This window comes from Malus domestica, chromosome 14 (assembly GCF_042453785.1).
Source record: "Malus domestica chromosome 14, GDT2T_hap1".
In the NCBI taxonomy this organism is placed as follows: Eukaryota; Viridiplantae; Streptophyta; class Magnoliopsida; order Rosales; family Rosaceae; genus Malus; species Malus domestica.
Genome location: NC_091674.1, coordinates 6042597 through 6107292, shown reverse-complemented (window position 1 = coordinate 6107292; position 64696 = coordinate 6042597). Strand labels below are relative to the sequence as shown.

Below are 64696 nucleotides of genomic sequence, written 5' to 3'. Positions count from 1 at the left end.
GGTCAAGTATATGGTTATGAGCGCGAGGCAGAATGAGGAGGAGGGAGGAGGAGGAGGAGGAAGGGCCAATGATCAATAATGATGGCGGTGGAGGGATGTTGGAGTGGGGCCCACTCACCGGGACACATTGCACAGTCCAAAGGAGACAATGTATACAGCAGCAATCATTTGTACGTCGGATCTAATTAGGGTTTCTCTTCCATATATTTTTCACTTCTTAATTTTATTTCCATTGGTGTTTTGAATTATTACTATTACTTTTAATTATCATCACTTCTTCACCAATCATTGTTTTTGTGTGGTCCCATCTAAGTGTGTTTTAATAAACGCAGTGGTGAAAAATTAGGCGAGCATAATTACACATAACAAATTTGTAATTGAATTGTTCTTTGAAAAAAAAAAAAAAAATTGTAATCGGACAACTACAAGTATTCACACGTATTTATCTTTCACTCACTAAACGAGTAGAAGAATCTGACCCCGATAGAACGCCCTCCCGGATGCTATTAGTAGCTGATTGATTGTATTATGTATACAAGTATACATACAGATACAGTAGACAAGTATATATATTTTGCATCCGACTTAAATCATAAATGTTTGCCAAGAAATTCACAGGCTATGAGGATAGCGGAATACAGGCTATAGACGTCGATGAGAGACAAAATCTAATGGAAGATACTGGTGTTATATGGTGGATCTTTATAGGACCTGCAAAGATTTCTTTAGGTCGCATTGAAAAAGGCAGAGAAGCTATACAAGTAGCTTGAGCCTTCGATTTCGGGGCTCCCGCTAAAAAAATGGCACCTAACCCAGTGAAACTATTGGGGGTAGCGAGATTAAAGAAGTTCCAACCACGTAGATTTACAGGTGATAAATTACGCTGGATAATACAGTTTCGTCATCTACCCATAACGTTTCGGATTCAAACTCTTAACCTCATTATAATGATTTAGGGTTTTCTTTTTAATCAAACGATTTTTAGGGTTATTTTGCCAAGGTGGGAGGGGGGAGTGTCAATTTTTTGTAATGATGACTTATCTTAAGGGTTTGTCAGGCCTGTGAATTGATTTGTGTGGAGAGTCACATACTTCGTGCCTTTTGATGCAAGTCATCAGTCCCACGTCCCCTTCTCCTGTAGCCTCATCTAAGGCTTGGGTCCCCATCTCTAGTACTCCCTTTCTTCCAAATTTACTGAAAAAAAAACTAACTATTTCCCAGTTTATTTTTTATTTAATATATTAGAGAATATTTTCGGGGGATTCAAATCTGGAAATATATAATTTGGAATATGATATTCACACATTCTATTTTACTTTTTATATATTTTTCTAATTTTTGGCTGTCGGATATGATGAATTGAAAAAAATTAACGGATAAAAATTAACAAAGAATATGTAAGAAGTAAAATAGGATGTGTGAATAGAACACTTCTATAATTTACAGCTCATTTCGTATACTTTTTACCGCTAGATTTTCAGCAGGTTTTTATACTTGAAAGTTGAGTGTATCTTCAAAATTACGTGGCAGATTGAGTTTTACCAGTGTTTTTGTCGTTAAAGTTTTACAACTGTTCAATTTTTTTTTAGTAATTAATTTTTGTATTACTCAATACAATGTACCGTTGAGGTCTTAAACTTCTAAGTTTCTTGTAATAAAATTTGGTTCATGTATGAATAGAACAAGGGTGCAATAAAAAATTTCATTCTAAAAAATCTGTAGGTCGAATTTTCCGAAAAGAATGGATAAAAATTTATGCAAATAGATTCTTAAATTTCGGATTTCATATTTAAATTTTTCCAAAATGTTTCAAACTTATTCCCATCAAAAACTTCAAATGTAATCCAATTTTTTATAATTATTTAATAACATTATGTATTTTGTAATCGGATTTTGCATTTCGTCATGTTCATTGTTAGTATTGGATACATTTTATTCATAGTTTTTAATTTTGTATTAATCATAGACTTTAGATATAAAAAAGATGAACAAAATAATTTCGATTTATAAAAAAAGTTAGAAAAGATAAAAAAATACTTGTAAAACAAATAATTTCTATCAAAAAATAATTCAACAATTTAGAAATTGAAAATTTACTTCGTAAATTTTAGAATGAAATCGAAAATTTGATTTGTCCAAAAACCACCCCACCACCTAATAGTACGTTTTATGCGTTCACGTTGATTGGCTTGTATTGATAGAGATGGCACTAAAGTTATGATGTGAACAACTAATTAATCGAATATGTTTTCGTCAACCAAATGCTAATGGAAATATAACATTAACACTGCATCATTAGTTATGTAATAATTTCTATTGTTTCGTTATCATTGAACGTTCACAATGAAAAAAATTCTAGAGATTAGTTGTCATCGAGTTCAAACCCTACAAATCCTCATGCATAGGATATCATAGGCTGCAGCACTTGTCAACTCCCTATGCTCGTCACTACAATTCAGTAGTATTTTTTTTACGAGTAAGTAAAAATTTAAGATCAACTTACATAAATGATGATAATGTATTATATTCATATTATGTTCGATACTTAGTAGCTGACCCACCACCTAAAATCATAAATAAGTACTGTACCCAAATCATTACAAATTTATATTGTAGGTTGATATCTCCTTCCGCAATACGGACACAATACCACCAACCAAAAGACTAGTTGGTCCTATATTACTAATTGGAATTACTAATAAAAAGATTTCACATCTTGAATGTGAGACTTACATTCTACTAGGTTATAATGACAAAATATGCCAGACTGTGTAAAATAAGGTCATCTCCGACCGATCCGGTTAGAGGGTTGTAGAGCTAAAAATAGCTCGAAATGACACGAAACCTATCTCCAATGGAGAGCTAAGCCAAAGGGCTCGTGGGCCCTACCGAGCCAAAAACACCATATCAGCCAACCAACCATCTAGCCTCGGATTGGCCCAAATTTCAAATTCCATTGGCTACCTGGTCAACATGATGCCAGGTAGCCGTTGGATTTGAAATTTTTTTTTTGGGACAAAATTTAGAAAAAAAAAAATCCTATAAATACCTAAAGTCATTCCTACACCATTTCTCACATAATTTTCACCATTCTATACTATCTTACTTCATTTTATTTCAATTCTTTACATTCTATTCTCTTACCTCTTCCAATAATCTTGTCTTCAATTTTTTCAATAATTTTCAAATGGCCACATCTGCAATGCAAGGTAGAGCTTGGACTTGAAAAGAAGATGAAACTCTTTGCAGGGCTTCTAGATGGGTCTCGGAAGATAGTGTGAGGGGGAGTTTTCAAACAAATGAAGGTGTTTGGACTCATACGTCCAAAAGTAATATGAGTTCTATGAAGGCACCACTTCACCGAATTCCTGAAACCACAAGAGTTGTTATTCAAGATGGAAGAAGCATCTTCATCCAAGTTTGAATAAATGACATCAAGTAGTGTTAAACAACAAGCAGACATGAAAGTGGAGCCAATTACTACGAAGTATGTATTTTCACAACTTATTTTAAATATTTAATTATATTACATTTAATTTCATAAATTAATTTCCTTTAATTTTTCTAATTATATTTTCTAGGTACGCTAAGCGGAGGGATTGTATATGGAGGACAACTCCAAACCCTTTAGTCATCACATTTGTTGGGAAATTTGTAAAGGGTGTGTGTTATTTGAAGATCCACCTCAACAAAGAGTTCGTCCTACGCCGGTGTTCGGAAATGCATCCTCAAATGTTATTTGAAGATCCACCTCAACAAAGAGTTGGTCCTACGCTGGTGTTCGGAAATGTGTCCTCAAATGCATATGAGGATGAAGATGGATCTCCTACCATTCAAGAAACAAGGGTAGAAAATCCGTCTCCGGATGAAGGTTCCATACATAGGGCTAGGGACGAAACAAGGTCTGAAAATTGAAGGAAAAAGGCAAGGCAAATGATGATTACGTCTTTCAACAAGAAATGATGGCCTCATTGCGATTAATGGCGGAGCAAAATGTCATTGCTACAGAAGAAAGGAACCATAGGCACGAAGAACGGGCAAAACAAATACAAGAAGAGATGGATGATAGGAACATGCAAAGGAACACTTCGAATTACACTCCAATGAGTACGACATATTTTGATAGGAAAAAGAGAGAAATTATGGCTCGACGGGGAGTTGTTTACATCCGACTATACTCCTACAATGGCGGATGATGATGATGATTATAGTCTTTAAATTTAAGTTGTTGTTGTCTTTAATATTTAAGTTGTAGTTTTTAAATTTAAGTTGTTGTAGTTTTTAAATTGAAATAATAAATTATGTTTGGCCTATGGCCTTTTGGCCTCCTCGATTGGAGATGATTTTTTATCACAAAGTTATGTTTGGTCTATGGACTTTTGGCCCCCTCGGTTGGAGATGGTAAAAAATATGGCTTGACACTATTCTTTAACATATTAGACCATCTCCAACCGATCTGGCCAAAAATAGCCTAAAATGGCATGAAAACCGTCGAGAGCCAGGTCAAATGGCTCGTGGGTCCCACTGGGCCAAAAAAGGAGAAAATGGCCAATCGGCTAGCCAAACCTATCTAGCTAGCCAGCCCCGGGCTGGGCTGAGGGCGTTTGAATGCAACGGCTAGTGTTGACATCAGCTAGCTGTTATATTTAAGTTTTTTTTTACAAATTTTTTTATAAAAAATTTAAAAATTCTATTTTTTTCTTTCTATAACTTCCTAATCCATTAAACAACATTAAATAACATTAAGTAACATGAAACAACATTAAACAATATTAAACAACATTAAATAACATTAAGTAACTTTAAACAACTTAAAAATTATACAACATAAAAAAAAATATTTAACAACATGAAACTTAAACAACATTTTAAAAAACATTTAACAACATAAAACTTAAATGCCTACTCCATACTTCTTTTGGCCCAAAGATGTGAAATAAGATCATGTTGCAGGTACTTATTTATGGCACAAGAACGTATCATCATATGGCACCTTATGTACTCATTCAAAGAGATAGTACCAGTTCTTGGATTGAAAGGCAAATTAGGTCCATCATATATTTTTGCACGAACCCTTCTTGACCTATTTGGATCCTCTTGGTCGTCATCAGACTCTCTATCAATATACCCATCTCGCCCATCCTTCATAATCATGTTGTGTAATATGATGCAAGACATCATGATGGAGTCCAAATTTTCTCGACTCCACCTTCTTACTGGTTCCTTAATGATCTTCCACCGTGCTTGTAGAATACTAAAAACTCTCTCAACATCTTTCCGGTATGCCTCTTCGTGTAAGGTAAACCACTTTTCGGCGTCATTCGCATGGTTTGCAATTGCTTGGACATGTGTCGCCCACTTTGGTTAGATGTCATTTGCCAAATAATACCCCATGTTGTATTGACACCCGTTGACGTAGCAGTCGAATTGAGGTGTTTACCCTTCGTTAGGTCATTGAAGAGGGATGAACGACCAAGAACTGTAATATCATTTTGATATCCTGGGATCTCAAAGAAAGCATGCCAGATTCATGTGTCAAATGATACAACTGTCTCTAACACAATTGTTGGCTTTCTCGATCTTCCGCTAAAGCCTCATTGACATCCGGTAGGATAGTTCTTCTATTGCCAATGCATGCAATCTAGTGATCCTATCATGCCCAGAAAGCCACGATCTTCAGCTTTGCGAATGACCCTATCTAGATCTGCTTGATTTGGTTGACGAAGGTACTCCTCTTTGTAAAGCTGAACAGTTGTTTCACATAATTGAGCAAAAGTATCAAGGCATGTAGACTTAGAAATACCATATGTATCATTCATTGCATCAGCTGAGGAAGCATATGCCAGCATTTAGAGTGCAATAGTAACCTTTTGATGCGGTAAGAAACCAGGGTTGCTTGCTTTGTCCATTTTTTGTCGAAAGTATGGATTGACATGTTAGACATCATGAAGTACATGCTCGAAGACATGACGCCTCATCCGGAAGCGACGTCTGAAATTCTCTTTGTTGTATATCGAGTTGGGGTTGAAGTAGTTGTTCATCAGATTCTAATGCACCATCTCTCTATTTTGTGGCTTGTAACTGCGACCAGCAATAGAGCCACCCCATTGATGTTGTTCTTCAGTTGCCTGACAAGTCATGACCCCAGCCATGGCTGCCATATATGATGTATTGCGCCATGCTTCATCTTCTTCATCGGATTGCTCATCTTCTCGCCTCATCTGCGCCCATTTATCTTCCAATTCAAAATTGGAAGAAGACCCCCAGTTGGAACCCGAAGATGATCCAAAGTTAGAATTCATTGCAAACTTGAATTGAAAGAGATATTGGAAAGATTGAATTTGAAGGTGTGTGAATTATAAGCCAATATCCACCCTATTTATGGACATTGGAAGCAGATAAAATCCTATCAAAAATTCCCATAATCAATTATATATCGCCACGTGGCACTCGAAATCCTATCCGAAAAATTATTGAGATTCCTTATCAACAAGACATCTGCAAAGTTACTCACACACCGACACATGACACTCGAAATCCGAGACGTAAAATTATTGAGATTCCATCTCGAAAAATTATTGACAATCCTTAATGTAAAATTATTGAGGTAAATTAATTTAAGTAACTATAGTAATTCAATTAAACTAATAAATTATGTTTGGCCCTATGACCTTTTGGCTTTCGGTTGGAGACGGTTTTTTTTTTTTTTTTTCACAGGGCTATGTTTGGCCTATGACCCTTTGGCCCCTCAGTTGGAGATGGTAAGAAATATGGTCCTGCACTGTTCATTAAAATATTAATTTCTTGGAAGGCCATACGGCCAAACATAATTTATTATTTTAATTGAATTAATATGGTTACTTAAATTAAAGTATCTCAATAATTTTTCGATATGAAATGTCAATAATTTTTCGAGATGGAATCTCAATAATTTTACGTCTTAGATTTCGAGTGCTATGTGTCAATATGTAAGTAACTTTGCAGATTTCTTGTCGATATAGAATCTCAATAATTTTATGTCTTAGATTTCGAGTGTCACGTATTGATATGTGAGTAACTTTGCAGATTTCTTGTCGATATGGAATCTCAATAATTTTTCATCTCGGATTTCGAGTGTCACGTGTCGATATGTAATCTCAATAATTTTTTGGATAGGATTTCGAATGCCACGTGTCGAGATGTAATTGGTTGTGGGAATTTTAGATAGGATTTTTATTTGCGTGACACTTCTTATCTTCAGCTTCCAATGTCCATAAATAGGATGGATATTGGGCTATAATTCACACACCTTTAGCTTTGCCCTCTCAAATATCTCTTTCGATTCAAGTTTGCAATGAATTCCAACTTTGGATCCTCTTCGGATTCCAACTGGGGGTCTTCATCCAATTCCGAATTGGAAGATAAATGGGCGCAGGTGAGACGAGAAGATGAGAAGTTCGATGAAGAAAAGAAGCATGGCGCGACACATCATATATAGCAGCAATGACGTGGGTCATGGTATGTGAGGCAACTGAAGAACAACCTTAATGGAGTGGCTCTGTTGCTGGTCGCAGTTACAAGCCACGAAATAGAGAAATGGCTCATGAAACATGAACAACTACTTCAACCCCAACTCAGTGTACACCAAAAAGGAACATGTCAATCCATACTTTCGACAGAAACTGGACAGAGCAAGTTGCCCTGGTTTCTCACATCATCAGAAGATTACTATTGCACTCAGAATGCTGGCTTATGCCTTCCTAGCTGATGTGATGGATGATACATATAATATGTCTAAGTCTACATGCCTTGATAATTTTGCTGAATTCTATCACATAATTGTTTAGCTTTACAAAGAAGAGTACCTTTGTGAACCAAATCAAGCAGATTTGGATCAGCTCATTCGCAAAGCTGAAGACCGTGGCTTTCCGGGCATGATATGATAATTAAATTGCATGCATTGACAATGGAAAACTGTCACACCAAATGGCAATGAGGCTTTAACGGAAGATCGACAAAGCCAACTATTGTGTTAGAGACGGTTACCTCGTTTGACACATGGATCTTGCATGCTTTCTTTGGAGTCCCAGGATCCTAAAATGACATTATAGTTCTTGCGGGTTCACCCATCTTCAATAACCTGACGAAGGATAAATCACCTCAACTTGACTACTGCATCAACGGGCGTCAGTACAATATGGGGTATTACTTGGCAGATGACATCTACCCAAAGTGGGTGACACTTGTCCAAGAAATTGCAAACCCTGTGGATGACGCCCAAATGTGGTTTACCTTATACCAAGAGGCATATTGGAAAGATGTTGAGAAAGCTTTCAATATTCTACAAGCATGGTGGAAGATCATTAAGGAACGACAAGAGGGTGGAGTCGAGATAAATTGAACTCCATCATGATGTCTTACATCATATTACACAACATGATTGTGGAGGATGAGTGAGATGACTATATCGATGGAGAGTTTGCTGACGACCAAGATGATCCAAATAGATCAAGGAGGGCTCGTACAAAAATATATGATGTGCCTAATTTGCCTTTGGATCCAAGAATTGTCAATATCTTTTTAAATGAGTACATGAGGAGCCATATGACGATACGTTCGTTTGCTATGAACAAGTACTTATAACAGGATTTTGTTGCACATCTTTGGGCCAAAAGAAGCATGGAGTAGGCGTTTAAGTTTTATGTTGTTAATTTTTTTTAATATTGTTTAAGTTTGAATAACTTCCCCAAATAGTACTATGGTGGAGATTCTTTTCTTTAATGTTGTTTAAGTTTAATGTTATTTAAGATTGTTTAATATTGTTGAATGTTGTTGAATGTTGTTTAATGGCATAGGTAGTTATAGGAAAAAAAAAATTAGATTTTTTTTTTAAAAAATTTTGTCCCAAAAAAAAAAAAATTAAAATCCAACGGTTACCTAGCATCAGCTTGTTTGGGCTGGCTGGATTGGGCCAGCCAGTTGACCTGAGTTGTTATTTTTGGCTCGGTGGGGCCCACGAGCCCTTTAGCGTAGCCCTCGATTAGAGACGGTTTTCATGTCATTTCGGGCTATTTTTAGCCCTATAGCTCTCTGGTCGGATCGGTTAGAGATGTCCTAAGGGGAGAATTAGCAACCTTTGCATTTGAACTTTTTTACTTCTTCAAACGACACGTGTCATTTTTTTTTTCACAAAAAAAAAAACAAAAAAGGCTAAAAATTAATGATAAAAAATAGAAGATTAATTTCAAAGACATAAAGTTCTTGTTTTTATGTAACAAATGCCACGTTATATTTAAAGAAGTGGAAAATTCTTTAAATATGTCGGAAATATGACCCGATACATTAAATGTCATGATACAATAGTTGGATATTTGAACAAAAAAAATTCAACTGCTCGTATTATGATTGTTGATACACCTTATTGTACTTCCGACGCACTAAAAAATTTCTCAGTTAGCGCAAACGTTGCTTGCATTTCTCGTAAAATATACACAATGATCTTATTAATATAATACATAATTGTGTAACATGAGTGAAGTAATTATGAGCGCCTTGTTGTTCATATCATTTACATAATTGCACACTCCCTAATCCTAGCCGATAAAAAGCACTTGATCACAACAAATAATTATCATAATCCGAAAATATTAGAGAGCAAAAGAGAAGACACTTGAGGCATGCAACCCTGGAAATAGAAGGATCTTAATTTGTTCCCCTTTAGACATCATCATTAGGCATTTCTCATGCTTTTCTTGCATTATCTTAATCATCAACATTATCATCACCATCATGCGTCCTATGTCCCTTCTCAACCTGGGATGCTGTATTATGTTGGGAGAAAATGGAACATAAGCCCCCAAAAAATTGGTTTCAACTGACCAGAATGATAATAAACATTATGACACACTTTCATTTTTTCCCCTATAATAAAGATTGTTGTGTAAAAATAAAAGAGCAATTGAGTTGCATAGTTTTCCCTCCACTAATTTTTTAGAAAATAGATCCAGGCTTAGAAATAGATCCATTTCCTGTTAAGAACTTTTAGACAACTAAAAACGAATTTGATAGAGAAAATAAAGAAGTGTTTAGATTTTTGTTAAAGTGTTAGAAGACGTGCTATGCGGAAGTGTTGACATAAATTTCTTTTAGGAAGCATTAATTTAAATTTTTGTTAAAAATTTGGACATGCTTCTAACAAAAAAAAATGCTTATAGTAAAAGCTCTTATAAGTATCAAGTGTTTTTCTCTTAAAACATGTTAAAATGAGAAAATGAGAAAACTCACATAAACATTTCGGCCTCCTCCTGAGCATCATCGTGTATTTTACTAGCGCTAGAAATCGAACTCAAAATGTGTCATGTGGTAGTGTTGACATAAAAAATTTCAATGAAACGGTAAACAATTCATCCACACCCCACTTTGCTTGTAAAATTAGCATGATACATTCTTTTGGCTTTGGTCTTGGTAACTAAATGCTAAACTTTAGGTTTTAACAACCTCCATAAAAGATGGTCTTACCATATATAGCTAGACAAAATGGAAGCACAATCCACTTCACTCCATTTTTCTTTTCTTTTAAAAGAAAAAAATAATAATTCAGAAACAAGGTTAAAGGACAATTGCAACTATTAGTGGAGGCCTAAGTCATATATAAAATGATGAACCAATAAATAACAATATGCATTTTACTTTATGAAAAGTTGATTTATTTTTTTAGTACTTAACATGTACGGTTATCTCCACTTTGTATTTAAAGTAATTACTATTGTAACTCAATAATACTAATTGTTAAGGTTTCTTTGAACCTATCCTCTTCCTCTTAATCTCTTAATGTATATAATATCATTTATTCATAAAAGTTTTTTTTAAGAAAAGAAAAATAGTGATGAAACTTTTTTGGGTAACAAAAAAGTTTAGGAAGAGATTGACAACTCTCATAACGAGTGCCAAAGATGGAACTTTGTTCTCCTGTATCTCTTAGTTTTTCAAAAGTTCATTATATTATTCGACTGTAAAAAAATAAATTGATACTCTTGGGTAAGAACAAGCTAGGATTGTTGACCATGGGACAATGCCACAAGGGGGGAGGGGATGGCTTAAAACACACTCTCCGTGTGTTCAATCATGACCTTTGCCTTCTCCAATCATCTTGCTCCCATTCTCTTTTCTCACACTTTCCAGGCTTCATATGTCCAACATCATATCCCAAACAGTATCGTCGTCGTCATTATCAAACCAAGCAAGTAGCAACAGTACCATTTACCTGTGTCAATGGGACCTGCAGTCCCACATATGTTATTAATCTGCAGAGTGACAGTCAGGAGAATCCAATAGATTGATTGGTATATCTTTAGTGTCAATAATCATTTAACGGGAACAAATCAATAGACTGTGATTACAAAAACAAGAAGGAAAAAAAACTCTATACCTAGTAAAGAAATGTAAACTCGTCAATCTAACGGATATTCATGTTTCCATTAATATGCGAATTCTTACTTGAAATAAACTACGGTTTTGAAACTAAACTGTGAGTAATTTAAGACTCAAAGACTCAAAAAATATAAAGAGTTGTGCTAGCATCGGTCTTAAAAATTTAGAAAATATGAGAAGTGAAGATTGATTGGATTTTGTTTTTGCTCTGCAGGATTTCGGACTGACCTACAATTCACTGCGGGTAAATTACATAGTAGCCCCTCAGGTTTGAGGTCTATTGCAATCTTATACAACATCTTTAAAACATTTCACTTTCATACCTCAAGTACTATTTTATTTCAATTTCATACAACCGTTACATTTTCCATCCATGAATCTGTTAAATGCTGACGTGGCTGTCACATATATGCCACGTGGCCGCCAAATGTCTGCCACGTGGCAAATAAAATAATTTTTAATTTTTTTTTAAAAAAACCTGTCTGCCACTTTTTTTTTTTTTTTTTTTCTCTTTCTTCTTCTTCTCTTTCTTCTTCTTCTTCTTCTTTTTCTTCTGGGTTCGGTCCCTTTTTTTTTTTTTTTTTTTTTCTTCTTCTTCTTCTTCTTCCTCCTTCTTCTTCTGGGTTGTAGGGGGTTCGATCATTCTTTTTTTTTTTTTCTTCTTCTTCTTCCTCCTCCTCCTCTTTCTTCTCTTATTCTTCTTCCTCCTTCTAGTTTGGTCCCTTTTTTTTTTTTTTTTTTCTTCTTCTTCCTCCTCCTCCTCTTTCTTCTTCTCTTCCTCCTCTTTCTTCTTCTCTTCCTCCTCTTTCTTCTTCTCTTCTGGGTTCAGTCCCTTTCTTTTTCTTTTTCTTCTTCTTCTTCTTCCTCCTCCTCCTCTTTCTTCTTCTCTTCTGGGTTCGGTCCCTTTTTTTTTTTTTTCTTCTTCGTCTTCTTCTTCCTCCTCCTCTTTCTTCTTCTCTTCCTCCTCTTTCTTCTTCTCTTCTGGGTTCGGTCCCTTTCTTTTTTTTTTCTTCTTCTTCTTCTTCCTTCTTCTTCTTCTGGGTTCGGTCCCTTTTTCTTCCTCTTTCTTCTTCTCTTCTGGGTTCGGTCCCTTTTTTTTTTTTTTTTCTTCTTCTTCTTCTGGGTTCGGTCCCTTCTTCTTCTTCATCTCCACATGACATATATGTGGCAGCCACGTCAGCATTTAACAGATCCATGGATGGAAAATGTAACGGTTGTATGAAATTGAAATAAAATAGTACTTGAGGTATGAAAGTGAAATGTTTTAAAGATGTTGTATAAGATTGCAAATAGACCTCAAACCTGATGGGCTACTATGTAATTTACCCATTCACTGCTGCTATTACTTGTGGTTATTTGTGTCTGCGTGTCCCAGTATATGATAAACATGGTCTATCATGGCATCAAAAGTCAAGATCCATGGATGGAAAATGTAACGGTTGTATGAAATTGAAATAAAATAGTACTTGAGGTATGAAAGTGAAATGTTTTAAAGATGTTGTATAAGATTGCAAATAGACCTCAAACCTGATGGGCTACTATGTAATTTACCCATTCACTGCTGCTATTACTTGTGGTTATCTGTGTCTGCGTGTCCCAGTATATGATAAACATGGTCTATCATGGCATCAAAAGTCAAGATTGCGATGCCATAGACATAAGGTAGCTGAAGCCTGAACTACTATATCGGCATGGCTCGCCATGAGTCACGGGTAAAGATGCAGTTCCAACCAAGCGATAGGTGATTAGAAAGCGTGTGATTCTACACTTTCTTCTATGGCATATCAAACAGAACATAGCTGATTAATTTTCTGCATAATTTGTAAAATAATAACGAGCAATGCTTACCTCCAAGGAATGCGTAGTACGTACAATAATTATATTAATGAAGTTTTAACAAAACACTTCCGATACTATTCACTTTTAATGAAAAACCATATTTTTACCTTTAACTGACACTATTCACTATACCTTTAAAAAAAGCTTTTCGTTAAAAGAGAAGTTTTTCTGGACTTTTCGTTGGTTTTTCTTTAGATTAAAACCATAATTAACCTAGATATACAAGGCCTCGTTTCGTGTCTAGTTATATATTGGATTATATAACTCATTAAATTTCATGTCTACATTCCATTTTGGTAGGATTTTAGAATAAGTTTCCGTATATCTTCAAATTGGACAAGATTCGGATGTTGGCATTCATTTCTGGCATTGATCCAGTACAATATTACTAGGCACCAAACAAGTCCTAATGCCGAAGGATTATGGAACTATCATATAAATGTTAGGCAATCTGAGTGGCTAAATTAGATGGAGCTGGTTTTTGGTTAAGCTCATTTGGAAGTGCTTTAAAATGACTGAAAATACTCTTGATGAAAGTGACTTTGGGTTTCAAATGTTTTTTTTTTTTCAAGAGTTCACTTACATTTTTACTAAAAATTGGTTTCAAAATTGCAAAAAACACTTTCAATCATTTGGCCATGTAACGCTTTGGATTTGAAATCTCCTACGGTAGGTATGCAACGATTTGGAGTTTGGACCAAATAATCGAATTGGACATAACAAAGGCCAACTTTCTTTTAAGGCAACTTTGGGTTCAGCTTTTCCAAAAACTGTCCAAGTGTCTTGGCTTGGGTTAAGAATTTTAGCCCAAATTTATTTGGTGGAACAAAATTGTGTATCAATATGGGAGCAAGTGTCATGTATTTAAAGTAAAATTTGGATCAGTCTACGAACTTTCATTCTAGTTTATATTTGATCCCATAATAAGAGGATTTTTGTTTAACATACCGGTGTTTAAACAGCTAGAACAAGCCTCAAAATCTAGTCATGCAAATCGAGTTGGCTAATGTATCGAAGAAAGACATACGCCTGCGGATTGTTGAATTTTTGTATGGTACGACGTGAATCTTGAAGGCTGATTTGATGGGTGTGCTTCTGTTTAGTTGGCAGTTGGCACTCGACTCTCACTGATTGAGCCTTGGCCCTTGGCTGATATGGAGTCTCTACATCCTGCTGTTTAATGACCCTTAAGCATTTTTTTTTGGTGAACATGACCCTTAAGCTTTCACAACAACGAAAATGGTAGAAACTTCTGCCCCACAATCACTTGTGACCTCCCATATAAAAATGATGCATACTTGCTCTATGAAAACAATGACCATAGGGTCAAGATTTACACTGAATTTAGGGTGCTAGGATTTACAGTCTTCGTGAAATGAAGCAGTTCAGTCGATTCGTCGGTGAAATTCATATGTTCGTCCATTCACGAGTCGTTTGTGATGTCTGCGAAATGAAAAGCAGCAAAAATATACAACTTTGGCTAGATTTGGAGTTTTTCTGGTTAAGCGTAGAAGCAGATACGAAAGGTTGACAAGAAAATGAGTAGTATGTACTTTTCACTGGTCGAGGGATCTGTCTACCATGTTTATGCAGAATCAACCTGTTAGAAGGTTGACAATTTCTTCTACTTACACATGATCGTGGCTGAAAAAGCTATATATATACCCCAACTACATATCAAGCTTTTCAGCGTTGAATCAACCTGAAGGGGTTAGCAAGCAAGGGCAGTTTATATGCCTAGATATCGAAAAAAGGAAAGTACAAGGCATGCAGGTTTTCCACAGAATCAAAGGATTAATAGAAGCGAGTTTAAATATTATAGAGAATTATGCCAAATGAACGCTAGCATAAGAAGTTCATGAGTCTAGCTAAGACTATTTACAATGGAACTACGAAACTGGCCTACTAGTAGTACTAGGGGGCATTTGTTTGCCTTCATTAATTGGGACTGGACTGGACTAGCTGTTAGTCCAATACCGTGTTTGTTCCATGCTGGGACTAACATTAATGAGACTAAATGGGACTAGCATGGACAAAACCCTTCACTAAGAGGTCTTAGCGAGACCCCCCAATAACCATGGGACTAGCTAAGACTATCCTCTCTCGTAATTGTCATGCTCAACAACCACTCCCGATAGACTCCTCGTCATCTCCGGTCACCTAGATCATAATAAAATATTAATAATTTATATATTAAATAATATAATATTAGAATTTGTTATTATCCAGCTTCTTAGTCCAACACTGCACCAAACGCTTCACTAAGTTAGTCTAGCTTAGTCTAGTCTAAGCCAGTCCAGCTTAGTCCTTGGAGCTAGTCCAGTTCGAGATAATCCGGTGCAACAAACGCCCCCCTAGTGTACAATGATTTGCCATGCAAATTGAAAGCCTAAGATCCTTCGGTTAAGGGAGGATCTTTATATGAAAATCTAAAACAAATAAATCAAGCAGATAGCTGCGGAAGTTCCATAATCACACCTCATCAAAGTCAAAGGACAAAGGTTACGGCAAAGGTGAATACTTCCTAGAGTCTGAACTGGGAAAGGCATTTAAGAGGAGGAAAAGGTAATAAAATAAAAGTCAAAGAGCACATACAGGATAACGTTTGGTGAACTGAAGAAGATGCTTCAGTTCAGTCTTCTTCTGGCGGCACGAGAATCTCCACTGTCCATGTCCGAAACCCTTGACGAATCACTTCTTCCTCTGGAAGATGAAGTTGAAAGGGAAACCATGAAATCGATTTCCACAGCTGTGTCCAGTTGGCTTTCTGAATTTATAACAGCAGTAATACTTGAGAAAGAATCTCTATCAGCAACTGGTGCAGGCTGCTGTGGGCTGAAGAAGATGCTTTCAGTTAAGTCTTCTTCTTCTGTGGGCACGAGAATCTCCACTGTCCATGTCCGAAACTCTTGACAAATCATTTCTTCTTCTGGAAGATGAAGTTGAAAGGTAAACCATGGAACAAATTTCCACACCTGTGTCCAGTTGGCTCTCTGAATTTATAACAGCTGCAATACTTGAGAAAGAATCTCTATCACCAACTGGTGCAGGCTGCTGTTGTTCTTGATTTTATTATGGTTACGATAAAATGCCTCAACAAACCTTTCAGCAGAACTCAATGCAGACGAGAGAGAAGATTGTGTTGCTCTGTGCGATTGTGTCCTTTTGAGTAGCAAGGACTGAAGTTGGCGGTTTTCCCTTGTTTCAACACCAGTCACGTTGCTTTGCGTTAAATCCACAACATCATCTGCAAGTACCACTGGATTTTGCTCTCTGCGCAGTCCTCGAGATGTCAGAATCCTATTTAACAAATTAGTTCTTTCTGCTGCTTCCCGGGTATTCTCAGGCTCTGATGGATGAATAACATCCCGAGTCAAATCAAAATTTACAGGGTTCATTTGACATCAAGCCAGCATCAGTACCAGGACCCAGATTCAGGTCAAGGTTCATTGCACCAGACGTCTCCTCACCCAACACAACCAAAAGGCTTATTATATCACAAATTTAACAAACCCAGATCAGAAACCCTAGCTTCACCACAAAACTGAAGAGACCCATATCACAGAACCACAAAAATCACCCAAATTGAACAAGATTGGGCGCACAAAAATTAACGAACAAATCCGTATGAAAACCCACAAAATTGAAGAAACCGAGATGAGAAAGAACCCTAATTGGAGAAAACCCAAATCGGAAACTTCATCCACAACACAGAAATCAGCAAGTCAAGCTAAAATTGGGCCATCAAGCTGGCGACTTGGAGACATTTTTCCATGGTATAAGTTTCTAGATGGAAATCCAGGGTTTCTAAAGCCGAGAAAACAAAAAACTAAAGAAAATTAAACACCTGTCATGGTGAAACGGTGTCGTTGATAATCAGCTAGAGCTGGAGTGAGCTGAGTTGGATCCCGCCTGAGTTGAGTCTGCCCCGAGTCGACTGGTCATGAAGGGCCCTCTTTCTCTAATCAGCGATCTAGTACGGGCAATGAATTTAGGACGGGGCACTGGGGCAGGAGGGGGAGAGAGAGAGAGAGAGAGAGAGAGAGAGAGGAGACAATCCTTTGCGTTGGCGTTTACAAGTGAAGGCTTTGTTTTGGAGGTGGTGATTTTGATGAACGGCTGTGATGGAATTTGTGGACCAGCTTGTACTGCAAATCAAGTGGCTCAAATTGAGTTTCCGCTAGGCTTTGGTTGGGTACTTGTAGAAGTAGAAAGTGATTTCCAAATGGAACTTTTATGTTGTTTCAACTGGTTTTGGACTGGATTATGACATGACATAATTCATAAGAGAGAGTAAGTTGGGTTGACATGCGGCCCACCATGAGTCGAGCACATCCGCGGTCTATTATGGACATCCCATCTAAATTAATACATAATTAAATATTAATAACTGATTTTTTATGTACAAACATACATTTTGGAGGGAAAGGGATCATCTCTGAATCCCTACCTCCTAATTCTCATGACCCACCAATCCGGACCCTTGAAATTTGATCTAACGGTTAAGGTTATTATAACTTTTAATGGAGCCCCTTGTTTTTAGCCGTTGGAACAAATTTCAAGGGTCCGAATTTGTGGGTCATGAGGATTAGGAGGAAGGGATATGGAGAGGATCCCCTTCCATTTTGGAGGGAATAAGACTTGAAATTTTCCATAGAGTGCTATTATGCATGCTCACCTTTTCTATTTTCCCACCTTCTTTATATTGATTTGTCCTCTTTATGTTTTAGTTATAAAGTGGGTGAACATAGTATGCTAATAGCACTTTTTGTGATATTTAGCTTATACTTAGGTTCAAATAACTTCTTTTAACAATTTAAAATAACTAAAGTTGGGTGGCAGAAGTTGGCTTGTTTAGTGGCCCAGCCCTTTATGTGTCAAGGTCGCAGTTTGGAATGGCCTAAATGTTTTATCTAAATGGGAAGAGTTGGCCTTGCCCATTTATTAAGTGGGCCAACCCAACTACATCACGGGCCAAGCTAATTCGCTTAACACCTCTAGCTTGATATGTTTTAATTAATTTACACCCATATTACTAGGTTTTCAGTTTTTGTAAAGCACAATTTGCGAACTATATTGCTTAAGACCCATTTAGAAAAGCTTCTTTAGAAAGCATTTAAAGTGTTTCTTGAAAATGTACTTAAAACGCTTCTTGGAAAAACACTTAAAGGTGTTTATTCAAGAAGCACTTGTTGCAAAGACTAGAAAGTCAGCAGAAGAAACACTTGGACACGAATTCTTTAGAGCAGTTTTGATGTTGTCACCAACATCAAACCCTCGAGCCAAGTTGGTGTTGGGAGCTGCATCTTCCTTTCTTTGCAGTATGCTTCCATTCTTGTCTAACAAACTTGAAGCATCACATCCCTTCCCTGAAAAAGAAAATCATAGCACAATAAAAAAATATGAGGCTTCAATAAAAATTTATAAAGTATAACTTTAAGAAAGATTAGTAAGAGGCTTACATCGACAACAGTAATGAAAATGTAGACGGACAAGGCTTGCACTGATCCTGGGATCGGAAAGGAAAGCTTGCATAACAACATTGCACACAATGCCAGTAATATTCGGGCAAGTGGTGGAGTAAAAGGGTATATTGGAAGTGATGTAGACGTGAGTTGCCGCTATCACTTTTGGACATTGGAAGTGATGTAGACGTGATGTATTGCTTCTTCAACACACAATCACATGTGTGAGTTGTAGCTGTCACTTTTCCTTTGTCCCTTAATTTGCTCTTTAATTCATGGTCTTGTGTTTTATTGAAACTTGTAAGTAGGGTTAGTTGGATTATTTTTTGGTTCTTTATATGACCTAATATCAGGCTTTGTCTATAGGCCTTTAAGCCACTCTCAAGCTCTATATAAGAGCTTCTCCCTTGTACTTGTTTTCTCATGATGAATTATACAAATAGTTGAAATTAAAAAGTTCAATATGGTATCAGAGCAGGAACTATAGGGTCCTGTCTCTGTTGTTTTTTTCTTTAGTTCATTTTTCCTTCTGTTCATTATTTGTTGAGATGGCAGAAGGCAATCCATTCGGTTCTGAGAATACAAGTTCCTCAACCTCAACAACAACCAACATGATACACGGTGAGATCAATCCAAACCAACGACTGTGCTTAGTATTGTTGAATGTGTTCAATTATTTGCCTTGGTCACGAGCCGTCTCTCTTGCCTTAGGAGGAAGATCGAAGCTAGGGTATGTAAATGGAACCATCAAGCCTCCAGAATCCACCTCACTCTCTTTTGATGCATGGCACTCAAATGATCAGCTCGTAATGTCTTGGATTCTTAACTCGATGGAGCCCAAGTTGTCGAAGCTCTTTAGCTATTCAGGATCTTCACACCTACTATGGGAATCTGTTAAGGAAATGTATGGCAGCCAAAACAATGCTGCTCGTGTATTTGAACTGAAGAAGAGTCTTGCTGGCCTAAAGCAAGGTGACCAATCCTTCGTTCAGCACCTTGGAAGCATGAAATCTATGTGGAATGAGCTTGATCTATACCGTCCACACACAACCGAATCCGCTGTGCTCTTGAAGAGGGCTGATGAAGATAAAGTGTTTCAACTGTTAGCAAGCTTGGGAGCTGAGTATGAAGATCTTCATAGTCATTTGCTAATGACCCCAAAATTACCATCATTCATCAGCGTGTGTCATGCAGTTCAAAGGGAAGAAACTCGAAGAAAGGTAATGCATATTGAGCCCAAATTTAGCTCTGAGGCTAAGGTTTTCACTAGCAACCACAAAATTTCTGGTGAAAGATTTTTTAATGGGAAGAAGGCTGACTGGAAGTGCACATATTGCAACATTAAGGGGCACCTACTGGAAAAATGTTGGATCTTACATCCTGAGTTAAAACCTAAGTTTGACAAGGAAGGGAAAATGATCAAAGATGGAAAAGGGTTTGCTCCAAAAGCCCTCCGTGCAACTAGTTGTTCAACTGATGAGATGACAAACTTCACTTCAAATTCGATTTGCTTAATTAATGAATTTGCTGCCTTTCTCCAAAGAAAGAATGAGACCACTGAGAATGAAAAGATGATCACTGAAAACTCCACTGCCATGCTTGGAAAATTCGCTGGCTTTTGGCAAGTTCAGATACCACAACGCACGACAATATCCTAGGTATTGTTAGTGCAATCTCCACTGCTCTCAATGCACATCTCACACATGATTTTTGGATTGTAGACTCAGGTGCCACTGATCATATAACTAATAAAACATCTTGTCTACATGAGTTTCAAAAATTAATTGATCCTACTCATGTATATGTAGCAAATGGTAAAGGGGAACTTGTTCTAGGAAAAGGAAAAATTAGGTTGATGGGTAATGATGTAGAGTCCACTGCACTTTACGTACCTTCATTTCCATTCCAGCTTTTGTCCATAGGAAAAATCATGCACACTTTGGACTGCCTTGCCATATTTTCTCCTCATAACGTTGTGTTTTAGGATCGAGTCACTCAAAAGAAGATTGGTGAAGGGTTTTTTCTAAATGGTCTATACTACCTCTCAAAGAATTTCAATCTTGTTAAGGATCCCATTGCCAACCTAAGTATGCCCAGGAGTACCAACTTTGGCACCAACGTCTCGTTCATCCCTCAGAACCAGTGATGTCTAAGTTATTTCCAAATTTTTGTAAAAGCACACATGAGTGCGAGACCTGTCAAATGTCAAAATCCACTAGGCTGCCTTTGTATCCTCTCAGTCTAAAACCAGTAAACTTTTTGAAGTTGTACACTCAGATATTTGGGGACCTTATCGTGTTGAGTCATTCGATGGATACAAGTATTATGTCACTTTTATTGATGATTATTCTAGGGTTACCTGGGTGTATCTTTTAAAGTTTAAAGGTGATTTTTTTGAAGCTTTCAAAGAATTTCACAAACTAATAACCAATCAATTCGCCTTTACCTTAAGGTCAGAAAATGACACCGAGTATACATCCAATAACATGTCCAATTACTTGAGCAATCATGGTATCTTACATCAAACTAGTTGTGTTGGTACACCATAACAAAATGGTGTAGCCGAGCGAAAGAATAGGGATTTGTTGGAGAAAACAAGGTCCCTTATGTTTCATATGCAAGTTCCCAAGAGATTCTGGTCCCAAACACTTCTCACTGCAACCTACATCATTAACAGACTTCCAACTCGTGTGTTGAATGCCAAGTCACCTTTCGAAGTCATGAAAGGAAGAACCGTCGATTTGACTCATCTCAGGATCTTTGGATGTACTTGTTATGTCCACATCCAAGCTACTCATCGTGATAAACTAGAACTTAGAGCTGTGAAATGTGCATTTATGGGGTACTCTAGTTCTCAAAAGGGATACAAATGTTATAACTCACACACTGGGAAACTTGTTGTCTCTAGGGATATTCGGTTTGATGAACTCACTCATTTCTTTCACAAGGATTCTGAGAATAATCTTCAAGGGGAGAGTCTAATGGACACCTTTCCACTGCTTACTCCTGGAGAAATTCATGCAAACCCCCCAAACCATATCATTAATTCCAACATGGATGAGGTGGTCAGTGAGGAAGTACCCAGTGCTCCAGCACCACAACCACAAGCTGCAACTTCACAATCAGTAGTAGCACCAAGAAGGAACCCTGCTCGAGATTGACATCCCCCGTTAAGGTTACAAGAATACGTTACGTACTCTGCAAGGTACCATATCTCTGAAGCTATTACTTACCAAAAATTGTCGGCCTCCCATGCATTATTTCTCAACCAATTGTCAAACAATCTTGAGCCAAGAAGCTTTCAAGAAGCCTTATGTACACGTGTGTGGCAAAAGCCATGCATGAAGAGCTCAAAGCATTGGATGAAAATGAAACTTGGAGTGTGGTTGATCTTCCCAAAGGCAAGAAGGCTGTAGGGAGTAGATGGATATACAAGACAAAATTCAATTCCAATGGTACCATTGAGAGACACAAGGCTTGATTGGTAGCCCGTGGTTTCACATAAACCTACGGTATTTATTACAAGGAAACTTTTGCCCCGGTTGCCAAAATGAACATAGTGAAGGTGTTGCTATCAATGGCAGTCAATCACGAGTGGCCATTGTTTCAAATGGATGTAAAAAATGCTTTCCTCCATGGTGATCTTGAAGAAGAGGTGTACATAAAGCTACCTCATAGACACCCACGAGAAGGTGAACTTAACAAAGTTTGCAAGCTCTATAAGGCTATATATGGACTCAAACAATCCTATCGAGCTTGGTATTCTAAACTGAGCTCAGTTCTTGAAGTTGCATGGTTCAAAAGAAGTCATGCTGATTCCTCCTTATTTGTTTGCAGTGGTGTCCTAGGCAAGCTCGTTGTGCTTATATATGTGGATGATCTTATAATTATGGGGGACAATGTGAATGAAATCAATGCTCTTAAGTGCTCCATACATCAACAAATTTCCATTAAAGACTTAGGAGTCTTGAAATACTTTCTTAGCATTGAGATGGCCACTTCTTCCAGGGGGTTATTTTTAAATCAAAGAAAGGATGTAGTTGATCTTCTTGATGAAGCACACATGCTTGAGTGTAAACCTGCTCACAATCCCCTTATTAGCAAACTTCAGTTGGATGCCAAAGGTGAGCCTATCTCCAATCATGGTGTTTATCAACGCATGGTTGGAAAACTTATTTACCTCACAATTACTCGACCTGACATTGCTTATTCAGTGAGCCTTGTCAGCCAGTTTATGCATTCTCCTACGTCGGTTCATTGGGAGATTGTCAAGAGAATACTTAGATATCTCAAAGGTTCGGTCGGTAAAGACATACTCATGAATAAAAGTGGGTCCAATCACATCATGGCCTACACTGATGCTGATTGGGCTGGTAATGCCCTTGATCGAAAGTCCACCACATGTTTTTATACGTTTGTTGGAGGTAATCTGGTCACCTGGAAGAGTAAGAAATAAACCGTGGTTGCAAGATCCAATGCTGAAGCTAAATATAGGGCCATGGCAGTAGCAGCTTGTGAACTCATATGGTTGAAGAGTCTTCTATTTGATCTTGGCTTCACCAGCAAGAAACTAATGTTGTTGCTTTGTGACAACCAGGCCGCAATGCATATTGCTTCTAATCCGGTATTTCATGAAAGGACGAAGCACATTGAAGTTGATTGTCATTACATTCGTACATAAGTTCAATCCAATGTCATCAACACTGTGTACACTAGAAACCATGATCAACTTACTGATCTTTTCACGAAAGCTCTAGACTTTACATAATTTCAACGGTTGTTGTGCAAGCTTGGATCAATTAACCCTCTTGATCCAGCTTGAGGGGGAGTATTGGAAGTGATGTAGATGTGAGTTGCAGCTGTCACTTTTGGACATTGGAAGTGATGTAGACGTGATGTATTGCTTCTTCAACACACAATCACATGTGTGAGTTGCAGCTGTCACTTTTCCTTTGTCTCTTAATTTGCTCCTTAATTCATGGTCTTGTGTTTTATTGAAACTTGTAAGCAGGGTTAGCAGGATTATTTTTTGGTTCTTTATATGACCTAATATGAGGCTTTGTCTATAGGCCTTTAAGCCACTCTCAAGCTCTATATAAGATCTTCTCCCTTGTACTTGTTTTCTCATGATGAATTATACAAATAGTTGAAACTAAAAAGTTCAATAGGGAATGTACTCATATGGTTATTGAGGTGATTAATCATGTCTTTATAGTTAGTAAGAGAGTCACTTTGCTTAGGTTTGTGAGAGCACAATGATTCAGTCCGATTTGGCTCATTTACAGTTTAATGTACAACATTTTCTATTTTTAATATGTACCTGTATGGTTTTTTGTCATAACATGTACCCATATGCAATATATTAGTTTGGGTACATTTATATATGCACTTATAATTTTTCTAAACCCTATTTAATAAATGTACCCACAGTGTACATATACAAATGTACCCAAATTGATATATTGGCACCTGGGTATATGTTATGACAAAAAAGCATATGGGTACATAAGAGAAACATAAAATGTTGTACTTAGAAATCCCCATGTGGTATACTTTGTGGATATGGCAGGATTTAGGAAGTGTGTTGGCGTAGTATATTTGAAATGTTTGTGTAACGTGAGGGCTACTAGGGGACCGTTAATCCCGTTGTCATGGGGAGTTGTGACTTCAAATTAGTACCCTGTCTAGTTCCGAGATGTTCTAAACTAAACCGTGTTCCATTTAAATTCCACTCTGTTTCTTTAAGTTTGTTCTAAACCGTGTTCCGTTTGAATTCTGTTAAGTTGGTCTACAATCCCTTTTTCCATTTGGTTTCGTTGAGTTGGTCCGGAACCGTATTCCATTTGGGATCCGTTAAATTAGTCCAAAACACTCTTTCATCTAGATTTCGTTAAGTTGGTTCAGAATCCGGTTCCCTAGTCGGTTTTGTTGAGTGGTCTAGAACTCTATCTTTGATGGATTCCGTTAAGTTGGTTCAAAATTCCATCTTCTTACTCGGTCTATTGAGTTGGTTAAGAACCGTGCTTCATTTGGATTTTGTTGAGTTAGTCCAGAATCTGCCTTCTTACTTCGCTCCATTGAGTTGGTTAAGAATTGTGCTTAGTATAGATTCTGTTGAGATGGTTTAGAATCCTTATTCCTACTAGGTTTCGTTGAGTTGGTCTGGAATCCCTTTTCTTACTCGGTCTCACTGAGTTGGTATGGAACCGTGCTTTGTCTGGATTCTATTCAGTTGGTCCAGAATCCTTCTTCCTACTCGGTTTCAGTTTCGTTGAGTTGGTCTAGAATAGTTATTTGTTTGGATTTCATTAAGTTGGTCTGAAATCCCTCTACCTACTCGTTTCCGTTAAGTTAATCTCAAACCGTCTTTCGTCAGGATCCCGTTGAGTTTGTCCGGAATTCATCTTCTTACTCAATTACGTTAAGTTGGTTCGGAACCATTATTCATCTGGATTTCGTTGATTCAGTCTGGAATCCCTCTTCTTACTCTGTTTCGTTGAGTTGGTTCGGAATCGTGCTTCATTTGGATTACGTTGAGTTGGTCCAGAATCCCTCTTCTCATTCGGTTTCGTTAAGTTGGTATGGAATCGTGCTTGGTCTGAATTGCGTTGAGTTGGTCTGAAATTCCTCTTCTTGCTTGGTTTCTTGAGTTGATCCAGAATTGTGCTTTGTCTGGATTATGTGGAGTTTGTCTAGAACCATCCTCCATTTCGATTTAGTTGGTTGGTTGGGAATCTCACTTCCTATTTGATTACATTAGACTTCATTGAGTTAGTCCGAAATCACACTTCTTATTCAATTCTTTTGAGTTCGTCTGGAACTCTAGATCATTGTGCATATAAGTTGCTCAAGTTTACGCTTGTGTTTGTAACTTAGGGATTACAATGCTATTGCTTGGATTTCATGTAGGTAAATACAGCAAACCTTACAGAGGTTGGCTTTATTAAAACTAGTAGGGTAACTTTTGGTCTTGTTGGTTGATTAACGTAGTTAAACGTTAATATTGTGCATATTTGATTCATGGAATTGATTATTTATTGAGATTGTGAAATTGTTTTTGGAAAACACTGTTACACATGTGAATGACAAATGACAATCATGGTTGTTATATGGTTCGTTAAGTAGTCTAGAATCTAGTGAATCATACTAATAGAGTTCCAATGAGTGATTCTAGAACTCTATGTTTTTATGCTAGAAGTATTATGAGAAATGTCGATGTTTATAAAAGGAAAAGTCTAACACCTAGGTTAGATGCAGCCATGAAATAAAAGGAAAAGTTTTTATGTTATAGAACAGTTGGGTTGTTTTTTGTCATGTCTCGAAAGCAAGGCATGATAATTGAATAGGTACATACATCACATGTTGATCCTGGAAGTAACTCGGAATCGGGACATGATGCATATGCTCCCTAGAATAGGAATAGAAACAAATATGATTACTAAAATCCATTATTTTATATGCCAGTTAACAATAACGTTAAAATTTTAGAAATTATGTTAGAGCATTGCATTCTTGATTCCGTCTTTCTTGAGGAATTAAAAATCCACCTCTCACAAAGAATTCAATTCCTCCAAAAAGAGGAGCTGAATATTTTTTCTTTTAAAGCCCCACTTTTGTTTCGATTCATACGTAGTAAGTAAACATAAGAATACTGATCGAAATCTAACTCCAATTTTGATTTTGATTACAAATATTTAAATATGCCACAAAAGTAATGGGATCATATACTCGAACGGAGGACATTTACATTGCGATGAACATTTGGATAAAACTTAGTGTTCATAGTGTACACGACTCACTCCAATTAAATTTATGTGAACGATTATGCTTAACATTTCCAATCTACAAACAAACATACATTAACATTAACTTTTTTGCCAGCAGTTAAGTAATAAAAATCTCCCCCCGTAGTGTAATCGATGCATGTTTGCCACTTTCACTGCCGGATGATGCTTAATAATTCTCCACAATTAGAGCGACGTAGGGTATATGGTGGGTGCATTCCTACAAATTTCAGAACTAGGGATACATTTTGCACACGAAGTAATTAATCTCCCGAGTCACTCATACAAGAGTAATGCATGCATGCAATTAATCAAAATTCTAGAGTTAGGAAAAATAAAGATACTTCATCTTAACCAGGACCAACTGGTTTCTTTGGTATTATACACGTGGGTTGGTGAGAGTTGTTAATACTTTACAACTAACATATTGGATGAGATTAATTGGTCAAATTTGTTAATCAAATGATATAGTATATATGCATGTAGAATTATGAGAATAGTGTAATTATATTAGTGTCACAAGGTGCATATATATAAGTTTATGATTTGACGTACAAGTAAATCACAATCCCACGTGGATTACAAAATCTAGCCCTATAGAATTCTATCTGGATTCTTCTACACTAGCATTCCCTTACAAACTTTTTAGCCTTGATGTAACGACCCGTCTCCAAATTTTACAGTTTTATAAATTTTAAAGGACAAATTTATGAAAATGCCCTTCGAGGTAAAACGTTGACTTTTGTTGACCACCTTGTCGTGTCATGTAAGACTCGTTTCCTTGGCATATCCTCGTAGTACTCGTCATCGCGAATGCGTGAGTGCAAGTGGAATCAAGTTTGGAGTTACGATGAATGTTTTAAGGAATTTGAAACGTAAGGGTATTTTGGTAATTTTACCAAGTAAAGATATTTCACTTTGAACCACTCACAGATTGACACGTGGCAGTTTCCCTTCACTTTTTGGGGTGTTCTTTTGGCCCATGTATTCCCCCCTCCCATGACATCTCTGTCTCTCTCTAGAATTCTCTCCCCTTCTCTATTTCCCTCAGCTCCCTCTCATCTCTCCCTCATCTCTCTATTATTTTCTCATCACTTTCCCGTGCCTTACCTCTGCATCAACAGTGGTGACACCCAATCACCACACCTTTCTCCGACGAGTCACTCCATGAATCACCACCATTACATTGTATTTAGGCTTGAATCAAGGACATGAATGCGTGAGGAAAATCAACTCGAGGATTCTCGACCTTTGCAACAAACACTGAGTTTTTCCCAATAGCCTCCACTGGTCGTAGGCTAGGTAAACTTTGGGGTTCATCTCCTCTTTTCCTTCCGATGTTTAGTTCGATTCCTAAGTCGGCGTGTTCATTTTGGTGAGCTCGGGATGCAGAAACCATGAGGACTGCTTTCCCAGTTTCAGGCGAGGGACCATGGCTTCCGGGGCCACCGCCTAGTGGCGGTGAGTGCGGCAGCACGTGGGGGAACCCGAGGTCCCTCCTTACGTTTTTTGACGTGTCGAATTTGTGAGACCCCGTATTTTAAAATAAATATTTATTTAGAGTTTTAGATGCCAATGTTATTGGTAATTAAATGGTGCAACATGGAACCTGGAGGTGGTAAGGGTGGATATATTTAAGTGCTTAGTCACTTATATTTCTTACACGTGTGATTATAGGTTTGATGAATAAGCAGCATAGGTTGGTTAGTCTTCATTAAAAAGTGGCTGCGTGGAAAGATTTTAGGACACCAGTTTATCCTTGTCTTTGAGACCCCAAAAACCATCCAATTCCAACCAAGTTGTTGCCGGCTTCCCTAACCTATAAATAGAAGGCCATGCTCCATTGTTTTCGCATATCAAGGAAACATGCAGAGCATGCATCGAAGGTTCAACGTAGAGAGAAGCAAGAGAGTTTAGGGTTAGAGAGTTTGAGGTTTGTAGAGATGTTAGTTGGGTTGTCTTGCCAAAGCTTGGATTATCAAGGTGAGTGGTTTATGTAATGTGTTTCAAAGTATTCTTATTTTCTGATAAATGAAAACCATGAATTATAGTGGGTTTTATCTATTTATAAATCTCTATCTATTTTAAGTCAAGCATGTTGGATTTATTGAAATGCTTTTGGAATTATTAATATGGTGATATGTGGATTATTTGGGTATGTTCATGGAGTATGAGAACTTTAGTGTTGCATTAATCCAAGGGATAAATGTAAACTGCACACGGGGACATTAGGGCAAAAAGGCCAGTAGAGGTCACGTGGTGAGTTACAATTTATGAAGGATGTAATGAACACGTAAAAGGATGATGTGATATGAAATTACGTGGTTAAACCTTTGATATTATTATTGTATTTTCTAGTGTGTGTAAACATGCATTGCTTGATTGACATATTACATATTCTACTCATTGAGCGATGGTGGTTGTTGCTCACCCCTCACCTATTATTTTACAGATGTTATTTGGCAAGACATGTGTTAAAAGAGCTGAGGTTGTGATTGAGGAGAAGTTTAAGGATTTTAATTTATTACTTTTGTACACCCTGTGAGGAATTTGGAGTTATATTTAAAAAGTGGAGTTTATTTTTCCAACCCGTGTCAATTTCCTTTTATTTATTTTACTTTTACTCGTGCACTGGGTGCGGGGTTAATTTTTTTTCCAACCCCGGATCCGGGACGTGACAGAATTCGTCACCCGTTTTCCAAAATTCTGACGTTTTAGTATAGTTTTTTAAATGGCCTCTATATGTGTTTAGGTGCTTCGGTGGGAGGTGGCACCCTCCTCGCTAGTTCAAGCAGCTCTCGGGCAATAAAATATTTGTGAGTGGACCCCTTCTTAACTTATATGTTTTTATAAACATTACCCTAGCATGCATCTCATGTTTCATGATTTAAGTATGTTTTATAATATGATTTATGGATTTCTATAATTTAGGGTTTACAAAATATTAATAATTTATAGAGATTACGTTTTACGAATGGATACAAGTTATTGGATTTGCATACATGGATTTCTATGGATTTCGAATACTATTTATATTACGAAATTGCGAATATGATTTATTTTATGGATTCATGAATATGATTTATCATGGATTTATGAGATGTGACTTTGAGCTTTTGAACTCCGGTATTTTAATACGAGTTTTGAGATATGTTTTTGGTACTTATCTAATGGGTTATCATATGGCACATACACACAACACGGGTATGACGTCTATCGCCATATGACACAATTGATGATGTTTATGATATACCCCCAGCTTAACTGCCGAAAGCAGTGTCGGACAGCTTCACTAGCCACGGTTAGTGTTGATGTGTATGTTATGCTATTTTATTCAGCTTCACCTTCGGGTGATGGACAGGTTATTCAGCTTCACCTTCGGGTGATGGACATGTTATTCAGCTTCACCTTCAGGTGATGGACATGTATTACATTTGGGCGACTATGATACCCCTAGTGAGTACCTCACTGACGTGATTTCTAGATGTTTTACAAAATTGCCTTCGGGCAATGATATTTCTATAATTGAGCACTAGATTTTACGCACTTGCTTATTAAATGGTTTTTCATGGCATGCTAGGGTTTTCAGAAAATCTATTATGTAGTATTATATGTGTTTTCAAAACAGGGGCTTATTATGTTCAGAAATAAAATGTTTTCTTCTTATTAGTATTATTATAAAAGTTTGTCCACTCACCTTTTGGTTTTTGCGCCACCTCAGGAGTTAGAATCGAGACATTTGTTCCCGGTGTCATGACTCTACAACATAGGTATCCTCGAGTCTTCTTAGTATAGGTATCATTTCCTTGTTCGTATCTTTTCTTACTAATTCTTCCATATTATTCTTAGTCGTTGTATGCTCTGAACATGTTCGTACAATGGCATATTTCGTTCTAATTGCATATTCTTTATTTGTTTGCATATTTAAAATGGCTTCGTCACCCTTGGGTGTCGACCAGCACGTGCCTACCCTGGTATATGGGGATATTGGGATTGGGGCGTGTTAGTTTGGTATCAGAGAATGGTTTGTTCAGAGCATACCTAGGATCTTCTCTTACTCTAGTAGTGTGTTGGCCTTGATATCATTTGGATGTCATGGCTTCTGTTTACTGATGTCCTTCGGCACAGTTGTGCAATCCTCATTCAGCCTGAATAGTCACATCCTATTTGAAGTATAAGAAATTCGTGTCGGGATTGTGCCTCAAGTTTGCTGTAATTATTTGATGAATGACTTTCAATATCGGATTGCTATTCTGCAACATATGTTCCTTAGGAATGGTGGGCAGAGGCATATCTGTTGGGAAATCGCTTATGACATCCAAAGTCGTGTTGGAGAAAGTTAAGGAAACACCAGTTGTAGGCGGAGTTAGTAGGTATCTGTAGGGTAGACCGAATCAACTTCCTCGGGCTTGTTGTTTCCACTAAGGAAATCCGTGTGGACCCTTAGAAAAATTTCTCGATGATGATCTTATTGATAATTTCCTTGTCCATTTCAACCTTGAGGTCAGTTCCGTAAACATCAACAGCCAGCCTTATATCAAATCCTCAAATTTTGACCTTGCTTAGATTACAAACCTTTCTTGGGAGACGTGAGTGTAGCAAACGGTGTCCTTACCCATATCTAAAAAGGTTACAATTGTAGAAAAATAAAAAATCCTCTCGAGTGTCGTGAATTACGAAATACTATTGTTCTTGTTGATTTCAATCGACAGTTGCCAACGATTCTTTGACCATAGTCCTATTCTCATTTCCCTTAGCTAGGAAAAATTCAATTCTGTTAAGATGTTGAGTGTGAACGAAATAATGATGAAACTTTTTTTTGGCAACAAAAAATTTAGGAAGAGATTGACGACTCTCATAACTAGTGCCAGAGTAATACCAAATAAGATGAACTTTATTTCTCCTATATCTCTTAGTTTTTCAAAAGTTAAAGATAACTTATATTATTCGACTGTAAAAATATAAATTGATATGCTTGCGTAAGGACAAGCTAGGATTGTTGACCATGGGACAATGCCGCAAGGGGGAGGGGATGGCTTAAAACACACTCTCCGTGTGTTCAATCATGGCCTTTGCCTTCTCCAATCATCTTGCTCCCATTCTCTTTTCTCACACTTTCCAGGCTTCATATGTCCAACATCATATCCCAAACAGAATCGTCGTCGTCATCATCAAACCAAGCAAGTAGCAACAATACTATTTACCTGTGTCAATGGGACCTGCGGTCCCACATATGTTATTAATCTGCAGAGTGACAGAGTCAGATTTGGAGAATCCAATAGATTGATTGGTATATCTTTAGTGTTACTAATCATTTAACGGGAATAAATCAATAGACTGATTACAAAAACAAGAAGAAAAAAAAAAACCCTATACCTAGTAAAGAAATATAAACTCGTCAATCTAACAGTACTCATGTTTCCATTAATATGAGAATTCGCACTTTAGATGAACTACGGTTTTGAAACTAAACTGTAAGTAATTTAAGACTCAAAGACTTGACAAATATAAAGAGTTGTGCTAGCATCAGTCTTGACTAAAATTTAGAAAATATGAGAAGTGAAGATTGATTGGATTTTGTTTTTGTTGTGCAGGATTTTCGGATTTCCCTACAATTCGCTGCCACTAGTCTAATATTATTGTGGTTATCAGTGTCTGTGTGTCCCAGCATATGATAAACACGGTCTATCATGGGCATCAAAAGTCAAGATTGCGATGCCATAGACATAAGGTAGCTGAAGCCAGAACTACTATATCGGCATAGCTCCCCATGAGTCATGGGTAAAGATGCAGTTCCAACCAAGGGATAGGTGATTAGAAACCGTGTGTTTCTACACTTTCTATGGCATATCAAACAGAACCTAGCTAATTAATTTTCTGCATAATTTGTAAAATAATAACGAGCAATGCTTACAATAATTAGATTAAAGCCATAATTAACCTAGATATATAAGGTCTCGTTTCGTTTTGTGTCTTGTATATTAAATTAGATAACTTATTAAATTTTGTCTCTACATTCAGTTTTGGTAGGATGGAAGAATGAGTTTTCTTCTATCTTCAAACTAGACAAGATTTAGACATTGATATTTGTTGATGCACAAAACCGGAGGTATTGGAACAACGTAAATCCGACCGTGAATCTGCAAGAAAGTAAATAACACAAGATGTATCGTGGTTCACCCCAAGGTTTGGGCTACGTCCACACTGATTATTGTATTTCTCTGAGAAGTGAGGGGAGTGAGTGTGAGAGCCTCTGTAATGAGAGTGAGGCTTTGAGAGGGGGTGAGAGGGCCAAGGAATTGGCATTCTCTAATTGTGAGGGTGAGGAGTCATTTTATAGAATAAGGGCTCCTCACTTATTACATATTTGCCCATTCCTTTATTACATAATGACATTTAAGTCTCCTGAGTATTTGTACGAGATCTAAATACGGAGGCCCTAAGTATGGTATAAACAATATTCATTTCCTGCTTTGGTCCAGTACAATATTACTAGGCACCAAACAAGTCCTAATGCCGATGGATTTTGAAACTATCATATACATGTTAGGCAATCCGAGTGGCTAAATTAGATGGAACTAGTGTTTGGTTAAGCTCATTTGGAAGTGCTTTTAGAATGATTGAAAGCGTTTTCGGTTAAAGTGTTTTCGGTTAAAGTGTGTTTGGGATCCAAATGTTTTTCAGAATTCACTTGCATTTTTATTAGGGATCGGTTATAGATTATGTTAATAAAAAATACTTTCAATCATTTTAAAAGTATTGATAAACAGTTGAAAAAAGTAGCAGCAAATCGCATACAACGCTTTGGATTTGAAATCTCCTGCTGTCGATATGCAACGATATGGAGTTTGGACCAAACAATTGACGTGGAAATAAAAAAGTCCCAACTTTCTTGTAAGGTAACTTTCGGTTCTTCCTTTCCAAGAACTGTCCAAGTGTCTGGCTTGCTTGGTTTAATAATTTTAGCCCGAATTTCTTTGGTGGAACAAATTTGTGGATCAAAACGTAGGATCGGTCTCTGAACTTTCATTCTAGATTAGATTTGATCATTGAACTCATTCTAGATTAAGTTTGATCGCTGAACCAAAAGGTCCTTGAATTTAACAAAAAAAATCCACTATTGGTTACTTTGTAGATTTTTCGTCAATTTGATTACGTAACAGAACATAGAACCCCAACAAGTCTCCGAACTTTTACCCTAATTTAGACTTGATCCTTGAACATTCACCGCAAGATTAGAATTTGTATCCATGGTATCGCTTGAAATTTTGTCTTTTGCATGTTTACTTCATAGATCACAAGACTAAGAGTTTTTGCTGTTGCAAATCCTGTATACTTGTGCTCAAAAGATATTTTTCTTCTTTGACGCTCGTATACTACAACGACAACAAAACCTTATCCCATTAAGTAGTGACCGCTATATAAACCTAGAAAACCATGGCTCATGTGACGAAGATAAAAGCAGCAGGATTACAATAAAAAAAGAATTTTGTACAATACACCGGTGTCTAAACAGCTAGAATGAGGTTCATAATCTAGTCATGCAAATCGAGTCGGCTAATGTTTCGATGAATCCCATACGCCTGCGCATTGTAGAATTTTCGTACAATAAGACATGAATATGGAAGAGATTTTTTAAGACAGCACAATGGTTTTTGCACCCATTTTAACCTTGGCTGATGCGGAGTCGCAAGTTCTGCTCGAATACCATCCTGCTGTTTAATCATCATCTTACGCTGAACTTGGAGGGCTAGGATTTGAGAAAGTGGAAAAGGAACGAAGATGTAGGAGAAGAGTACAGAAGAGAGGGAGGAGGTCCAGATTAATCTGAAATAGTAGTGTAAACTGTTTTTGGGTAAAGAAGAGAGGCTAGGATTTAATCATCATTCTATTAACTGTCTCTGTGAAATGAAGCAGGTCAGTCGATTCGTCGATAGAATTCGTACGTTCATCCATTCATGAGTCGTTTGTGATGTCTGCGACATGAAAAGAAGCAAAAAATATAAAACTTTGGCTAGATTTGGAGTTTTTCTGGTTAAGCATAGAAGCAGATATGATAGGTTGACAAGAAAATGAGTAGTATGTACGTTTCACTGGTCGAGGGATCTGTCTACCATGTTTATGCAGAATCAACCTGCTAGAAGGTTAACAATTTCTTCTACTTGCACATGATCATGGCTGAAAAAGCATACGTATACGCCAACTATATATCAAGCTTTTGAGCGTTGAATTGAACTGACAGGATTAGCAAGCAAGGGCAGTTTATATGCCTAGATATCGAAAAAAGGAAAGTACAAGGCATGCAGGTTTTCCACAGAATCAAAGGATTAATAGAAGCGAGTTTAAATATTATAGAGAATTATGCCAAATGAACGCTAGCGTAAGAAGTTCATGAGTCTATTTACAATGGAACTACGAAACTGGCCTACTAGTAGTACTAGTGTACAATGATTTGCCATGCAAATTGAAAGCCTAAGATCCTTCGGTTAAGGGAGGATCATTATATGAAAATCTAAAACAAATAAATCAAGCAGATAGCTGCGGAAGTTCCATAATCACACTTCATCAAAGTCAAAGGACAAAGGTTACGGCAAAGGTGAATACTTCCTAGAGTCTGAACTGGGAAAGGCATTTAAGAGGAGGAAAGGGTAATAAAATAAAAGTCAAAGAGCACATACAGGATAACGTTTGGTGAACTGAAGAAGATGCTGCAGTTCAGTCTTCTTCTGGCGGCACAAGAATCTCCACTGTTCATGTCCGAAACCCTTGACGAATCACTTCTTCCTCTGGAAGATGAAGTTGAAAGGGAAACCATGAAATCGATTTCCACAGCAGTGTCCAGTTGGCTTTCTGAATTTATAACAGCAGTAATACTTGAGAAAGAATCTCTATCAGCAACTGGTGCAGGCTACTGTGGGCTGAAGAAGATGCTTTCAGTTAAGTCTTCTTCTTCTGTGGGCACGAGAATCTCCACTGTCCATGTCCGAAACTCTTGACGAATCATTTCTTCTTCTGGAAGATGAAGTTGAAAGGGAAACCATGGAATCAATTTCCACAGCTGTGTCCAGTTGGCTCTCTGAATTTATAACAGCTGCAATACTTGAGAAAGAATCTCTATCATCAACTGGTGCAGGCTGCTGTTGTTCTTGATTTCTATTACGGTTACGATAATATGCCTCAACTAACCTTTCAGCAGAACTCAATGCAGACGAGAGAGAAGATAGTGTTGCTCTGTGCGATTGTGTCCTTCTAAGTAGTAAGGACTGAAGTTGGCGGTTTTCCCTTGTTTCAACAGCGGTCACGTTGCTTTGCGTTAAATCTACAACATCATCTGCAAGTACCACTGGATTTTGCTCTCTGCGCAGTCCTCGAGATGTCAGAATCCTATTTAACAAATTAGTTCTTTCTGCTGCTTCCCGGGTATTCTCAGGCTCTGATGGATGAATAACATCCCGAGTCAAATCAAATCTATTACCAAGACGGCGAATCATCTCCTCTACCGGAAAACTCAATGCACTCCTCTGAATGGTTTGTCTAAAACTTTCAACCCGACGTGCATGAGGCCTAAGAGGGATCTTAAGATTTGAGTCGTCATCTTGCTCACGCACGTTGTTTCCACGACCATAGATTGGGGTGACATTCTTCATTGTTACCTCTCCCTTACAAACAGGGCATTCCTTTGCATCTTGCACATGCAACCAACGGTAAATGCATGGCCAACAAAACAAATGACCACAACAAGTCACAACAGGGTCCCTAGCCAAGTCCAAACAAATATTACAATCGAAAAAGCTCCCATCACTGCCACCGCCCTTTTCAACATCATCCTTATTCTCAGAATTCTCATTTTCCAAAATCCCATTGTTATTATCACATGTCTTGGGTGCGTCACTTGTTCTTTCTTCTGCTGTAAGGCTACCCTCACCGGGTTGTAATGTACTTGAGTTACCAGAGTTGACCATCAATTCATTCAACTCCATGGAAATATTCCGCCTTTCAGGTAGCATGGAAATATTCCGCCTTTCAGGTAGCGTGGAAATATTCCGCCTTTCAGGTAGCGGCCATCTCCTCTGCCGGGCCCTCCTCATAGCTTCCGCAATTCTGCGGATAGGCGCTTCAGTCCAAGCATCCAAATTTACAGGTTCATTTGACATTGAGCCAGCATCGGGACCAGGACCCAGATTCAGGTCAAGGTTCATTGCATCAGACGTCTCCTCACCCATCACAACCAAAAGGCTTATTATATCACAAATTTAACAAACCCAGATCAGAAACCCTAGCTTCACCACAAAACTGATGAAACCCAAATCACAGAACCACAAAAATCATCCAAATTGAACAACATTTGGCGCACAGTTCAAAAAACCCTAATCGTAATAAAAAATCACGAACAAATCCGTATGAAAACCCACAAAATTGAAGAAACCGAGATGGGAAAGAACCCTAATTGGAGCAAACCCAAATCGGAAACTTCATCCACAACACAAAAATCAGCAAGTCAAGCTAAAATTAGGCCATCAAGTTGGCGACTTGGAGACATTTTTCCATGGTATAAGTTTCTAGATGGAAATCCAGGGTTTCAAAAGCCGAGAAAACAAAAAACTAAAGAAAATTAAACACCTGGGTCATGGTGAAACGGTGTCGTTGATGATCAGCTAGAGCTGGAGTGAGCTCGAGAGCGAGTTGGAGACCGCCTGAGCTGAGTCTGCCCCGAGTCGACTGGTCATGAAGGGCCCTCTTTCTCTAATCAGCGATCTAGTCCACAGAGAAGGATTAGATGGATGAGTACGGGCAATGAATTTAGGACGGGGCACTGGGGCAGGAGAGAGAGAGAGAGAGGGAGGGAGAGAGAGAGAGAGGAGAGACAATCCTTTGCGTTGGCTTTGCTTTGGCTTTGCTTTTACAAGTGAAGGCTCTGTTTGGGAAGTGATGATTGTGATGAACGGCTGTGATGGAATTTGTGGACCAGCTTGTACTGCAAATCAAGTGGCTCAAATTGAGTTTCCGCTAGGCTATGGTTTGGGTACTTGTAGAAGTAGAAAGTGACTTCCAAATGGAACTTTTATGTTGTTTCAACTGGTTTTGGAACAACTTAACATGTACTGGATTATGTGTTTGGACTGAAATCAAGCAATGGGCCTGTGTAAGGCCCAAAACACTAGATTCTGGACTAAAGGCTTAATGGGTATTTATTTTTCTTCCAAATAAACTATGCTTAGCCCAATTTTTAAAGGCACTTTATGACGTGGCATTGTGGTCGACAAAAAACCCCTTTCACACAAAAGGAAAGATGTTCAACCATTATTACAGAAGAAAAAGTACTTTTCAGTGGCAGGTTGTAGTTTTGAGAGGATAAAAGCTCGAGTTACCAAGTGGAAACTCATCCTATGACAGCAATCACATCAGCAACTTGGATCAGGGGAATGAACTAAGGGGAAAGGCTTACTCCATAAGTAAGAGGATGTTCTATAAAGGCATCATTAATGAAGAAGAAAAAGACACTCAACTTAACATACAAAAATACTTCAAAGCTTTGCAAGCCTACTTTTACAAATTCCTTTTGTATTTTAAGCATCCATTTCCCTTTATATCTCTCCCACATTACTTGCAAGGGAGGAGCCAATTTTTTATTTTTCGCTAGCTGACATAAAACCATATGTTTATTTTTTTCAATATAAAAGAACAACAATAGAATATAGACAAATCTTGAAATCATAAACCTAACCGACAACTTCAAGGACCATATAAATAATTAAAGGAAAACTAATAAAAATGGCTTGAAAACTTTGAGTTTTAATCAAAAGGACAAAAATGTGTTTTAAGTGAATAGTAAAAGGAGTGACTTTTTAGAGTAAAAATGTCATTTTTGTTAAAAGTGAATAGTACCGGGAGTGTTTCATTAAAACTTCCAATAATTAATCTACTTAATAAATCAAGAATAAGTAAATAAAGTGATTAAGAACGGACCAAAGGTTACATTCATTGGAAAATCACAACGAAAAGTAGAATTGTGGAAATAGGGATTTAATTGTGAACTAAACGAAAATTCTTTTTCTTTTCTTGAGTAAGAAGTACAGAGGCTAAATCGGATAGGGTAAATGGTCTTTTTCTTTAGCATAAAAAGTATTATGTACTACCTATCCTCTACTAAAAATACATGAAATAATAACCTATATTGGAATTGAGTGGCCTATATAGGCTACATGCACTAATATAATGTGAAATCCCGTTCCTGGATTTCACTGTTATAATATACGTATTTGTATTATTGAGATTTTATATTATTTTTCGAGAATTTATATTAATTTATTTGAATTTAGAGGTCACAAGTAACGTTTTCGAATATATCTCGAAACCATGAACGCATAGGCGAAAGCTGTTTGCGAGTCCGGATTATTACGGTATAGTTACGGACGTTTGAAATCGTCTTACTAAACTATAGGTTATAAATTAATTAAAACTCCCATCATGTGAGAATGGTAACCAATCAAAGTTAAGGACCAATTAGATTAGCTGTTGATGGACCATTTAGAAAAAAAAAGAAAAAAAAAAGGAAGGGACCAATTAGAAAGGAGGTATGAAACTTCATCTACTCTTCATAATCTTCAAGTTGGTATGCTTTGTTTGTGCTTTCATATTCATTCTAGGGTTGGGTGTTTAGAACCCTAGAAATCCGGTTTTCTCCGATGAATTTGGACGGTTTCCGGTTAGAATTTATCATCGGTCTAGTTGTGAAAAGTGTTTCCCTTGTTGAGCTTTAGCTACCAGGTAAATTTGAACTCATTTAGTTAATGTTGAAAATTTGGGGTTTCTAAACCCTCCACCTTGGCTACCACCACGTGTGGCAGTGCGTGGGACCGTCCACGAGTATTGTCTAAGTACCAAATACTTTCTAGTGACCCTGTGAACCTATGTCTAGCTCGGTTTCTCGAAATTCAATTGTTTGGTGTGGTGATCAAATTGGACTGCCACTTGTTTGTGCGATTGACGACAATCCAACCGTTGGATCATAATGAAATTTTAGTATGTTATTCTAGAAGCATAATGTGGACTTTGGGAAATTATGGATCAGAAATCCGATGTGCGGATCTTCAGGATCGAATTACGTAGAGTTGTGGACCCTATTGTTAACCGAGAGTTGACTTGTGGTCAACATGTCTCGAAACATTATAAATAATAAAATTAGTATTACGGGACTAATTGAAGTCTAGTGGGCCTATATTGGTTAGATAGTGACTTGAATATATGAGATATGATTATTATCTTAATTTCTTATGTTGGTATCATTTGTGAATATGAATTGGTCTTATAAATATGATTTCTATTGAAATGTGATTTTTATATATTTAGCCATAGACCTATGCTTATTAAGTATGATTTGGCTTGTGTACTGATGATGTTTGTGATATATATGTGTTTAATTATCTTTTTAATAATGTGAATGATAATTATGATGAATGTTATAACAATTATGAGATCTAATTATTGTTTGATAATTATTTGGATATGATTGCCAACTGAATACCTATTTGAACTTGGCATTACTACCTAGCATGTGATAGGGATGAAAGTCAGGAGATGAGTTAGGTACTTTAGATTTTTTTAGTAGAAATAGTAATTAGGGGAATTCCTTGTGCTGTGCTCTATATGACTAGATGCTGGTTGATATGTGGAATCGATAGCGTGTATACGTATAATTGGGTATAATGTGTGATGATGAGACTGCACCATGTAGTAGTGGTACATGGATGGTCCTGCTTGGTATATATGCGATGGGTGACCATACGTATGCTTGGAGTGATCATGCTTGGTATATCCGTGATGGGTGATCATTACCTAGAGCTATATGATACAGTTCTACTTGGTATATCCGCGATGGGTGACTGTTAGGGGTGATCATGCTTGATATATCCACGATGGGGAACCATACGTATGCTAGGAGTGATCATGCTTGGTATATCCGCGATGGGTGATCACTACCTAAAGCTAGGATGTGGTCCTACTTGGTATATCCGCGATGGGGGACAATATGTATTCAGGGGTGATCATGCTTGGTATATCCACGATGGGTGATCACTGTCTACACGATGAGATTATGCATATGGTTCTGCTTGGTATATTCGCGATGGGGGATGATACGCATTCTAGAGGTGATGATGATTAGTTGTACTTGGTACATTTGATAGGCGATCATATTTAGTTTGGTTCCGTTTAGTGGTCCAGAACCCGAGGTTGTTGGATTTCGTAGAGTGGTTTGAAATCCCATTATTTGGAGAAGTAGGCTTGACCTAACTGTGTCACTCTAGCCTTAGTTATATATATATATTTGTGTCAATGGTTTCGAGAATCTTGTGAATTAAGTTAGAAAAGATGTTGGACCTTTGGGTGACTCCTTCGGGATTTTCTACGATTTGATTATGATTTCATAAGGTATGAATTTAGAAGATATGGGAATGATTGTTATTACTTTGATCAAATTAATTAATTAATGTGGCTAGAGAATGGTTTTGTGTTTCGTCAGTTCTTGAATATGATGTATGTTGTGAATTGTGATATCATGATGAGACATAATGATTTATATGTTGGATGGAAGAGAAATCATGATTTCATAAGGGTTTGTTATGTAGCCTGAGCCTAGAAATTTCATGCTATCAGGTTATATTAAATGATTGAGGAATGTTATGTTTTTCTGCTTGAACTCAATGGGATAAATGTCTGATTTTGTGAATGGTGAACTACGAATGGCTTGATCCCTATTGAGGGTACGTAGGCAGTCTAAGGAGGAGGTTAGATGCATCCATAAAGTATACGAAAAAAATTGCTATGCAAATTTGAGGCATGAGTTGAGCTTGGTACATATCTCGGAGACGGCGTATGTTAGATATACGGGTTTTTGATAGCATCACATGTCGGTCCTGGACGTAGGTCGGGATTAGGGCGTGACATATAAACTATTAAAGCATGAGTGTAAAAAAGGATAGTGCTATTCACACACCCTTATTAATTTTTTGTCATTGATCTTCATCAATTTATTCAATCTGAAGACCGAAAACTGAGCATGATGTATGAGAAATAAAAATGGATGTATGTATAGCACTACACTTACAAAAAACCTCCTTGGGCTACAACCCACTTTAGCCTTGTGGGTGGCTTTGCTTGTGATTACTTGTAGTATTGATTCCTTGTATTGAAATCTCTTTTACAAACACTTTTGTATTTGCTAGCACTTACCCTATTAGTGGACAACTTTGCCTAACTGTGGCTAAAACTTGCCCGAATAGGCTAAAAATGTGGCTAAAACTTGCCCTATTAGTTGTTAATTTTCAATTTGTTATCTTTTTATGCAATTTACTATGTTTTTCTTATTAATGTTCAACAAATCTTTACAACTTCTTACATTCAGCCCTTTACTTATATTTTGTTTTGTTTTACTTACTATTTCTACATTCATAATGAATATTGCAAATTGACTTAGATCACTTCTGATTAGTTTGTGGTCTTCTCTTGGCATTAATATATGACACGCCCCGATCCCGATATCTGAATGACAACATGATGATCACGTGCTGACCAACACTCGAGGGTGACGCAAGCCATTTTATGAATGCATATGCCGAAAACATGTGAAACATGCATATAATTTTCGCGCGTAACAACGCAATATAGTAATCAAGTACAAACCTCAATTAAATATAATAATCAATTGCCAACAATGTAAAAGTGATAATGCATGACATGTTTAGAGCATACTACTAATTCGAAATACAAGCGGAAGAAATATTAGAAAGTGCTATTACAAGAGGAATGGATCCTACACTGAGAGGACTCGAAGTTACCAAGGTGGGAGTGCCTTGATGCTGGGATTGTACGCCTCAACTCTAAATCCTGAGGGGGCGCAAATCAAAACAAAACATGAGCGGACCAAGTTTATATATATATGTAATACTAAAACAGTTATTCTTCAACGTACTAACCCCCAGTTTAGAAAACTCATATAGCATAATAAGTAATAGGTTTTCCGAAAGCCCTAGCATACCATAAAACCTTTATAAAACATATATCATGTATAATGTGCCAGTAGTGGTGTATATGTGTGTGTGTGTGTGTATATATGCTGTAGATAAACTGGAATCTTGAAATTTGCTAATGCATAATACTATAGATAATATTTATTTCTTAGTAGTACTATAATTACTTTGTGCTGGATTCCATACTCCTGAATGGAAACGAACAATTTGTTCAGGAGATCCAGAAGAAATTGATTGTTTGATAATACCTCCGTAACCAATTTCAGAGGCATCAATTTCAACAATTTTGAAGGAATTAGGAGTTGGAATACCAAGACAGGGCAAAGTCTTAACATGTGATTTGATTTGTTTGACAATGGAAGTATGAGTATTGGACCAAGGTGAAGGATTTTCTTTTAGACAATCAAACAAGGGTTTGCATTGTTGCCTTAGATGAGGATAAAATTCTGCAACATAATTTAAAGAGCCTAGAAATATCTGTAATTGGGTTTTGTCAGTGAATTACTCTATCTATTGGTTGAATGGTTGACTGGTGGATATTGTATTTTAAAAACCTAATTTTGGTCTGGAATAACTTAAATTTGGTTGCTGAGACAACTAATGCATTTGACTTAATTATTCTAGCAAACATATTTAAGTGTTTCCAATGCTTATTTATCAATTTGGAATAAATGAGAACATCGTCAATATAAACAATTGAGAAATGACTGTATTGATTAAATATTTCGTTCATGATATTCTGAAACTTACTGGGTGCATTCTTAAGACCGAATGACATTACATTCCATTCATAATGGTCAAAAGGAGTGACAAATGTAGTTTTGTATTTGTCATCCTCATGAATTTGAATATGCCAAAATCCAGACTTCATGTCGAATTTTGAGAAGATTACAACTTGACTAAGTCTCTTAATTAAATCTCTTTTGTTAGGAATTGGATATTGTATCCATTCTAAGACTTCATTAAGAGGTTTGTAATTAATGACTAACCTAGGCGTTCCTCTTTCTAATTCAGCGTTCTTTTGGACATAGAAAGCAAGACAAGACCAGAGTGATTTGCTTTTCCTAATGATTCATTTATTGAGAAGTTCTTGGATTTTTGTTTTGCAGAATTCCATAACTTCTTGACTCATTTGAATTCGTCTGCCTTTTGTTGGAATTTTCTTTTCATTAAATTCCTTATTGTAAGGAAGTTTAACAATGTGTTGTTTTCTGTGCCAGAAAACATTGGGAATGTCAGCACAAATTTCATTAACAAGTTTCTTTTGAAAGTTGTCAATGGTTTGTAACAAAGAGTTGTTTGTTAATTGTTCTTCAATTCGTTTGTAATTAATTTCTTCTTTTGTAATTAATTTCTTTGTTGTGATTTTTTGGTGACTAGATTGATGGTTTTCGAGATACTCTCTGTTTTGTAATTGTCTTAATTTTTTGCAGAACTCAAATGTGATTTTTTTTTGTCCTAGCATTTTTGTGGTTATGCGATTGTTGTGTACTTTGAAAGGATATAAAAGAACTATAAAATGGAGACCTAAAATGACTGGGTCTGCAATGTTTTTAATCAAAACAAATGGGTTATATATATATATATAACTTCATTCGCCCGAAGGCTCTTCATCTTCTGCCCGTAGGCATATATAAATCTTCATTCTTCATTCGTCCAAAGGCCTTACATTACTTGACTGAAGCCATTTATAAGTATCATTTGCCCGTAGGCCCTACATCACCCAACCAAAGCCATTTATAAGTATCATTTGCCCATAGGCCTTCATTCGCCCATAGGCATCTACATCACCCGACCGAAGCCATGTATAAATCTTCATTCTTCATTTTCCCAAAGGCCCTACATCACCCGACCGAAGCCATTTATAAGTATCATTTGCCTGTAGGCCTCATTCACCCGTAGGCCCTTACATCACTTGACCAAAGCCATATAATGATATCATTCGCTCGTAGGCCATACATCACCTGACCAAAGCCAAATAATGATATCATTCAGGACATCGAAAAACCTAAAGGGGAACCTCGGGTACCCTCACGTACTGCTGCACCAGCCGCCGCATGATGAGTTGGATTGCTAGAAAGTTGGCCGGAAAAGCCGTCGGCGTCGCCGTGCATGATGGCAGAGCATAATACCTCTAGTGGAGGCTCGTGTGCTCCATGCGCTGGCCAAGATAGCGCCCACACGCAAGCTCATGTGCGGACCCACGCGCTGACCTGGAATTGGGATCTGATTGGGATGGGTCGAATCTGGGTTGGATTTGGGTTCTGGATTTATTGGGTTGGGCTGGTTTCTGGGTTTGGGCTTGGGCTGGGTTACTCAATTGGGTTTTGGATTCGGTTTAAGGATACCTGGTCAGGTCGACCGGTTTCTGGGCAAATATTCAAACGCTCATAACTTCCTTAATACTCAACCAAATCGAGTGATTCGAAATTAAAAATCATAGTTCTCAACGAGATGAAGAGAATGGTATCTTGCACGATGGTTAACTCGCCGTGGTTTGGCAGTAAAATGCCTTGAAAGTGGCGATGCTCGCTTGAAAAACTAAGGAAGCTTTCCCGTGAGATTCCTACATCCAAACATCACCAAAACATCTCAATACCACTTCCAAACATACAACAAGACATGATCTACAACTTTTGGACGAGTTTCAAGGATTATCTTGACCGAATGATGTGGAAACTCATCGAAAAACAAGTTGAATAGTGGATGTACTGTGCAACGAGTTTGGAAGGGTTTGGAGGCTTCTCCTTTGATTCTGAGTTCACCAGTGTGATGGTGGGGATGTTGTTGTTGTGTTGCTTGTTTGTGTGAAACACCCTTGGAGTTGGTGATTTGAGAGAGAGCTGAAAGTGTAGAGAGATGAGAGAGTTGTGAGAGAGAAAGATAGTGTGCTTCAAAAAAGGAAAGAAGAAAGAGGTCACGGGGAGGGAAAATGGAGGAAACATATGGGTCATAGTGGCTCACAAAACAAGGTCACTGAGGACAAAACACAAAAATATTCGAAAATGTTAGACGTTTCGAACGCAAAATCTTTGTTACAAAACTAATTTTGAATCCGTTCGCACCTACGCGTTTGTGGCAATGAGTATAATAAGAATAAATTAATAAAATTTGAAATACGCATTTCGGCAAAATTATCAACGAAAGTCAACTCAATGGTAAATTGGTAATTTCATAAGTTCGACAATATGAAAATACAACAAATTATGGACAGGGTTTCACAATCTACCCCTTAAGAGAATTTCGTCCCCAAAATTTACTACCTCAAGTAAACAGGTATGGATACTGACTCCTCATCAGTTCTTCCGTTTCCCATGTCGCTTCCTTGACTATGTGATTCCTCTATAGCACCTAATGGAATGACCTTGTTTCTCAGCGCTTTATCCTATTGGTCGATAATCGCCACTAGCTCCTTAGCATAACTTATGTTCTATCCCACTTCAGGTATACGACCCACTTGCCCACTTGCATAGCGAACTCAACGATAAGCCATCGATATTATAGTCTGCAGCCCGCAATATCGACAACACATTGTTGTCTCGATAAACAAGCAGTAACTTCTCAAGGGTACAAATGACCATTTTATCTAACCCCAAGGCGACATCATCTGAAGTGCATAGTTTTCTCATATCGTAAATTCGATCATCCGAATACTAATTTGTAATGCTCATCTGACTAACCAGTGTTGTCTGTAGAATCTCTCATACTATGTCTCAAATAATGCCATACCCAAACCGAAAATAATAAATGTTGTCGTAAACAACTCCAATAGAAATTGGTGCAAGTTCTAATCATGCTGAAATCATAGAGCAGATGAACACAATACGTCCTCAAAGGTCTAGATAGTTCATTTAAATTATCCAACAGTCTGAGAATGAAATGCGATATTGGACAACAACTTAGTACCTATGGTCTTCAAGAAGGTTTCACAAGACTTGGAAGTGAAACACGCATCACGATGAGGTACGATAGTGATGACATACCCTATAACCGAACAATGTGATTCACAAAGCCTAAGCGAGCTGATTCATTGAAAATTTCACTCGGATTTAGAGAAGGGCTATGCCGAGAAGGCTAAAAGAACACTCAAGAATTTAAGGGTCTAAACAAGTACATCAAATCTATAGTACATGGTAACTGGATTGAATACGTAACTTTGATGCAAGAACACGTGTGAGTACCTAACTTGATTATTTGTTGGCAAGTCGAGATGGTTGAATGTGGACTCGACTCGAGTGGTAGTCTAAAGTAATATGATAGGCGGGAACTTAGACTTTTTTTTATTTATATTTTTTATTTTTTTCCATTCCAACATTCCCAACAACAACTTGTTACAATGATAACCTCATGGATATTCAATCACCAATGGTAATGATTTGCTCGATAGAGTGTTAATGGGTGATTGAATGACTGATGGTCTCAGCTAAAATTTTCGGATTTGAGTGGTATTCCTGAACAATCATTTACTTTAGAAATGATATGAAATATTGTAGGGTAAACACGAACCCAAAGTTGACTAGAATGCCTTCTAGTACTAGGAGGTGAAACTGGGATTACAGTCGAAATCAATGATAATCGAGACATCAGTCTAACGAAGTCTAGAATGAAGAATTATGCCAAGCAGTCAAAAGTAGAGTCCTTACGGACTGGTAGATAATATGCTGAGTGAGTTGATTAACAAATACCGAAACGTCATCATAGTCTCCATGTGTATAAGGTGGTTTGTACAGGAAATCTAAGGTGACATTCACCTATTTCCATTCGCATTCCCACTGGGTCCTTAACAACCTAAAAAGGACAACCATGGAATTTTCTTCCCACCTCCAACATGAATAGAAAGAAATTGAGATAAGCCCGATGACTTCCATCTTTTAGCTTTTACTTACCAGTAAATTAAATATTTTCTCACATATTCAGCGATATCCCATTCATACAATACCAGTAATAAAATGGACAAAAACAGTGATACAATTTAATACTGTCAGCATGCATGGTATATGCTGAAATGTGAGCCTTAACAAGAATCTTCCTTTTTTCACAGCTTCAATACCTTTAGGCAAAAACAATTTGTTTCATATCAATAGAGTTCCAACACCCAGTGGCGAAGCCACGTGAGGGCGAGGAGTGGCGGCTGCCACTCCCCTCGCATGAAAACACAGTCCCAGCGCTGGTTTAGCCCCTCTCCTCCCACCGGAAAACCCAGCCCTTCTGCAACTCTGCTCCCTATCTCTGTTCCTTTGAATTGGTTATGCTGCACAGTAGCAGAGAGGAACCTTTCTGTTTTGTTTTAAATCCAGGCCAAAATGACGTAGTTTTGGCCCTGGTAAAAAAAAATTTAAAAACTTAAACGAAACGACGTCGTTTCATCTGTTTGAAAAAAAGAGTATATATATATGGTGGTGGGGGGGACCGCGTGTCCCCCATTCAGCCTCTCTTATTTCTCAGCCTTTCTCAAGGCCAATTACACACAGAGAGCAGCAAAGCTCTCCCCCCCAAACCCAGCAGCCAATGGAAGGAATGAAACAGAACAGAGCCATCTCACAGGCTCACTCCAGCCGAGCCGCCGTTTACTTTCATACTCACTCTCACAGTCTTGCAGACTCACTTCAGAGAAGGGATGAGGTCACTTGGTATGCAGACGGTGATAAGATTATAAGGAATGAGTATAATCCAGCTACACCCTATGCATTTGGTAATATATTAGTTAGTATATATTGTTATTTTGAATTTGGAAATTTTGATGTGGAGTTAATTTTGATTTCGGTTAGTTTATGGAAAATGCAAAAGAAAATGTTTGGAATTAATCTTCATTTAACGTAGTTACAGAGTTTTGAAAACTGATTGGATTTGGGGATGGTTTTGTTGTGGCAGATAGAGTTTTTGGACAGCATGCCAATTCGCAAGAGGTGTACGAAACTGCCGCTAAACCTGTTGTTGAAGCTGCCATGGAAGGTGTCAATGGTATGACATACTTCTCTTGTAGACTACAAATGGAGAATTCGTTAATGCCTAATGAGAAACGTTGATATTGTTTCTGTAAGAATATGTATAATTTATATAATGAAACATCAATGGTGGTGGAAATTCTATTAGCTTTAGTTGAAAATAGATAAATTAAGTTACGTTCAATTCTCTTGTTAATTTTCCATTTCTTACGGCTTGAGTATTGAAAATGCAAGTACTGTTTTTGCTTATGGTGTGACAAGTAGTGGAAAGACACACACTATGCATGTAAGTTCCACTTGCTTTTCTTGGGATTTTGCTACTGAAAGTTTAAGCACATCAAAAAATCATGTTGGCTTGTTTTTTCAGTAAAGCTCCATTTGTGAGTTGTGCAGAAAAGGTTCTAATGACCAATGTTTACACTCTCTCTTTGATTCCACACTAAGGGACTGGATTTAAGCTTGCCTTCCATGGCCATGAAAATATTAATATCTAATGATTAGTGAGAAACTGCTTTTATGGGGGGGGGGGGGGCACCATTGCGTAACAAAATGGGAGATCAATGGTTAAGTGATAGCATGCTTTTTTACATTGAGAAAGATGTATTTGTTTTTATTGATAATGAGCCTATTATGCGACATTTTCATGACATGAAACCTCGTCGGCAACAATTGTAATTTGTTTGTATTGATTAATTATGGAAGACATTACTATATAAAAAGATTTAGTTGTTGCCATTTTTCTTTAACCTTGCATTCTTTTAAGTTCGCCCTTCCCCTCGAGAAATCCTGGCTTCGCCACTGCCAACACCTCGGATTTTCAAATCTCATTTCAAATCCCATAACTGAACGACTCTTGGGCTTCCTACCCGAAATCTATAGATGAGTTTCATCCACCTCTTCTATCTCAAGCTTAACACATTTTGGGTGAAAACACACTACAACTTATTTGGTCAAAAAAGATGCAACACTTCTTGCTATAAAGAAAAGTCACCAGATTTTACAGCAGGGGAAATTGTTACTAGCTCTAGGTCATTAATAAGATAATTCTTTCTGTGAGGTTTGAGATATTCGAGAGCATAGGCGACGACCTTCCCATGCTACATCAGAAAACAACCCCAAATGTGACAAGGATGCAAAACAAGAGACTTAAAACTCACTACCAATGTCAAGAAAAATAAGGATGGAAGGACAAGTAAGATGATGTTCCAAACTCCTACAAGTTTCGTTCCTAACTTTTGTTCCACATAAATTTCTACAAAAAAGGGTGTCATTAGGTTTTCAAGTAAGACGGTAACCATTGGCTCAAGGTCGTAGATAGGATGATTCACTTCATACAGTTCTAACCGTCAACAGGCACACGCTTTACTTGGTCATGTTGCATTAGCGTGCAGCCAAACATTCAATAAAACGTCACCGTAGAATTCAAAATTTATTGACGTCATCAAAAGGTGTTAGAACAATGATCAGGTGAAACAATACTTTAGTTGTATCATCTCAAAAAAAATTGACTAGTTTCATAGCCAAAAAGGAAATAGGGCTATGCACAAAGAATCGTTAAGAACTGCTGATAGAAATTAACAAGACCAAGGATATTTCGTATTTCACAACGCCCTATGAGGATTTTCAATTTCCAATGGTTGTAACCCTTTTGGAAATTGATGAGAATAGCGTTTGCTACAAAAAAAGTCTCCCAAGAAAAGTATCTAATCTAAACAAAATCAACGTTCAAAGAATTTGGTGTAAAGCTGACTGTCGATGTTTAGTGAACTTGACCTCGTTGTTGGAGTAAGCAAGAAGGTTATCGATAAGACAATCACCAAGAAATCTTCTGAGGGTCTACACAAAATCTTTTATTGGAAACAATAAGCCCGAAAACATGATTCGATCTTACCAAACTAACACTTGCTACATTGCGCATATAAATGATGCTTCCTCACTTTCTCCAACACGAACTTTGAATGTTTCAAGCAATCTCCATATAGATATGACTGCCCTCTGCCAGCCATTCCTAAGGAACACATGTCACAAAGTAACATCCATGTTTCGGATATTCAGCTGGTCCTAACTAAACCTCATCTTACTGAGATTTTCTATTTCACGTCACCAAATGTAAAGTCGACTCTGCCGGCCATTCCTAGGGAACGCATACCGCAGAGTATCAGTCCGTTGTTAAAGGTCATCCATCATTCCATTTCATCATTGATGAGGCACAATCCCTACCCGAATTCTTGTATTTCAAATAAAAGGTGACAATTCAGACAGAAAAAGGTTTGCACAACTGTGCCGAAATGCATCAAATCCAGAAGCCGTGACATTCAAATGATATCAAAGTCGACAATTACTAGAGTAAAAGAAGATCTTAAGTATGCTCTAAATTAACTAAGCTCTGATACCAATCCCATACCTGTTTACTTGAGGTAGTAAATTTCGGGGATGAAATTCTCTTAAGGGGGTAGATTGTGAAACCCCGTCCCTAATTTGTTGTATTTTCATAATGTCGAACTTATGAAATTACCAATTTACCCTTAAGTTGACTTTTGTTAACCGTCTCGCCGAAATGCGTGTTTCAAATTTTATTAATTTATTCTTATTATACTCATCATCACAAACACTTAGGCGCGAACATATTTGGTTTAAAGGTATCGGGTCGGGTCAACCCGGTTTCAAGTCGTGGGTCGGTCGGTTTTTAAGCAAACCTTCAAACGCTCATAACTTCTTCAATACTCAGCCAAATCAAGTGATTTAAAAACAAAAATCATAGTTCTTAACAAGATGAAGAGAATGGTACCTTGCACGACGGCTAACTCGCGGTGGTTTAGCCAGAAAATGCCTAGAAAACTAGGGAAGCTTTCCTCTTGAGATTCCTACGTCCAAACATCACCAAAACTTCTCAAAACCACTTCTAAACATACACCAAGACACAATCTACAACTTTTGGACGAGATTCAAGGCTTACCTTCGCTAGAGGACGTGGAAACTAGTCGGAAAACTCGATGAACAGTGGATGTACTGTGCAGCGAGTTTGGAAGGGTTTGGAGGCTTCTCCTTCGATTCTGAGTTCACCAGGGTGACAGTGGGGATGTTGTTGTCGTTGTTATGTTGTTTATTTGTGTGAAAAGCCCTCAGAGATGGTGGTTGGAGAGAAAGCTGAGAGTGTAGAGAGGGAGAGAGATGAGAGAGAAAGAGAGTGTATTTCACAAAAGGAAAGAGGAAGGAGGTCACGGGGAGAGAAAAGGGAGGAAACATGTGGGTCCTAGTGGCTCACAAAAAAAGGTCACTAAGGACGAAACACGAAAATATCCAAAAATGTTCGACGTTTCGAATGTAGAATCTTCGTTACAAAGCCAATTTCGAATATGTTCGCACTTACGGATTTGTGGCGATGAGTATGATAAGAATAAATTAATAAAATTTGAAATACGCATTTCGACGAGACAGTCAACGAAAGTCAACTCAATGGTAGCTTTCATAAGTCCGACAATATGAAAGTACAACAAATTAGGGACATGGTTTCACAATATAAATGAAAATGTAAAAGTCCTTGTCACAAAGGCACGAAAAAGAAATTGACATGGATTTAACCCCTTCAAAGAACAATCATTGAAAAGAAGCTTAGTTTACTTATGGCGCAAGCAAACAAACTCGACAAATACTTAAGAAACAATCAATCTATTGGTCTTGGCCAACAATAACGCCTAAAAACAATAAAATCATTATAAGAGCCTAAACTGGTCATCCAAAAATTCAACCTGTTTCTTGACCAAATCTTCACATAATCAAGCACTGAAGGTAGCGTTGGAAAGCTTAGGACGTTCCCTTCAACTTTGCATAAGGAAAGTTTCTAATAATCATCTTCAATTACTTATGGCCCAAATAAACCCAATATGTCAATCTGATAGCACAACACATCTACCTCATTTAATTACCACAATCAAACGGTTAATAATTAAGGGCTAGGAATGTGAAACAAACAACTTCACTCCTTTAAAAATCGAATCCAACTAAAATTACTCCAAATCCATTGTTTTGTCACTTTTCGTGTAAAATAGATTCTGCTTGTCCTACAATCAAAACATATAAGAAATTATCAAAATTCTTTTGAACACACATTATAAGCTAATTAAAAATAAGGTAAACTATAAATTATAATGACTCATCATTGTTCTCACCACTAGTTCCCACCAATAGATTGATATTTCCCATCTTGACCACCGATTGAGCAAAACTTTCAAGAAAGGTGTTTTGGTTGCTACTAAAGATATTCATAACGGAAATGTAGTAGGCCCAGCCGGTGAAAATAACTCTTGATCAGATTGCAATAGGTATTGATTGTTTTGAAGGTTTGTGAAGTAGCTAGTAGTTCCTTAAGCCATAATTTGAAAATTTGCATCAAATTGAAACACATTCTGATTAGCTAGATTTAGAGTTGTCAAACGAATAGGTTGTCTCAAGCACATACAAGCATGACCTATTTCAATAAGCTATGACATGACATACTTCATAAGAGGGGGCGGGTTGGCCTGGCATGCGCCGCCATGGTTTGAGCACATATGCAGCCTAGTATGGGCACCCCATCTAAATTAATACATAATTAAATAATAATAATTTATTTATTTATGTAAAAACATACATTTTGGAGGTAATAAGACTTAACATTTGTCATAGAGTACTGCCGACCCACTTTTTACATAGATTTGTCATCTATATTTTAGTTATAAAGTGGGTGAGCATAATATACCAATAGAACATTTTGTGTATTTAGCTTAAAATCAGGTTCAAATAAATTTTTTAATAGTTTAAAATATCTAAATTTGGTTGGTTAAAGTCGGCTAGTTTAGTGGCCCAGCCTTTAATGTGTCAAGGTCAAAGTTTGGATGGACTAAATGTTTATCTAAATGGGATGAGTTGGCCCTCCCACTTATTAAGTGGGCCAACCCAACTATAACATGAGCCAAGCCGCTCAGTTTAACACCTCTAGCTTGATAGGGTTTTAATTAAGTTAGTTTCTATAAAATGCAAATTGTGAATATTGCTTAAGGCCCGTTCATAGAAGCTTCTTTATAAAGCATTTAAAGTGCTTTCTTAGAAAGCACATGTGCTTTTTTTAACCCAAAAACACCTTTGACTTTTAGCCTAACACTATCAAAAACAATTTTAGTGTTTAGAAAACATTTTCAGTTAATTGAAAATCATTTTCAATGCCTAACAAAATAGTATTTACTAAAATAAAAAATGGGCAACACTAACTCACCAAAGAAACAAAACCTTCAGATGCAAGTGCCAAAATATCAGCATATGAAACAAGCCTCGACATGATTTATCCCAAGCAGTCTTGATGTTGTCAACAACATCAAACCTCGAGCTGAGTTGGCATTTGGAGCTGCATTTTTTTCACTTTGCTTTATGCTTCCAATCTTGTCTAGCAAGATTGAAGCATCACATCCCTGGAAAAAAAAATCATAGCACATTAACAAATTTGTGGTGTTAATAAATATTTGTAAAGAAACTTATAATGACAAAACAATGGAGGAAATGTAGACGGACAAAGCTTGCACCAATCCTTTGGGTCGAATTGGAAAGCCTGTACAACGACATTGCGCACAATGATAAAATGGGTGAACGAATAGCAATGATAAAATGGGTGAGCAGATAACAATGATAAAATCACAAGTGGAGTACATTATTGAATTAATTTTTTACATTTTAATTAATTTTTACAATGATACCCTTGTTAATTTTTGGCTATTAATTTTCTTCAATTCATTCGAGCCGATGATAAAAAATTAAGAGAGGTGTGTAAGAAGATAAAATGGGTGAGTGGACAACAATACTCTTGAATTAGTTGATATTAGCACAAAAAAAAGAAGAAGACATTATTGGATGATCCATGAGAGTTTCTCTAGTAGTTGCTAAAAAGTTTAGGGGCCGTTTGATAACCATTTCCTTTACAGTTCTCAGTTTTTGTTTTCGCCTTTTGAAAACTAAAAACTAAAATCTTTGTTTGGTAGCTACTTTCAATTTTCAAACAAAATTGTTGACCCTAAAAACTACCAAGCCTATGTGGCGCGCAAGCCGAGTAACTAATAAGCTAACTACGTCATTCGGTTGTATGCGGGGCGTGCCAACTCGTCAGTCGAGCTCGGCCGATGAGTGAAATATGTTGATGTTGCGTTGAGCGCGCAGTTGACTTCTCGATATTGCGACTGTGGCCGAGGAAGGAACACTCTCGGCATTCAGGTTCTAGAGCTTGAAGACAAAGCTACTAGTTCTGCGAAGTTTACAAATAGTCGACACCGGATTCGGTCACAGTGATTATATTCGTTATAGTATAAGCACGTCGAATCGACACTAGACTACATGGGTACAAGTACTCAAAACAAATATACGTCTTGATTGTGAAAGTGGTTCGGCCGTTAGAATGCCGAACTCTAAAACCTACTTGTGAATAACTAATCATAAACAACTCGGCGTTCAATGTGCCGAGCCCAGTAATTTGTGACACCTTATTTCATTGAGAAGGTTAATGAGATGACCTCTGCCAATAAGGACTTGAAAATCCTTCTCGACCGAGACTTAGATAGATAACCAATCGGCCTCAACGCAATGCTGTTTATCTAAAGTGAAGGTGCTCCGCGGTTGGCTGATTCTACGGCAACAATGCTGTTTCTCTAAACTAAAGATGTTCACGGGTTGCCTTTACAATGCAGTTTATCCAAACTGAAGATGTGTCGGCAAAAAAAGAAAATAAAAATCTCAAGATTGTTGAGAGGTTTCGCTAAAGCGAGGGTTTGCGCAGGGCAGTTTGTGTGTTAAATTGGAGGGGGCCTTTGTGTTGCACGGTTTTTCGTATTTATAGGGATGAGTACGCGGTTGATAAGTTCTGAAGCTCCACCATGCTACTAAAATTCTTCCATTGTTTAAGATTTCAGTTAAATCCTAATCTCTTTAGTATAATCCCCATGCATCTTTATCCTGTGCCTATGCGAAGCCAAACAGTATTTCATGATGAGACCACGTTTTTAATGAGACGTATTTCTATCTCAAATGGACTCTGGGTTGATATTTGCTTGGCTGATGGTGTTCAACTGCGACTTAAACTCTAGGAGGAAAACTGATCCATTTGTCATTTATAACTTTTCAAACAAACTGAAAAGCCTATGTAGGAATCACATCATCACCAAAAGCCTAGCTTTCCTAGACTTCCTGTCACATCCATCACCCAAAACCATAATCTTTATTGTTGCATTAACCCATGCATGCATTCATCCATCCTTGCATGCATCATTGCCTTGCGTATCCCAATATCCCAAATGGTCAAATCAATGGGGATTTAGACAAATATTAGGTTAAATAATTTAATATATTACTAAGAGATAATATCATAATTAAAATCACAACATTATTTCTCAATAATAATAAAAAATTATTTCAACCTCTTTGTCATTCAATAGTCTAAAATTCTGCTCATTCAACGACCTCGATTACTTGAGCCGATAGTGTAATTTTGGGTCCAAACAAAAATAAAAGCAGAAAACTATTTCCTTGAGTTTTTAAATTTTAGCATTCAATTTTCACTTTTTTTATAAAACTGAAAGTAGTTATTAAACAAAATTTCAGTTGTTCATCACATATGGTATGGCTATTGCCCATGAAATCCCCATGTGGTATACTTTGTGGATATGGCATGGGAAGTGTGTTGGCTTTATATATTTGAAATGTTTGTGGAACGTGAGGGCTAGTAGGGGCTCGTTAATCCTTTGTCATGGGGAGTTATGACTTCGAATTAACAACATGTCCAGTCTCGAGCTGTTCTAAACTAGATTCCTATAATTCTACTCGATTTCTTTAAGTTGGTTCTAAATCATGTTCCGTTTGGATTCCGTTGAGTTGGTCTGGAATCTATTTTTCCATTCGGTTTCATTGAGTTAGTCCAGAATTGTATTCCATTTAGGTTCTGTTAAGTTAGTCTGAAACTCTCTTTCGTCTAGATTTCGTTGAGTTGGTTCAGAATCCGGTTCTTTTGTAGATTCTGTTGAGTGGTTCAGAACATTATCTTTAATGGATTATGTTGAGTTGGTCTAGAATTCCATTTTCCTACTCGGTCCATTGAGTTGGTCAAGAACCGTGCTTCATCCGGATTTTGTTGAGTTAGTCTAGAATCCGCCTTCTTACTTCGTTCCATTGAGTTGGTTAAGAATTGTGCTTAGTATAGATTTCGTTGAGTTGGTTCAGAATCCTTCTTCTTACTAGGTTTCGTTGAGTTGGTCCATAATTCCTTTTCCTACTTGGTTTCACTGAGTTGGTCTAGAACTATGTTTCGTCTGGATTCTGTTGACTTGGTCTAGAATCATTTCTCCTACTCGGGTTTAGTTTTGTTGAGTTGGTCCAGAATAGTTCTTCATTTGGATTTTGTTAAGTTAGTCTGAAATCCCTCTTCCTATTTGTTTTCGTTGAGTTAATCTTAAATCGTCCTTTGTCTAAATCCCGTTAAGTTTGTCTGGAATTCCTCTTTCTACTAGATTACGTTAAGTTGGTCCAGAACCATCATTCATCTGAATTTCGTTGATTCGGTCCGGAATCCCTCTTGTTACTTTGTTCCATTGAGTTGGTCCAGAACTGTGCTTCGTTTGGATTACGTTGAGTTGGTCCATAATCTCTCTTCTCACTCGATTCGAAATTCGTCTTCCTGCTTGGTTTCTTGAGTTAATCTGGAACTGTGCTTTGTCTGGATTATCTTGAGTTTGTCTAGAACCATCATTTGTTTGGATTTCGTTAGTTGGTTGGGAATCCCACTTCCTATTCAATTACATTGGACTTTATTGAGTTAGTCTAAAATCTCACTTCCTTTTCGGTTCTTTTGAGTTGGTCTGGAACTCTAGATCATTGTGCATATAAGTTGCTCATGTTTACACTTGTGTTTGTAACTTAGGGATTACAATGCTATTGCTCGGATTTCAGGTAGGTAAATACAATAAACCTTACGGAGGTTAGCTTTGTTAAAATTAGTATGGTAACTTTTGATCTTGTTGGTTGATTAACGTAGTTAAACGTTAATATTATGCATCTTTGATTCATGGAATTGATTATTTCTTGTGATTGTGGAATTGTTTTTGGAAAACACTGTTACACATGTGAAAGACAAAATGACAATCCTGGTTGTTATATGGTTCGTTAAGTAGTCTGGAATCTAGTGAAGGGAAATTTTATTTGAACCCATGTAACCTCTTTTTACACCCAACTTAGTCTTTTCACCCATACCACTTTTAATTAAACTATCAATATCTCTTTAAACCCAAATTTACTTTCTAAACTATCCTCACAAATCTAATTCAATTTATAAATTCATCTCTACACCCTTTTAGAAAATACAAATCCAAAATTTGCAAATAGAAGTCCATTTCAAGTTAAGACTACGAAAATGTGGACAAATTCATAATCTACGCAATATGATCGTCCTTGCAATCATATTATGATAGGGTTATCAATCAATAATATTTCAACTTTTGTTCTACTAAAACTAAATTATGAAACTATAAAAACGATGCACTGGGTTTTTTTGGAGAGAGCTCAAAGTTAAAATCAAACCACCTACTGAAGTATAAACCTTTTCTCCATAGATATGACATAGGGCTAATTTAAGTTATTTTGTATTTGTATGGGATACATCAGATTTACTTGTGTTTGTACCATACTTGACCACTCCCGAAACTACTGAGCACCGATCAGCGTTATACCGTTAAGGACCCAGAAGAGTTTCCCTCCAACCAGAAGCCAATCATAGCGCGACACGTGTGTACATCAAAAGCCAATCACAACACGACACGTGTTAATATCAGAATAAAGTTAGAAACTCTCTTCTATAAAAGGAGATCATTCTCCCATAATATTTCCGAATGTCATTTATACTAAATCATTCACTAGTTCTCATTAAAGGAGAGCTTGAACCTAAGTACTTGTGTAAACCCTTTACAATTAATGAGAACTCATCTACTCCGTGGACGTAGCCAATCTGGGTGAACCACTAACACCTTGTGTTTTCTTCCCTGTACCTGTCCATTTACATACTTATCCACACTAGTGACTGGAGCCATTTACCAAAGGTCGCAACTTAACACTTTCCGTTGTACCAAAGTCGTCACTGATTTTGTGCATTAACATCTGGCGCCGTCTATGGGAACGACACTTATTCCCACTATCTTCAGCTTTGTCAAGCTGGTTTCCACCATTTGTACACTCTCTTTTGACCAGGCATCCCTCTCCAACATGGGGAGCAAAGGAAGCCACGACACACAGAATGACACCTCTCTTGCACCTAGTACGATGCAACGAAAGAAGGAAGGAAATAAGCTCGCTTTTCAAGCTAAAGTCGATGAGTTGGAGGCTAAGAACAACAAGATATCAATAAAGAATGAGATCATCCAAGAACAATATGAGAAGCTCTTTGAGATGTTCCACGAAACTAGACGTACTCAAACACACGAGCTTGTTACCCCTGTGGACATCAACCATCATCAAGGTGCCCCCCAACACAGAGGGTCACCTTCCTTCGATATGGGTATCCCTGATGAGGAGCGAGTTAATCATCAAAACATTGATCAACATGAGACTTCTCTAAACCCAGTTGCTTCAACCCGAAGCAGGAGAAGTGGAGGAAGATACCTTATTGCAGAAGGGTTGGAATGATCAAAAGCTGTTTATCATGATTGCCAAGACTTCCTAAAGCAACGTCGAGAGAATCCCCTCCATATAAGCTCGAAGATCAATGACCCAAGGGTTTCTGAAAGATTCAGTCCCCTCTCACGACCTAGGCCAGCTGCCCATCTAAGGAACAAATGACAGGTTCCAGAAGAACATGAAGGTACATGAGACTCGGAGGTATTCCGACAAACTCGCCCTAGAAGTCAGTACGGCGAGTCCAAGGAAAAATCACATGCTCTTGCTCAAACTTTCCTACTTTTGAGAGATGATGGAGACTTACGGAAGAAAATTCTAGTGGTACATGACTCCACTCAGGACCCCCTTATCCTATAGCTCATTGAGGAAGTAAACAAGTTGAAGGCCGAGATACCTGACTAGAACCAACCCAGGCCTGGCCTTCTCACAAAGAGGATCCTCGACACCCCTTTCAAGCGAAGACAAAACAAAAGCTTCGTTTACAACTCTATACTGGAAGGGAAGACCCGATTGAACACCTTAACCTCTTTGAGTCCACCATGGCATATCGGATGCACACCGACGAAGAACAATGTCTTCTCTTCCCTTCAACCGAGACAGTAGACTCATTTGAGGAACTAAGGAAACTGTTTGTCTCTCAACACATCTTCCAAACCGATCGCTTACATTATGCAGATGACTTGTACACTATTTACCAGAAACCAGACGAGTCACTACGAGAGTATGCCTGTCGCTTCAGCCACGAGTATTCTCGCTACGCTGAGGCAGATGACAAGACCGCCCTCAAAGCCTTCACGGCAGGCCTATGTGATTGTTTCTTCAAGTACATGATCAATGTCAACACTTGAAGACTTACTCTGAAGTGATGGCACATGCTTACAACCACACATCCGCCGAAGTAAGGACATACTAAGGGAACCCCCATATGGTTAACCCCTATCAACAAATGGGAAGTGGAAGTCAAGTTTTACCAAGTGAGGAGATCTTAGCCATTCAGACACCCATTGCATCATCTCTTGCCTCATTTAGCTACTTGCTAAGTCACCAAACGTATTTGTCTCTTGGTAAGAGGAAGGATTTGTACTCTCAACAAGCACATTACAACAAGAGGGATAAAAGTTCGTATCAAGACAACCAGGGTTGAACGTACCATCAACTATTATGACTATGGGGCCAAGCCTCACTCTTTCAAAGTGGAGGATTAGGTACTGAAGGAAATGTTATTATAAGAAGGCATACACATTACAAATGTTTTTACTGTTAACCGCTTGAGATCTTTCGTCACACAAGCCATTCGGCAAATATTTAAAGAAGAAGGAATTCAGACAACTTCTTCTAAGTCTTTTGTATTCCTAGCACTGGAACACTTAGTCTACGCTGACCTACCCCTATACTCCAACTCAGAGCTTCAACATGCGTACTTTGACACAAAGTATGTGATACTAAGTGTTACAACCAACATGGTTCACATATCGAAAGCATGGCTCCCCTCATGCATAACAAAACATTCATAGGCATCACTCATACAATCAACATAAACATCATACATTCCAACACATTCATACATAAACATCATACATTCCAACACATCTATACATAAGCCAACCGTGCTTCGAAAGGGTTCAACATACTTTGTGTCATTCGACACTTGCTACAACGTGCCTCGACACCTTGCCCTTATTCTCACCGACCAGGCGATGAAATGTGAAGAAGAAGTCAATTTCATGCCACCAACCAGGTGATGAAATGTACAACCTGTACTCTAATATCATTTGGCAACTTGCCACTCATGCCTCCAACGAAGAAGGAACACATCTTCGTGCCACTAACCAGGTGATGAAATGTGATGAAAGGTGATGAAGGAACTCACCTTCGTACCACCAACCAAGTAATGAAAGCAACTCACCAATCATTCCATTAACTAGAAGACGAGTGGTACAACTTGTACATATGAACTCCTAGCATTCACAAATAATCAAAAACCCTCAAGCTTTACAACTCAATTAGGGGAGCACTTATGCCCAACAAGAGTTATAGTCACCAACAAAGTTGTATTGCAAGCCAACAACAACTTCAGTGCATGGCATACGAAGATTAAGCTATTCAGCCCTCTTGCATCTGCTTCAGACATTTCTCCTCTGTAACAATGCAAACACTACAACTCGTAGAAAGCTTCACACACTCTTTATCAAGACTGTTCGAAGCAAATTCAATTTATATGGTTCATCCAAACCTTCGACTACTACAAGGTGGGGCTTGTATATGTTGTCTCTCCTACATTTTCAAATTTCCAATTTTCCTAAAAAAAAAAAAAAAAAAAAAAAAAAAAGGGAAATTGGGAAATTCAACAAAGCTTCATCCATGGAGGACAACTACAAACTCTTAAAAGCTTCACATACTCTTGATCAAGATAGTGTGAAACAAAACCAATTTATGGTGGAAATCAAAAGCTTCATCAATAGAGAACAACCATAAATCTCAATAGCTTCACACACTTTTGATCAAGATAGTGTGAAGCAAAACCAATTTATGGTGCCAACAAGAGTTTCATCAAAGGAGTTTAATCACAATTCTCAAAAGCTTAACACACTCTTGATTAAGACAGTGTGAAGCAAAACCAATTTATGGTGCCAACAAGAGCTTCATCAATGGAGGGTAACCACAATTCTCAAAAGCTTCACACACTCTTGATCAAGACAGTGTGAAGCAAAACCAATTTATGGTGCTAACAAGAGCTTTATCAAAGGAGTTCAACCACAATTCTCAAAAGCTTCACACACTCTTGATCAAGACAGTGTGAAGCAAAACAAACTTATGGTGCCAACAAAAGCTTCATCAATGGAGGGCAACTACAATTCTCAAAAGCTTCACACACTCTTGATCAAGACAGTGTGAAACAAAACCAATTTATGGTGCCAACAAAAACTTTAACACAAAAACTTCACCTACAAAGCTTCAACTCCAAAGTTCACCAACAAAAGCTTCAACTTCAAAGCTTCACCTACAAAAGCTTCAACTCCAAAGCTTCACCTACAAAGCTTCAACACAAAAGCTTCACCTACAAAGCTTCACCTACAAAGTTTTAATACAAAAGCTTCACCTATAAAGCTTCATCTACAAAGCTTCAACACCAAAGTTTCACCTAAAAAGCTTTAACTCCAAAGTTTCACCTACAAAGCTTCAACACAAAAGCTTCACCTACAAAAGCTTCAACTCCAAAGCTTCACCTACAAAGCTCAACACAAAAGCTTCACCTACAAAACTTTAACACAAAAGCTTCACCTACAAAGCTTCAACACCAAAGCTTCACTTACAAAGCTTCACCTATAAAGCTTAAATATATAAATTTGGAAATTCAAAAATTTGGAAATTAGAAAATTCAAAATTTTGAAATTCGAAAATTAAAAAAACAAAATTGAAAAAAAAAAATTCCTAGGCCTCATCTTCTTTGGGCCTAACAACTTTCATAACAAATATATATGAATGAGGAATTTTGGGCTACCACTTAGAAAGGAAAATGGTGAAGTTTTGGTACTTTGGAAACTTGGCTACTAGCAAGACACCTCCTTCATCAACTCCCTTGACTGGAGACTTGGGGGACTCCTACCATATGCTACTACACCTCAGTACTTGGAAGTTTCACGACTACTCAGTGACTTGGATCTTTCAAGCTTCCAACCGAGAAGTTTTGCTCACTCAGAAAATTAAGGAAGCACTACCTCAACCTACATGCTTCACTCACAAAGCTTCAACAAAAGAAAAACTTCAAAGAACTTAGTGAATGAGGCCTTGGTGTATTTAACACAATACGTTGAAATAAAGCAAAGCTTATTTATTGATATCTCCGATAAGTTACAAATATGTACATATACATTAATCAAAATAAACAAACAAGAGGGAGCCTTCACAAAGGTTGCTCAGGAGAAGTCTCAACAGTTGACAGAGCCCCAGATAGAGGAGGCACCAGAGGGTGATCATTCGGAGCCTTAGTACTAGGCAAAACCCCAGAAGGAGGATACACCGAAAATTGATCATTTTGAGCTTCATTACCCAATACAGCCCCAGAAGATGAAGGCAATAGATGCCTTTGAAACAAACCCACAAACCTCTGATGATCAAGTAAAATTTGACCATCAGATTCCTGCAACTGGTCAAGCTTCCTCTTCATGTTTGTAGCATAGTCATGTGCAAGCCTATTCAACTGTTTATTCTTATGCTTGAGCCATTTGATCTCCTGTTTCAGACTTATCACTTCAATTGCTAATGATTCAAGTTGGCGGGTTCGAGCAAATAAGCGTTGGGCCATATTAGACACAGAACCTGCACATTGAACACTAAGAGCAAGAGAATCCTTAACAGCCAACTCATCAGATCGTTTGGTAAGTAGTCTGTTATCTCTGGGAGTGAAAAGGTTCCTGGCCACCACCGTAGCAGTTATATCGTTCTTCATCACAGAGTCCCCAATGGTAAGATGACCAGTAGGGATAAGAAGGATGGTCAACATATGTTGTCTTGATAAGACATGGCTGTCTCTTCACCAAAGTTCAAGTCAAAACGACAGTCGGATAGGCCAGACATTTTCAGAAATGATGAAGGAAAAATGAAGTCCAATAAATCACTGAAGTACAAAAATAAGGGGAAAATTCCTACAAGCAATAACTCTCTGAACGTACTTTTTGCACACAATTGGTGCCTATATAAAAGAAAGGGCGACATGGCCGTTGGTTCAAAAATCGAAGAGGCACCACTATCTGAATTTTGAGAAACGTATTTTCCTAAGTAAAATCTGTCGACAATCTCCACACGCAACATCAGCTCCTCGGGTACCATAGATAACTTTGCCAAAGATCTCTGACAAAGTTTAGACACATAAATTTTGAAGGTCCAGCTACCCTACTATTACCCACAAGGGTAAAGGAACATCATGTCTGCTTGATAACTGGAAAATCCCTATGTGTGTCAACCTTCGTGCTTCGTGGTAAGGCAAACTAGCAAAAATGCCCAACCTTTACTCATATTCGAGAAAACACTCCCAACAAGATTGCTTGCTAAAAAATTGAAGAAGTACCGCTCTCCGAATCTCGAGAGTCAGACTCCCAACATGATTACTTGCTCAAAAATTAAAGAGGCACTGCTCTTTGAATCTCGAGAGCCAGACCCCCAACAGGATTACTTGCTCAAAAATCGAAGAGGCACAGCTCTCCGAATCTCGAGAGCCAGACTTCCAACATGATTGCTTTCTCAAAAATCGAAGAGGCACCGCTCTCTGAATCTCGAAAGCCAGACTCCCAACATGATTGTATTCTAAAAAATCGAAGAGGCACCGTTCTCCAAACTTCGAAAGCCAGATCCTCGACACGATTGCTTGTTCGAAAACCGAAGAGGCACCGCTCTCCGAACTTCGAGAGCCAGATTTCCTTGGATAAAGCTTGTCTACAATCTTCAAACGCAACATCAGCTCTCCGGATACCACAGACCACTTTTTCAAAGTGCTCTGACAAAGTTAAAACATGTGAAGCTTGCAGCTCCCACTACATTGCTATGACCAAGAA

General features: G+C 37.6%; 2 protein-coding genes and 1 long non-coding RNA gene across 3 annotated transcripts; 1 reads left to right on the top strand and 2 right to left on the bottom strand.

Moving 5' to 3' along the window:
• Positions 1-15042: 15042 nt before the first annotated feature.
• LOC114821171 (uncharacterized) lies at positions 15043-17310 on the bottom strand. Its single transcript, XR_011575291.1, has 2 exons — positions 15844-17310; positions 15043-15408 (listed from the first exon to the last, which is right to left on the bottom strand). It is a non-coding gene; the product is annotated as an uncharacterized lncRNA (long non-coding RNA).
• A 4953-nt stretch (positions 17311-22263) lies between these two features.
• LOC139191121 (uncharacterized mitochondrial protein AtMg00810-like) lies at positions 22264-23169 on the top strand. The gene has a single exon (XM_070811672.1). The coding sequence runs from the start codon at positions 22264-22266 to the stop codon at positions 23167-23169; it is 906 nt and encodes a 301-aa protein (XP_070667773.1).
• An 11655-nt stretch (positions 23170-34824) lies between these two features.
• Positions 34825-37552, bottom strand: LOC103430992 (uncharacterized). Its single transcript, XM_008369138.4, has 2 exons — positions 37118-37552; positions 34825-36733 (listed from the first exon to the last, which is right to left on the bottom strand). Exon 2 carries the CDS (start codon positions 36718-36720, stop codon positions 35431-35433), a length of 1290 nt encoding a protein of 429 aa, XP_008367360.2. The 5' UTR covers positions 36721-36733; positions 37118-37552; the 3' UTR covers positions 34825-35430.
• Positions 37553-64696: the final 27144 nt, after the last annotated feature.

What these genes read in the sequence shown, in the direction of transcription:
- LOC139191121 (XM_070811672.1), top strand. Translation starts at nt 22,264, where the DNA reads ATGAACATAGTGAAGGTGTTGCTATCAATGGCAGTCAATCACGAGTGG.
- LOC103430992 (XM_008369138.4), bottom strand. Translation starts at nt 36,720, where the DNA reads ATGGGTGAGGAGACGTCTGATGCAATGAACCTTGACCTGAATCTGGGT.